Below are 72,089 nucleotides of genomic sequence, written 5' to 3'. Positions count from 1 at the left end.
GGTTCCAAGAATGGTGGAATTGGTATGGACCATCATCCTTTGAGATATTACCAGAAAAAATTCAAAACTTAAGGCCCAAATTCTTTGACAAATTTCATCCTGAACCAGACCAAAAACACATTTATAGGACAATCCATTTTTTCTCGAAACTATGCATTTCTTGGATTGTTTCGTGGAATTATTCTTATAAGCAAGACCATCATACCGGAATTCCATTTTTAGTTCGCAACTATAGGACTAAATGGTGGGACAAATTTAATGATGAAAAATATGATTCAAAATATTTGGATAATTTTTTCAACAAGAATCCAAGATTATGTAAGTCCGCAGCCCTGTATCAAACCACAGCAAAATTTCTTCAAGCAAAGTCGATAGCTAGTGCAATGTTAGCTCAAGCCAAGACCAAAAAAGAATACAAAAAACTCATGGCTGAAATGCTCAGCTCATTGGACTCCGAATCTGAAGATGAATCTTCAGCATTCTCAATCAAGACGGTGGATCTTGCAGATGATACCACTTCGGTGACCATCACCAAGTCCAAGAAGAAATGATGCAAGAAAAGATGTGTGAACAGGAAAGATTCCCTGCAAGAAATGATGCGTGAACAGGAAATATTCCCTGCAAGAAAAGATAAGAAAAAGAAAATACAAGTGAACAGTTCTGTAATTTGTATTTTTGTAATCAAAGAATATATTCTCTGAAAAATTTGAATCAAAGTCTCAAATGTAATGGTTTCCCGATTCAAATTATGTAAAGAGAATAGCCCTCTATAAAAGGCTATCAGATTGAGAATGGAAGGCAGAACTCGATATACCGATTTGAGTTGTTTCTCCAAATTTTCCAAAAAGTTTCTCAAAGTTTCTCAAAATTTTTAAGTTTACAAAATTTAATTTTTAAGTTTCCAAATTTTCAAATTAAGCTTTCAAACTTAAGTTTTCAAATTACAAATATCTCATTACCAATCCGATACTCGAATTGGTATAATTTAATTAAGTTGATTTGATTAGTTGAGAACATTTGTAAATTTTAAGGGTTAATTTTTTAAAAAATATGACTAAATCGATAAAATATGTACAATTTTTATTATATAGATTTTAAACTCCCATGTTACTCTCTCATCAAACACTAAACGACACTTAATGGAAATGGCTTAAGAAATAATCTTAACTAGTTGAGTGATTTTTTTAATATTTTAAAAGTTGGATGACAAAAAAATTAATTAAGTAATCTACATTTAATTTAGCCAAGGAATAAATATGTAAAATCACATGTAGTGTATGATAAAATCAAGAAGTGGTATATATCTAAAAGCAATAATTATAATTACACCTTGACTGAAATTACTCTTTCATTTATTATTTATATTATTCAATTTTGGATTATACTGTTACTTGTATTTCAATAATATAAAAGTAAAAATTAATTTTTCTAAAAAATTCTACTCACTCTAGCATGTCTCTGGTCTGCTGCTGGTAACACGTCTTTGGATTTTTATTTTCATCTTTTTTTGTGTTTCATTTTTGAGCAGTTGGTTTGGTTGTTGTAACCTGCCTGGGGTTAATCTGGTGTTTCAAGTTGTACGAGGTTACAGTCAAGGAGAATGAGATGGAAGAGTTGAAGTTAGATAATAGGGAAGAAGAGGTGATGTTATTCCCTATTGAGTTTGATTCTCATAAATCAATCTGTAAGTTTTTCCTGGTTGGTAGTTTTTTTCATAAGATGAACTTCGAATGAGTGATACATTGGGCTTTGTCGACTTTCAATAATCATTTATTGATTATTCATCAACTCGAGGAGAACGAAGATCCGATGCAAGTTTCTTTAACTTTTTCTTCTTTCTGGGTTCAAGTGCATGATCTACCTCCAGGTTTTTTTCAAAGATAGTAGCAAAACAACTTGGAAATTTTATTGGTAGATTCTTGGAATAAGATACGAAACAATTGAGTAGGGGAATGAAAAATTATTTATGTGTTCGAATTCAATTAGATGTTAGATGCCCATTGAAGTGGAAGAAAAAAATCATAATCTTTCCCGATAAGTGGACTTATGTGAATTTTAAGTATGAAAGGTTGATGTTATTCTATTTTCTATGTGGTTTCTTAGGCTATAATGATTCTTTCTGCCCGATTAGATTTAACAAAGGTGTAGAAGGCGCAAAATTTGGTTAGGATTTAACTTTGAAGGCACAGTCAAGGAGAGCCACTACCCTGAATAGAGTACGACTAAAGGAGGAAAGAGATAGAGAGTTGCCAGAAATTAATTAGGAACAGTCTGATTTAGGGAGAAATTTAAGGGATGGGATAAGATGAGAATCAGGGATGAGGGTCAATCTTGTATTGGGACTTAATCTGGAAGGAGTCCTTAGTAGTGATGTCGTGAATTATAGGGAATCTTCAAAAGGATTGGGCTAGATGGACATGGAGCATGATTTGGAAGAAAGCTCGATTAAGAGTGGTGATGGAAAGAAAAGACCCCGAATGGATATTTTGGATCCTAACGTTTCCAATACTATGGATTTGTTAGTGTCCAATGACGAGTAATCTAAAGCTCGGGTTCAATTTTTATTGGCAATAGCTAAGGGTCAAGTCGAGCAGCTGCAATGAAAATTTTATGTTGGAATGTCCGTAGTTTAGGGAATCCATGAGCTATTATGAGACTTCAGCACATGCTGAAGGTTTATAATCCCCAATTGGCCTTCTTTATGAAAACAAAATTAAATGGTATGCGAATGGAAAAGGTACGTAGAAGATGTGGTTTTCAACATGGAATTGATGTTCAAGCTGAGGAGACACGAGGGGGACTTTTTCTTGCATGGAAGGAAAATTACAAGGTGCAAGTGGGAAATTATTTAAAAAATCATATGGATGTAGAGATTCAAGAAGATGAGGCAAGTCCAAAATGGAGATTGATGGATTTTTATGGAGCCCCAGATGTGTGAAATAGAAAGGATACTTGGAATTTGTTGAGACATCTAGGAAGGAACCAACACTTGCCATGGATAGTATGTGGGGATTTCAATGAGATTAATTATTCCTATGAGAAGGTTAAGGGCATCCCAAGGGAGGAAAGGTGAATAGAGGAATTTCATGAGGTGTTAGAAAATTGTCGGTTAATAGATGTTGGATATTCAGGATCATGGTTTACATAGGAGAAGGGCAATTTGCTAAAAACAAGCATTAGAGAAAGATTGGACAGAAGAGTGGCAAATGTTGATTGATGACCATGTTTTCGAATGTTGTGATACGATATCTGCCGTATTCTTTTTCAAATCACTTTTCTCTATTTATTCAAACGAATCAGAGAGATAATAAGTGGGGATAAAAAGATTTCGATTTAAGGTATGGTAGATTCTAACACCCCGAAAATTACTACAGTAAGAAAGTAGGTATCTTTGATATAGTAAAATAAGGAAATAAAGTGGAAAAAAGTGAAAGTTTGAGTTATGTCAACATTGGGAAGTATATTATGACATATTAATTCAAGAAAGAATGAAATCGCAAAAAAGAGAAAAGTTTTGTTGCCCAATAGTAAATACTCAAAATTTGATGGGTTAAAGTGTAAATATGAAAATTTTGAAGGACCAATAGTGCAAATATTTTAAGGGCGGAATAATCTTGAAACTAAGGAAAATGGATGAATTAGGACCAAATTGAATAGGTGAAGAATTATGAGGGAAAAATCGTAATTTTACCAAATTACGTGATGACTCAAGGATGGAATTTTAAAAGATCATAAAGGGAAAAATGGTCAATTAGAAAGAGAAAGAACTCTAGAAGATAATGATGATGTTGGTGATATTTTTAATTAATTAATTAGATAAATGTTATTTAATTAATATTTTATTAGGATTTTTAGTATTATTTTATTATTAAATGATTAATATAAAAGGGAGGAAAGATGAAGAGAATTTATCATCTTTCATGCCTCTAATGTGAGAAGAAAAAGAAAGAAAGAAAATTTTTTCTTTACAATTTGGTCCTTTCACCAAAAATCCATCATTTTCATTTAGAAATCAAAAAAATTTTCATAGCCATCAAGAGAGGAAATTGATAAGGAGACTATAGGGAGCTAGAATATCAAGTTAGATTCAAGAAATAGAAGCTGGAGGAGAGAGAAAATAAAGTTAAAGATTGAAATCAATAGGGCAAGGTAAGAACATCAAGATTTCAAGATATTTTTGAGTTTGATATTATTGAAAAAGTATGAATTTGATGTTAATGTAGAGTTTTATTATATAAGGTTCTATGTTCTTGATATGTTAGTTAAGAGAAATAAGAGGAAGTGATGAGAAATATTGTAGAGAAAGGAAAGGAGGGTGTTATAAATTTGATTATCAACATCTTGCACCAAAACAGTTTTGGACAGCAGCAGTAGGCTAACTTTGAAAAATCATCATAAATTGTGGAAATCAAATTAGATGATGAACAAAATATGAATTAAATCTCATTGATTCTAATTTCTCATAGAAGAAACGTTGTAAGTAATGAAATTGTAAATCATGAGATATAATAAATTTTGTGAGACATGGGCAGAATGAATTCGGGATCCCCTATTCTGACTTTGGAAAATCATAAAATATTGGAGAAAAATAATTAAGGGTTAAAACTTGCATGTTTAAATTATTAATGAGTCTATTTTCAATAGAAACAAATGGAAACATCATACGAATTCCGTACGAGAAGATAATTAATTTTTAGTGAAGAATGGTCGAAACTGTCAGACAGCAGAATAGGGATGACTTTAAAGAATAAACGTACTTATTGGCTAAACCACAAATTCTGAAAATTTTATGGTCAAAATATATGTGAGGTTAGTTTTAGATAAATTTATAGGATCTTAATTCGGGGTTCTGTAGCTCAAGATATAAATAATTTAGTGACTATGACTCAAGTGGACAGCTTTGAATGAACATATAAATAAATAGTGAAATTATAGATAATGTTACATATAAGTATGTTATATACATCAAGGATGTGGAATGGAGAGGAGGAGGAGGAAAATATATGAATATTCAACTAGCATGAGTTTTCATTAAAAGTCTAATTTGCATGCTTTAGGTTCATGGACTAAATTGAATAAAAGTAAAAATTTTAAGGGTAATTTTGTAAAAATGTCAAAATGACCAAATTGCATGAAATGAATTGTTTTATTATTTAAATTAATAAATTGAATGAAATATTAATTTAGATCAAGATTGGGTGGAAATCAAGGAAAATGAAAAATTACTAAAATGTCCTTAAATTTTGGTATTTCTACAATTTAGCCTGGTAAGTTCGTATGAAGTATACTCTGTATAATTTTGATTAAAGTGAATGTTATTTGGTGATAGATATTATATATATGTGTGTGTTATATTATTAGAATTGAATTATTATTGAAAATATATTATCAAATTTAATACTCAGTTTGGCTTGAACGCGGGATTGAGTACAATTGTTCTATGCCAAAGGATGAATTGACGGATAAGACCATAACTGTGTTATGACACTATGAACGTAAGACCATGGCTGGACCATAGCACTGTTTATATGTAGGACCATAGCTGGGCTATGGCATTCTGTTGATAAGATCATAATTGGGTTATGACACTATGAATATAAGACCATGGTTGGACAATGGCAGTGTTTATATGTAAGACCATAGCTGGGCTATGGCATTCTGATGATAAGACCATAACTAGGTTATGGCACTACGAATGTAAAGGATGAATTGATGGAAAATTACCCAAGTAAACCGAGGTTCAGCATTTGTTGCGAACTTTCGTGTTTACTATCCATTTAGCTCTCATGAGCTTCTGTGCTTCTGAAAACGATGTACTCATATCCGTAAGTCATTCTTCGAAAGGTAAAATATTGAGAGTTGTCTTGATGATATATATGTATGTATATGAAGAAATGGTAAGAGAATGATATGTATTATGATATGTATTTATATCAATATCTTGATATATTGATATATGGAAATTATGTAAGTGGAGACAAGTAATAAACTCAAGTGTAACATGTTGAGATAGTAAGGTTATCGATGTTGAAATTATATGAAATATGTTTAAGTATGCTAACAAGTGTTGTTGTTTGATGCTTAGGCAAATGCCAAGCTATTGGTTGAATGGTAATATGTTTAATTATAAGATGCATTGAAATGGTAAGTGCTCAAATGAAAATATGCTTGTGTTCATGAAAGAGTGGTAAGTTTAAAGTTATGTAATTTCTTATGAAAAGACTTATTATATGATTAATTCGAAAAAGATTATGTTTAAATGCATTAGCTTGTGGCTATGGTTGAATGATATGTTTATGACTGGTGTGTTATGCATATGGAATGAGTGTAGAAAGTAAAGAAATGCAAGTGAAAATAAAGAAATTCGGAAGAGTATAAAGTTGTTTAAAATCCTATTATGCTATGGATAATATGTACAAGTGATGATGTGGATTTATTTACCTTGTGAGTTGATGAATATAGCCACATGAGTATTGTGGTATCAACATTAAATTATTCTTGATATTTATAAATTTCATATTTGAAATGAATGGACCTAATTAAAGTTTATACGAGCTTACTAAGCATTTATTGCTTACGTATTTGTTCTTCTTTACTTTTCAGATTATTGGAAGCTCAATTGGGTTGGAAGCTTGTCGGAGATATATCACACTATTCATTGGTTCTATTGGTAATTTTGGATGATTTGCTTCTGGTTATAATGGCATGTATAAGTTAAATTGGCCAACGTTCACTCATTAATGTTTTGATTTTGATTGGTTTAAAATATGAATGCTAAATGAAATGAAATGTCTAATAATTAATTTGTAAACTCCGGTAATGCTCTGTAAGCCTGTTCTGGCGACAGATTCGGGTTAGGAGCGTTACATAGAGCCTATGGTAGGGAGATCCGTTAAGCCCTTTTCTTTTTCTGATATGCAATGAAGGGTTTTTGTCCCTTATGAGGTTAGCTATGAAGGATGGTTTGATAAAAGGGGTTAAAGTAAGTAGAAGGGGACCTCAAATCTTTCATTTAATGTTTGCTGATGATTTCATTTTATTTGGAGAGGCTACTGAGAGGGGCCTCATATTCTGAAAGATATACTTAGGGAGTATGAAGTATGTTTTGGGTAGAGTATTAACTATGATAAGTCAATTGTGTTCTACAGTTCAAATACTTCTAACAGGGCAAGGGAGATAGTATCGAAAATTATGACTGTTAGAACCTCAACAGATCTAGAGAAGTATTTGGGTTTGCCAAATATGGTAGGATGAAAGAAGAGGTTTTCATTTTATGTCTTGAAGGATTGTATCAAGAAAAGGATTGATAATTTGAGTACTAGACAGTTGTCGTAAGGTGAAAAAAAGGTCTTCATAAAAGTTTTTCTTCAGGCTATACTGACGCATTCAATGGCTTGCTTTCTGCTACCAAAGTCACTCTGTGGGGAATTGGATAATATAATGACGAAATTTTGGTGGCAAGAAGGACATAGAAAACGAGGGATTCATTGGTGCGAGTGGAAATGGTTATATGAATTAAAATAGAATGGGAGTTTAGGTTTAGATGTTTAACAAAATTAAATTTAGCTTTAATTGGAAAACAGGGTTGGTGACTAATTAATTATTCGAATTCGTTGTTAGCTCGTACTTTAAAAGAAAAATATTACCCGAATACTGACTTTTTAAGTGCCAGATTGGGAAATATACCTTTTTATACCTAGAAGAGTGTGTGGGCGGCTAGGGGCTTGTTATAGGATAGGTTATGCTAACGAGTTGGGATTGGAGTGAAAATTCTGATGATGGATGCTACGTGGGTGCCAGGGGCAGTAAACTACAAGGTACAAAATATTGTTAGTACTTTAGGCATTAGCATCATTGCGGATCTGATAGATGATAACTCTAAAGTCTAGAAAATAGATGTAGTGAATAATACCTTTAATGAAAGTGATGTGAATAGAATTTTACAAATTCCACTAGCAAAGTAGTCGCACGATGATTTTATGCTATAGAGAGGGGAAACATCAGGGGAGTATTCTATGCGAAGTAGTTGCAAGCTACTTTTAAAAGGTGACGTAGACCCTATTACTAATTACAATCAAAACACTTGCACGACTTTTTAGAAAAAATGTAACACCCTCACTCGACCCAATCGCCGAATTTAGGTATAGGGTGCCACAAATGGACCGGATTAGACTAAACACAAATTTTAAACTTAAAATTTTAAAGACTGGCTTTATTAAGTAGTAATAAAGATTTCTTACAACAAAAACCTTAAATTAAAATAAAAACTATCACCAATTTCAAAATCCAAGGAAACTATTTATTTACAATATACTTGACCTCGAGGTGAAGCCTCTGAAGGTATCCCCATTATGTGCATGACTCCTAACTAACAATGTTACTTATTCCAACAAACACCGTACTACCCTGTGTTTTACCTTGTTTGCGTGATTTTCCAGAAAAACTGTACTACCCTATGTTTAATGCCCCAACGGACACCTTCTGCTACCATAGCTAAGTTGTGGTCTTACTCATTAGGCCCCATGTTTAATGTCCTTACAGACTTCCCCGTCTTCACTGTCTTGGCAAACTGCCCTATTTTTAATGTCTCCACGAACTCTCTATGCTACCAAAACCAAGCTATGGTCTTTCACAAAATACCTCATGTTTAACGTACTTGCGAACTCCATTGGTCGCCATAGTTGAACTAAAATCTTACACTTAAAACCTCTTTGAGGTGTCGCCTCAAAGAACCCTACCGCCATCATGGTGTTACCCTAGAAAGCCTGTTGACTGCCGTCACAATGTTCCTCTATGGAACCTAATAACTGTCATTACTATGTCACTCTAGTGAGCCAGTCGATATCATTTATTTCATTTTTAACCTTGATGCTTGAACACCCAAGTATCCCCTCCGTAAGGCTTGGAGCTTCCCACATCATGGTTTGCATCGACCAACACCGGATTGAGAAATCTAACGACAATTCCATTACCCTATCTATCCATCCATGCCTCTAATTTTTCATTTTCAACATTGATGCTCAAACACCGCAGTGTCTCCGCACAAGGCCCGGAGCTTCACACATCATAGTTTGCATACAGCAACACTGGATGGCGAAATACATAAACATTGCTTCCCAAATCCTAACTTCATCCAACCTGTCAATAATCTCCCCTCCATACCCTACCGTTTTAAACATGCAATACATGTATTTCACTTAAATACTATCATGGAGTATGTTATCCTTTTTAGACATGGAATCATACTATTTCGTACATGTCGACATATTTGTAGATACTTATATACCTACCTAACCTTATGCATACAAAGCATTCTCAAGCAATAGTGATCATACATTGTCACAAAACTCAACAACAATTCAGGCTAATTATACGGCATCGCAAAAATGGAGTATAGCCAAAATCATGAGTTAAACTCGGTATTTTTAGCTTAAAACTTACTTTTCCAGAAACATGCAAAACCCCTCAAAAGTTTTCTAAAAATCCTTAACTTCATTTTTTAAATCTTACATATACCGAACGACTAAGAACCTTACTAGCTTACTGGATACTCTAGTTTTTCGACCCAAACCTCATGATCACCGCTCCATGTAGAACTTCCCGTAACTATCTCTTCTTTAGAGAAACCCCAATAAAAAGATAAAGAAAAGAAAAGTAAGCAGACCTAAAAGCTTTCACCCTAGGAATTCATTTCCAAACTATTTATAGCTCTTCACGAACACTCTTAAACTGTATAGAAACCCTCTACAGACAATCATTTTGTCTCCCACTAAGAAACTTGCTGGTTTTAATCCAATTGAACCAAAATTAGACCTTAACCATGTCCCAATCAGTCACTAATTTTTTAGTAGAGGCCGAAAAATAATGGCTTCTTTCAATTTAACCCCCAATTATTCCTAATTTCTAGATTATGTGTCATTGAAAGCACCAAATATATCATATCCCTAAATAATAATAAAAATAGTACAAGGAGAGTAGGGTCAAATCCTCAAGGACTTGATCACTACTACTTCTTGTTCCTCGAAATCCTGGGCGCAGTCATGACCAAGAAAAATAGCTGACATGGGAAAAAATTAATAAAAAATATAATTTAGAATATGGATGAGTTGAAATTAAATAGATCGAAATCGCAATTGTGAAAAGAAACAGATTTGAGAAAAAAGGGGTTTTTTATTTGAGAGATTTCAACCTCCGATTATCTCGATCCTCATTTGGTTCAATCATAGACTTTTAGGTGATCATTCTCATAACCGAATAAGCCAATTATAGTGGAAGAGGACGCCTACAACCACCATCTCCACTTAGGTTATAGCCTTACAATCTAAAGCAACCTGACTCTAGCCAACCGCCACTTTTGTGGGACCATTTTACATTAGATCATCGTTTCTCAAGGGCGAATGCCATGCCTTTTCGTCTCTTGAGCTCGACACCCACTGACCCAGTAAGTTAACAAATTGACTATGCAACCTTCCCAAAACATACAAAGCAGCCGCCTTTGCTCAAGATGAAAAGATTACTTTTGGAAGGACATGGATGGAAGCGTCAGTCCCGTAATACAGAGAAATGATGAATACTCGTTGAGAAAGGTTAAGTGCGAGTTCTAAGCCTCATGAACTTTTTTTGAGTAATCGTGATAACCTTTGACTAGACAAGTTTAGTTACTCATGCTTTTGGGAATAAAAACACAAGTTTAATGAAACAAAATTTTATTGGAAAGGAAAAGAAACAAAAGGCTAAAAGCCTTAGAGGGAAGGAGTTTTTTTTTTCAGAAATGATCAATGAGTATTCATATCACTCCATCCCTTATTTATAGTACACAAAAGACCTTAGTTGGTTCCTATTCAAACTCTAGATGATAATGTAAAAGATATAATTTGAACTTAAATCTAAACAATATAATAATAATCCTAAAAATATAATTCAAATTTAAACAAAGTTTTATGTCCATAATTTTTTTCTTTGAAAATTTGTCCCAAGTCTTCCACACTTTGTATTTTCGGCACCACTTATTCCCTATTTCGCATGCTGGCCCATTTTGTCTTTAAATTCATGTTTTTTGCCACCAAATTTCATTTTTTCTTCAATTTAATTCCTACAAGATAAAAAATCATAAACAACCCAAATTAGTAGAATCGTAGTCAAAATATATATGTAATTAACTCATAAAAATACGTCATTTTAGAGTATTATCATATTCCCCTACTAAGCCCATGCTTGCCCTCAAATATGGTTCCTATTCCATTATGTAATTTAGATTTTACCATGAAAGAACTATCACTCTAAAGTTTTATAAAAATTAGGCATAATGCATATGAAAATAAAGAGAACCTTTAGCTTGCTTTAAGTAAAACCGAAAAGTACTCCAACTTAAACACACAAAAATTAAATCTACTTTTTATTCAAAAATTTAAATTAACTTGGATTATTTCATGAAAGTTAGGCAATTTACTAAACTTACCAAGACACCCTATTTGTTCCACCCTTAGTCCCCAAATTTAATTCTCTTTTTTTCTTTTCCTTAAGAATGTATTGGCCATTTTGACGTGAAGTGGAATGACAACCCAAGCACCCCACCCCGATTACTCAACCTAACACACTCCTAACTTATCTTTTATTTTTGTCCATAATTCTGGTTAGCGGAGAATTACCTAACACGTCACACAACCTTTTAACGCGAAAGTAAGATGACAACCTAAGTACCCTACCCCGGTTACTCAGTCAGTCATGTTTTAAGTTGTGCCCATAACCAAAAAATCATCAGATTTTATTCTATTTTAATTTTTAAAATCAAACAGAATTTTAAATCTAGAGGACTAAGAAAAACAATCAAGTGTCAAAAATAAGTTTTGGCAACCACCTAACAGTCATGAAAATAAATTTAGCATACATTCGTATTCAGTGTCCTCTTTGCATTTAGACTCAATCGACTTTACTATAAGTAAGACAGGGTAAACTTCATTAATCATAATTATTTTAGCCTAATAGAAATAAAATAGTGGAGATGAAATCAACATAGTGAAATAATAACTAACTTAGTAGACAAGAAATATGCTCGTGGGTCAAACAGTGGGTAATTCCTAATCAAAATCTTAGGCATGAAAAGGGGCAGGATATACTAAAAATAAAAGAATGTGGGCAAAAACAAGCATAAGGCAACAACAACAGTAACACAGCAAAAAAAATAGCAGATAAAACAGCAAAATAAATGAAGAAGACCTCCCTCCTACTTAAAACACATTACCCTCAATGTGAAAAATAATGTTAACACATATGAGGAAAAAAAAGGGTTTAGAACACTCCCCATGTCGTTTTCGTTACTGTTTTCACTCGTTTCCAAATTTAATTTTTTGTTTCCTTGATTCTCTAGGACATAAGAAGAGAGAATAAAATTTATTAACATGCAACAAAATAAAGAAAATAAAATTGGGTTGCCAAGCATTTGTTTAACGTCGTTAGCTTGACAACCGAACTAATATTGTGGCTATCCCAACTGAATATTTTTTTATCGTACGGGCTTGGAAATTTGGTCATCAAACAATATTTTAAGTTCACTTTCATGAAGTGACTCAAAAGTTTCTTCTACTAAGGAGTCAATTATGTCGACGGGATTTACGTTCAGAATTCTAAGGTGACTAATAGCGTTATAAATGTTAAACTTCATGATCTCCCTATCAAACCCCATCGTGAGGGTTCCGCTACGCACGTCAATATTAGTACTTGGGGTACTAAGGAATGGTAGCCCCAGCAAGATGTTTAAAGACCCAAGAGCGTTATCCTCTTCTATTTTCACCACATAAAAGTCTGTGGGAAAGACAAGTCTGTTGACTTTCAACAATACGTCATCAATGATTCCTTTGAGATGCATAATAGACCTATCCACCAATTGAATGATAACACCTTTTTTTTTCAAAAAAAAACCCATGTTAAGTGGTTCATAAATGGAAAAAGGCATTACATTTATAGAGACCCCTAAATCACATATAGCTTTTTTAATTCATAAGTGGCCTATTTTACATGGTATTGCAAACATGCCCCTATCTTTACATTTTACTGGCATCCTTTGCTGTAACACTGCAGATTCATTTTCACCAACACTTACCGTTTCATTTCCAATCAATTTTCACTTGTTGGTGCAAAGCTCTTTAAGAAACTTAGCATATCGAGTAATTACGTTTTATGGCATCCAACAATGGTATGTTGATCTCGACGTTTTTGAATATTTTGAGAATCTCTTTTACCTCCTTACTTCTTCGATGTTGGTTCAACCGTCTTGAAAATGGAGGTTGAATTGTGGGCAATGGAGGTTCTGTTCGAACATGTTCATCGTACTCCTACTTTTTCTAGGCAAAATCTTGATCACAATTCCTACTAGGATTCGATTCCAGTTCTTTTCCACTTTGCAATGTCATTGCATTTGCGTTTTGTCTTAGGTTAGGTTCCATTTGTGAGCAGCTTTCCCTGTGAGTTTATTTTCTCAATTGACATGATTAACTCTTTTATAGATGCCTTGATTTTCTTTTGAAAATCAACAGTTTGCTATTGGAAATCAAGCACATTAGCTGCTAATTTATTTATCATGGCTTCCAGAGAGGTACCTGGATCTTGCATTTGTTGTGGAAACCAGGTTTGGTATGGTTGGTTATATCGCGGGTTCTCCCCAAAACTCAAGTTAGGATGGTTTTTCCATCCTGGGTTATATGTATTATTGTAAGGGCATATCGCCTTTAGGGTGGTCTAGGAAAGTTCTCCACAGCATCCAAATAGGCCATATTATCGTCATACAAACTAGGACATGCATTAGTTGTATGTTCGAGTGTTACACAAATTTCGCATAGTCGGGTTGGTCTTGCTTTTACTGTAAAAAACGAGGTCATGATATTAGTAAGTGTATCGAATTTATCTTCTAAAGTTGAATTGCTTAATTGGTGAACCCTTCTAGTAGGTTTAGGATTGTCTCGAAATTGCTGAGTATTTACAGCCATCATGAATATCAAGTTCCTTGCGTGTTAGGGTGTTATGTTGACTAGTGCCCTTCCACCGGCGGCATCTATCATATTCATTTCCATGAGCTTCAAGCCCTCATAGAAGTATTGGAGAAAAGACTATTCTATTATCTCATGTTGTGGGCAACTTGCACACAAATTCTTAAATTGTTCCCAATAGTCGTAAAGAGACTCCACATCCTTTTACCTTATCCCAACAATCTCCCTCCTTAGCTCAGCTACGCACGATGATGGGAAAAATCTGTTGAGAAACAAACGGAAAAGATCAACCCAGGTTGTGATAGATCCAAGAGGTAGATAAAATAATTATTCCCTAGCAGAGTCTACCAGGGAAAATGGAAAGCACGTAATTTGATTTGATCCTCAGTTACACCCTAAGGTTTCATGTTCAGACAAACCATATGAAACTCTTTCAGATGTTTGTGCAAATCGATTGTGCAACCTTCCCAAAACATGCAAAGAGGCCACATTTGCACAAGATGAAAAGATTACTTTTGGAAAGACATGGACGGAAGCGACAGTCTCGTAATGCGAAGAAATGATGAATACTCGTTGAGAAGGGTTAAGTACGAGTTCTAAGCGTAATGAACTCTTTTTGAGGAATCTTGATAACCTTTGGCTAGACAAGTTTAGTTACTCATTATTTTTGGGAATAAAAACACAAGTTTGATGAAACGAAATTTTATTGAGAAAGAACAGAAACAAAAGGCTAAGAGTCTTAAGGGGAAGGAGTTTTTTTACAAAAGTGATGAGTGAATATTTATGTCACTTCATCCCCTATTTATATTACATGAAAGACCTTAGTTGGTTCCTATTTAAACTCTAGATGATAATGTTTAAGAGATATAATTTAAAATTAAATCTGAACAATGTAATAGTAATCCTAACAATAATCCTAAAAATAGAATTCAAATTTAAACAAATTTTTATGTCCATAAATCTTTTCTTTGAAAATTTTCCCTAAGTCTTCCACACTTTGTATTCACTGCACCACTTATTCCCTATTTTGCATGCTGACCTATTTTGTCTTTAAATTCACACCTTTTGCCCTCAAATTTCCTTTTGCCTTAATTTAGTCCCTACAAGAAAAAAAATCATAAACAAACTAAATTAGTAGGATTGTACTCAAAATAAATATGTAATTAAATTATAAAAGTTTTTCATTTTATAGTATTATCACCGGATTTAAAGAAAATTGGGTTAGACAACTCTCTCACCCTAAAAGAAATTTGTCCTTGTAAATTCCTTTCCCGATCAGCCTCAGAAGCGGGCTCAGAGGAACTATTTCCCTATTTCTACTCTTATATGGTTCACAAAAGTAATCACTTTTCACTTCTATAAAAACCTTCAACTTGGTTACCCTTTCATGCATTCACTTTACACATGCTCTGCCTATTTTGTGGATCCTTCAACACTAAACGAAATATGGATATCAACTCATTGTTAGGTATCTGATCTTTCCATTACTAGATACACTCCAATCCAGAAATTATTTTTGCAAATCTTAATTTGGCGGACGCTTTAAGGTGAACATCTCCTGGCTAACATCTCCTTGATTTTAATTCTGGTGGGTAATCCAAAATTCCTAAATTTTTTTGTATGCTAACCTTACCAGTTAATGGGTTAATTCCTTCTAGTCACAGGGTAGCTAAGCTTGTCCAAGATATACTTTCTCTACTACCTTGGTAGTGTACCAAAGCTACCACTCTACTTTCAAAGTTCTAATCAAAAGGTAACAAAAGCTTATCCTCCCTATTCGAAAAGGGTTGTCATTGAACGAACCTAAGACTATCTCTACTTTTCTGAAAGCTACACCCTAATGGGTAACAGTTGGCAACTATCCCCGCCCTAAGAATACTAAAGGATTCTTCCTTCTCCTGATGCCAATAGGTGTCCTACATGCATTGATGGACTTGAACGATTCCTTACCATTCATTAAATTTTCCATAACTTTTCATACACGCTTTTGGTTACAAATAAACCAGAACATTGACAGGGAAGTTCATATGTCTATAGACATTTGGCTTGGCCTACCCACTTATTATCCCTCACTTCTCTTCTTCCTATCTTTCTTTTTCTCATCTAATTACAATATTGGGTGTTGTTCCCTAGTATTCTTGTCACCGAAATTTTGATAATAAACTTTCTCTATCTCTGTCTTCATATTCACAGAGTAAAATTAAATAGACCACATAAGAAGGGTGAGGACCTTTAAATTACATGAGCATTTTCACCAAACACGGTAAAATCACCCAACCATTCAAGGAATCAAGTTACCCTACCTTAATTTTTCTTTCGGGCTGGTTCGAGAGGAGTATCGACTAGGCGATGCAAATGACTACCTCAAAACCCCTTTTTGTGCATCTCTCTTTACTACTAACCCTCTCATCTCTTAAAGTACCTTTCCCTTGGATGCGATGAGTCTTTTCCTATCTTGGAGAGGATGGCTTAACGCGGGAAAATATGTATCTCTTTTGCCTATGATTAAGCAAGGACATGGCATGAATTTGCCTCAAGAAATGGAGGAGTCTTTTTTCACGAAATCCCTATTCCTTTCTTGGATTCATCTCATAATGACTCCTACTGTAACATCATTGGGAGACCACGTCAGTACCATTCACTTCCCTTTCTTTTTCTTTAACAACTTGGTGATTCCTCTCAATTATTGACGGGGTGAGGAAAATCATTGACCTCCTTTTAAACTAGAAGTGAAGCCAAATAGGTTGATTTCAAGAGGATCACCTATTCTAGCAAACAATGTTGTATACAGCTCCCTAGATTCATAGAAGTTCATCTACCAAAGTTACATGTTTACATCTCTCTCCACATGAAGGTCTAAATTCAACCTTTGAAGGTTATAAAAAAAGGTTAGAAAATGGTACTAGCCTTTGAAAGCTTCATATTGATGAAATGGTGAGGTTGCAAAATGGGGGATTCTAAATCCTTGTGGAGTATACTGTGTATACCAAGTTCGGCATCCAAGTGTATCTTCCTCCTCATCTTTCTCGTTTTAATCCCCATTCAAACCTAACACAAGTGTCTTCCTTATTAGACTTCAAACTCCCAACTAGGTATAACCGCTGCTATAGATCCTTCTGATGCAAATCTCACAACTCAACTTATATATGCAAACATGCCAGTTTTGTCCTTGAATTCAACACTCCCACTCCTCTAGTTCCAATAAGAGGATTGCCAGAGGGGACAGAAAGAATCTAACAACTTTCTCATTTTCAAAAATCAAGCGTGATCATTTTTACTCTTTTCGAAAGACTTCGCCAAAAGGAAGTAAAGACACTTTTGAGGTGACAACATACCTAGCAAATAAAAATTCTTAATTTCCTTTGCATATTTTCTTTAATGAAATTTCTTTTCTTCATCACTTGTATTTTCAATCACTTTACTTATCATTTGCTTCTACATTTGTTTTGATTCGTCAATTTAGGCGCATACTTCTACATACAACATATAATAATTTCATAAAAGTAAGAACTCGATGACCTAGCCAAATTGAACATAATGCACATAAAAGGTACTTTTTCAATTCCTATATCTAGAGGACCGACTAAACCATGTTCTGATACCACTAAATTTGTAACATTCTCACTCGACCCGATCATCGAATCTGAGTACGGGGTGCCACAAATAGACCGAATTAGACTAAAAACAAATTTTAAATTTAATAGTTTTAAAGATAGACTCTATTAAGTAGCAATAAATATTTTTTACAACAGAAGCCTTAAATTAAAATAAAAACTATCTCCAATTTCAAACTCTAAGAAAACTATTTATTTACAATATACTTGACCTCGAAGCGAAACCTCTAAAGGTACTTTGAATTATGTTCATGACTCCTAACTAACGATGTTACTTGCTCCAACAAGGTCTGGCTTAACCCCCCTTCGAGTTCCTTATCCCTCGAATCCTGCAACATAAGCCATATATTTTATAAGTGCAAATGAACTTAGCGAGTTTCTTTGCACATATATAACTAAGTCCAATCATGCTGATGTTTTAAATAGAAAAGACCCAAACACACTACTCCCTATTTTGTTTAGGGTTTCCTACTTTATCTGAAGTGTCGGACACATATTTGACTTTCATCTTTCTTTGATGGCGAATTGATTGTTGAGCAACCATTTCCTAGTCATAGTATGACCATTCAACTAATTTGGTGGAATCCAGATGAATTATCATCCTTGCGGGTTCTCACTTTTCCTTGCTCATATCACCTTCTATTCCCCTTTTTCCTCACACTTCCTATCATGAATATCCTCTTTAGCTTTATCATGACTAGTAAAAACACCATAGTACTAACGGGTAAGCTGACATTCTACTCATAAGACCAACTAGAAAAAGCCCACGCCACACTAACGGACTTAACCGTATTTCATCCTTTCCTACTTCTATCCTACACTTGGGTTGAAATGTTGTTTAGGTTACCTACTTGTAAACAACCCTAATTGGGACACCTTGCTTTTAAAGCGCATCAAATCTATCTACATTGGATCATTTTAGCATATCGTTTCAAGTAAACTATTAACCATTCGAGTTCATATTCTTCCTTATACAATGCTTTCTTATGGAACTAGCACCATAGTGGATACTTTCACACTAGGATTTCCCTCAAAGAAGAATAGTCTTGACAAATATATCTTTCACTTGAATTAACCTTTTTGGTACCTCTTCCTGACAATAGGTTCTAATTAGCCCCTATTTACCGATAGACTATCCATAGTACTTATAATCAAACCCCTAACATACAGAGTTCCATTGGGCCCCTTCTAGGGGTTCTAAATACGGTTCGTGGATAAAATCCTCTTTCATTTGCCTATATATTAGGCATTATTGACACGTCATTTGCCTAAATATTTGACAATGGGTTCTAATTAGCCCCTCTTTATTGACACGTCATCTACATAACTGATTTTAGTTGGGTTACCGACCTACACCCTACCAGCTTTCCTGTACATATCTTTGGCAAACTTTGTCCATTTTTGTTACCTTTAACCCTTCTTGGCAGATTCCTCAGTTCCGTTGGCTAACTATCGCTTATCAACACTTGTATTTTTTTCTCATTTACATGATTTTACAAGATCATCTTGGCAGACTACCTCGCGTTTAATGTCTTGACGAACTCCATATGTTGCCGTAGCTAAGCTATAGTCTTACTCATTAGGTCCTATGTTTAATGTCCTGGTGGACTGCCCCATTTTTAATCTCGACAAACTCTCTATGCTTCTAAAGTCAAGCTATGGTCTTACACAACATACCCCATGTTTAATTTCTTGGCAGCCTCCATTGGTCATCATAACCAAGCCATGGTCTTACACCTTAAACTTCTATGAGGTGTTTCCCAGAAGGAACTTACTGTCGTCGCAATGTCACCGCGTAAAGCCTGCTAATCGTCATTGTGATGTTGTTCTATGAAACCTAATAATTTTCTTCATGGCACCGCTTTAGCGAGCTAATCAATATCATTTCATTTTTAACCTTAATGTTTGAACACCGAAGTACCCCTTCTGCAAAGCCTCAAGCTTCATACATCACGATTTTCTCCCAACATCAGATTGCAAAATCTAATAAAAATTTCATTTCCTTAACTATCTGCCCATACCTCCATTTCTTCCTTTCCAGCATTGATGCTCGAACACAACAGTGTCCTCTTCGCAAGGCCTGGAGCTTCGCACGTTGTTTGCACTTGGCAACACCAGATGGCGAAATAAAGAAACACCATTTCCCAAATCGTAGCTTCATATAACCCGTGAATAATCTCCCCTCTGTACCCCACCGTTTTAAACATGCAATACATGCATTTCATTTACATACTATTATGGAGTATGCTATCCTTTTAAGACATGGAATCATACTATTTCACGTATGCCAACTTATTTATGCATACTTATATACCTACCTAACTTTATGCATACAAAGCATTCTCAAACAATAGTGATAATACATTGTCACTGAACTCAACAATAGTTAAGGCTAGTTATACAACATCCCAGAAATGGAGTATAGAAACTCACCTGATGTTTCTTTGCTTCCTATGCTTAGCTTTTTTGAATGCTAGATCTTCCATTCTCTTGGAAACTAAGCATTATGGCCAAACTCATGAGTTAAACTTAGTATTTTTAACTTAAAACTCAGTTTTTCAGAAACATGCAAAACCCCTCAAAAGTTTTCTGAAAATTCTTAACTTCATTTTCTAAATCTTACGTATACCAAAGGACTATGAACCTTACTAGCTTACTAGATTCTCTAACTTTTCGACCCAAATCTTATGATCACCGCTCCATGCAGAACTTCCTATACTACCTCTTCTTTGGGAAAAACCAAAGAAGAAGATGAAGAAGAAAAGAAAGTAAGCAAATTTGAGAAGAGTTAACCCTAGGAAATCATTTTTTAGCTATTTTTAGCCATTCACGCATGGTCTTCAATCGTATAAAAACCCTCCATTAATAATTATTTCGTCTCCCACTAAGGAATTAGTTGGCTTTAATCCAACCGAACTAGAATTGGACCTCAAACATGTCTAAATCAATCACTATTTTTTTAGTAAAAGCTGCCAAATTACGGCTTCTTTCACTTTAACCCCCAATTATTCCTAATTTTTGGGCTTAAAGAAAATCGGGTGTGATAAAAAAAATTGGATCTCGTCCCTAAACTAAAAATTACAATCTGGAGAATTTCCATGAATTTTCTGCCTACTCTGAATAGCCTACATTATAAGAGATTACTTGGAACCATAATGTGCCCCAGATGTACAAGTGAAGTGGAAATACAAAGTATGTATTTCGTGATTGCGCAGTAACAAAGGAAATTCGGCAGAAATTGGATTTTGCTTGGCCACCATTGGTAACAAATTCAAAGTGCATAGAGTAGCTAACCTAGATTTTTTTAAAACAATTCAACTAATCAATGTCGCCTCTTTTGCTGTACGTTGTGGGTAATTTGGACAGAAAGAAATAAGTTGCTGCATGAAGGAAAACGAACACAATGATGAATAATAGCATATTTCATTACGAGCTATATACGAGAACTGGATAGGATAGGGAAAAGTTACCTAGCAGAGGACAGGAGATTGAGCGATGGAGATTACTAGAGGTGTCGAATCTCAAAATTAATTTCGATGTTGCCTTTAACAAACAAGAAAACACATCTTGTTCAAGGATTATGATAAGGGATTCAAATGGAGGGGTTCTAGGATCTAAAACGGTGCTAAACAGGAACGTACCATCCGCGTTTGCGACGGAAGCTCTCGCATGGGTTCAGGTGGTTCAAATGGGTTTGGAAATATATCTATCAACGGTGGAGGTTGAAGGTGATTCATTGTCAGTAATCAATAAGAGTCAAAGTAATGGGGTGGACAAATCAGAAATATGTGAATCCATAAAGGATATATAACAGTAGAAAAGGGGTTTTCAAATATGCTGGTTTAAACACACCCCGAGAATGGCAAACATGGTGGCACATGCAGTAGCTACAGAAGGATTAAAGAGAGGGGAACATATTTACCAGAGAAGAGGAGTGCTCGAATATGTCGCGGTTTCACTGGAAAATGACCGGAGATGGATAAGATCGCTGAACTGAGCTGCTTTTAGAGAATTGGTTTCAAATCGGATGGAGACGATGGAGAAGATGGAGAGATCAGAAAAGGCAAGAACTATAACCGACTAAAGTTGGGATTGGTGGCCTAGAAGCTTCTTGAACACAACAGTTCGGATTTGGGTGGACTTTTGTTTTTTTTGTTTTTTTGTTTTATTCTTTATTTCATTCTTTAGTTGTAGCCGGTGTTGGACCCAATGAAGTAGGCTTGGGCTTTCATCTATTTATTAATAAAATCCAGTCTGATTATTTAAAATAATAATAATTTAAAAGTAGATGCATTAACCTTGTGCATTCGATATTTCATTCCATTACTAGCTAAAAATAGGGAAAAATGAATTTTATTACTATTTTCATTCGAACTTTAATTGTGGTTTGAAGTTCTTTATCGTGGTAATATTTGAATTATAGAATTAATATATTTTAATTATGGATATTACTATAATTACATGGAATAAAAATACATTATCTAATTAATTAAAAATATATAAACTCATATGTAATTCATGTCACTTTAAAAATTAATAATTTTAAAACATACAGAAAAGAGAGAAAATTCTATTTTCAGAATAAAAGTAAACTTATCACATTAAAAACATTTTCTGAAGTAAATATTAAATTATTTATTTTAAGATACATAATTTACATGAATATAATCATGCGAATTTTACTTATTGTTAAAATATTATTACTTTGGTTATATTTTTAATTTATCCAAAACATTTTCTATACTTCAACCTAAATAATTAGTTATCTTTTATTTATTTTATTACTTTTTTATTGAAAAACTGTTGAGATGACACATGAATTCAATGAAACTAAAATTGATACAACTTCATTTATTTATTATACTGGATAATATCACACTTATAATGAGTAAAATGAATTTATAAAATATTTATGAAAAAATATTTATTTTTAAACTAATAGGCTTTTTCCAAAAGAGTAGTAGTTTTTTCTTGAAGAGAAAAAGCAGTTTCGTTTACAAATATATATATACATATATTTGGAATTGTTTAGTTTTTTATTTGAGAAAATATTTGGTACATTTGTAAGAGAGTTTTAGATTCCACAAGTAAAGTTAAGGGGTTAACAAGTACTTTATAAGGGTATAGTTTAATATTAAAAATAAATATTTAAGAAAGAGACCTATAATAATTTTTAAGACTTCTTATGGAATAAAAATATATTACCAGTGTATCAAATAGTGTTTTTCTTTTTTGAAGAGAAAGCAGTTTAGTTTACATTTTTTTTAATTGTTTAGTTTTTTATTTGGGAAAATATTTGGTACATTTTCAAGGGAGTTTTAGACTCCACAAAAAAAGTGTGGGGTTAACAAATGTTCTATAAGGATATAATAAAATATTAAAAATTTAAATATTTTTAAAAGAAATATGTGGCAATTTCTAGGACTACTTGTGGGATAAAAATGCATTACCAGTATAACAAATACTAACCTTCATAATAATATTTGTTACCTTTTATAAAATTGATTTCAAGTCTTTTCATAATTGAGTTGGCATTCAATCACCTCATTGTACCAAACTCACTCACTAATTTTGTAGGGATAAATATAAAACCATACAAAATTTTTGTTTTAATGTGCATCAATATATGTGAACTTTGATTTGATATAATTGTATACATCACATTTCAATTTTAATTCAATTTTCAAATATCAACAACACTATTATTAATATGCTATCATTTTATATTCACTTATTATACGCACAAATAAATATTACTACCCAATAGAAACTAAATAGAGTTTTTTTAATATATACAATTAAATAAAATAAAATTTTAATGTTTATAATTAAATAATAAATAAACCTTTTTACATCAAATTAAAATTTATATATCAAATACATTAAATAAAAATTCATTTATAATTATTAGATTTATCCCTAATTATATACTAGAGATAAAAATAAAACTTACAATGGTGAGATTCACATGCTTGAAAATGAGAGTGGAATTAAACTTATTGATTCACACTTTCTTCACCTAGAATTTGGACATGTTTCCCTACAATTCCCATGCATCCCACACATTGTCCAAATGCCTATATAATCATTAAAAAAAACCTAAAAGACCAAATTTTACATTGTAATACTCTGTAAACTCCCATGCTTTTTCAGGAAAAGGAAAGAACATTTGATTTTGATTTTGATTTTGAGATTTTTTTTTTTTTAGTTCCACTTTGGTTGGTTTCTGTTATGGACTTATAAGGAACTTGTGCTAGTAGATAAAGATTTTCTTGTGTTTGAGAGTGCAAAATGGTGTTTGCTATACCTTACCAGACTTACATTCCTTTACCTTTTGACTCAGGTAGAAACTATGTCTTTGCTTTGGTGTAAGAAATGATCTCTGCTTTGGTTGTTTGAGACTCTTGGGTCTTCATTAACTCGCATTTTTTTGTCACAATTATGGGAACTTAAGTTTTAGATTAGTCCATATCTTGGTTTTCTTTATTCTTGTGTTGTCTTTTTGAGATGATCTGTGAAAACTTTGCTTAGCCCATTTTACATTAAAATGGATAAATCTATGTTAGTTAGAATTGGGTATACAGATATATTTGGGATATGTGAGTTTGCATATGTTTAGAGGATAATATATTCGTATATTTATGTTGATTGAAGAAATAGATATAATTATGTAATATAAAACTAATATAGACTTGTTCTTTTTTGTGCTTTGTAGGTGAGGAACACAAGGATCATGAGGCTGTTTTATCAATGGTTCCAATTCACATTGTCACCCATGCATCTCAGCTTCCAAAAGAGTTTCTTTTTCCCTCTTCTAAAAACCACTTAATCGTCGGATTTGATTGCGAAGGTGTTCAACTCTGCCATTACGGAACTCTTTGCATTATGCAGGTTAGCTACTAAAACCAAATAACAAATGTGTCTTTGAGAATCAAGACAGTAATTGCGACTGAAAGAAACATGTTTGATGAATTGCCTACTCTTCTTATTTCTGCATTTCTACTTATATTATCGATCTATAATAAGGAACATGATTATGTTCAATTTTTTTTCAAGATACATGTCTAGATGCGAGTTTTAAACAGAAACAGTTGAAGAAAAATAGTTATATAAATTATTGTTGGTTGATTGATGAATTTGTACCCTTTGGTGGCAGCTTGCTTTTTTGGATGCTATATATTTAGTTGATGTAATTCAAGGTGGGGAAAAACTGATGAAAGCCTGCAAGCCTGCACTTGAATCTAGCTTCATCACAAAAGTTATCCATGATTGTAAACGAGATAGTGAGGTCTTGAAAAAGATTTAATTATGTATTTATGTGTTTATAAAAGAAATACCTTTGCTATGGACTTACAATCATGAACAATATCATGCAGGCACTGTACTTTCATTTTGGTATTAAGCTACACAATGTGATGGATACTCAGGTGGGTTCAAAACTTCAAATACTAACCCAATGAACTGGGTAATTTAGTTCAAGTATATGCTCTTAACTTATGGTAGATGCTAAGATTCAAATCCTAGACTTTCTGGAGTGTTTGCATAAGCTACGCTCCGGGTTAATTATTTTATCCCTTTGTCATATGCATCCTAGCAAGTATAAGCAGGATCCATGTTAGAAATGAATGATAAGATTGTTAGGCATTTATCTTATAGCATCTCTCTAAGATTGTCAATATGATACGTTCTGCAAAAATAGGCAATCCAATTTTCTTTACACACTGTGAAGCTACGACGTGGACTGGTTTAGCTGACTAATTTTCTAGCATTTTACCTATTTATATGATATGTTCTAGGCTAAATTTTGTTCACCATATGTATGCAGATTGCGTATTCTCTTATTGAGAAGCAACGAGGACGACGGAGGTCATCAGATAACCCCATTTCCTTCATCGCACTCCTTGCTGATCCAAATTATTGTGGTGCTATATAATTTTGTTATCTTTTTTCTAATTTCAGCATATATTTTTCGTTGCATTTCTGTCGAGTAAAATTATTTTACTAGTTAACATATTACAAAATTATTGATAGATTTTCGCCTTTTACTAGATTTGCAGATATCTTATTAGATACTAATTATAGACCATTTCATAGATTTTACATACTAATTATAAACCAATAGACAACTAGTGCCATATCTTTATATGAAGAAGGATTGTATGAATCAAGGATATAATCCCTTTCCAATAGTTTAATACCAAATTAGCAATTTCATCCTGAATTTTAGTATTTTCATTTGGATTTGATTTTTTTCAGGATGAAAATGATGATGTGACATTAAACTATTAGAAAAGAGATACAGATGAATTGGCGTCACTATTTCATACAATCCTTTCCCACCCTTTATACACTATGCAAACTGCCTTATTAATCGGTGGCCACCTGTAACCAACTTGATAGAATTCAAAGAAATTTTTTGGGGGTGGCTCTTCAAGGTACTTGTACAATCACTTAGTAAATTAGGAGACAGTTTGTCAAAATGAAAAGTTTTGGTGGTCTGAGGTTGAGAAAATCTAGGGAGAACAATTTAGCTTTACTTGCTAAACATGGTTGGAAATTGCATACAAGGACTAATGCACTTTGGTGTGAACTTTTCTATAAAAAGACTTGCATTCTACTCAATTTATTAACAGTACGGAGACTGCGCGTGCGTCTTCTACTTGGAGGGGATTACTAAGTACCCAAGAATGCATCAAAAAAGGAGTTAAATGGCAAATCTTTTAGTGTAAAATACTGCTCATACCTCTATCATGGTTGATAACAATGGCCATCAAAATAAAGATATATCTAAACATTTTTTTACCTTTTGGGATGTGATCAAAAATGAAAGGAATCACCCTATCTTTTAGACAATCTAACTTTGAACCTATGAAATCTAGTGAGAAAGAGAGAGGAAAAGGAACAAGAAGGGAGAAAGTAGACTTTACTATTTTGGCTTTAATAGCCATGAGAAAGAAGAGAAAAATAGGGGAAAAGAATTATATGAAGAATATTACTTGTATATTTACATTATGTTACACACCCTATTATACTAGTAACTAGATACAAAGATAAGGAAAATCAAATATATGATATGCCTAATGTTATGCTAACCAATCCTAGAATCATGACATAACAAATATGAGGGATTACTATCACAACACTCCCCCTCAAGCTGGAGCATACAAATCATAGGTTCCTAGCTTGTTACATATACATTTGACGCAAGGATTTCTAAAATTTTTAGTTAAAACATTTGATAACTAGCCATTTGAATGAACAAAGCTAGTAGCAGTACATCCAAACTCAATCTTTGGCCTCACAAAATGGCCATCAATCTCTACATGCTTTATTCTTTCATGAAACGCTAGATTCGAGGCAATATGTGATGCTGATTGGTTATGATATATTAACTTCATTGGGCTGACAATTTCTTGTTTCAATTCTTGAAGTAATTAGCTTTACCAAATTAGCTCACAAGTAACTTGAGCCATGATTTGATATTCAGAATCTGCGGTAGATCTTGCCACAACATCTTGTTTCTTACTCTTCCACAATATTAGATTGCCTCCAATAAGAACATAGTATCCTGAAGTTGGTTGTCTATCTGAAGTAGAACTTTCCCAATCAACATTTGAATATCCAACAATTTGTATACTTTTATGATCTTCATATAATAATCCCTTGTCATATTGAAGAATACATATTGTCGCATCCCAATGACTATTACTTGGATTCTAAAGAAACTAACAAACCACATTCATAGAAAAGAGATGTATGGTCGAGTGATGGAAAGATAATTGAGTTTTCAAACCAACTTTTGATATTGACTAGGGTGTTTTAAAAGCTCCTCCTGATTTGAAACAAGTTTGACAGTAGGATTTGTAGGAGTTTCCATATGTTTACAATCTAGCATTTAGTTTCCTCTAGAATATCCAAAGCATACTTCCTCTAGGAGATAATGATACTCGTTTTCAACTAAGCCACCTCAATGCTAAGAAAGTATTTCAACTTTTCCAGGTATTTTGTCTAGAAATGATTAAACGAATGTTGCTTGAGATGTGAAATACCTTCATGATCATCCTCATACACAACTAAATAGAAAAACTTTCCACAACTATTGTAACAATAGAAGATTGAATGATCTGATTCAGTCTACTCCATCCTAAACTCCAAAATAACAACACTGAAACGTCGAACCAAGCCCTAGTGTCACGAGGCTAGAACTTTAGTCTCGCAATCCATGCGGCATTAAGTGATTCTATCGTTTCAAACACGCCTAAGTCAGCCTAACTCCTAACAATTGATAATTCTCACGGAATTCCTCCAAGGCACCAATTTATATAGCGAAAGCAACACAAAGATAAAAGAATGCTTAAAGAACAGAATAACGATAAAAAACTATGCATGAGAGGTGTTTGATTAAATGCTCTCAATTGTATTCACTTTATCAAAGAATACAGAAACAATAGATGATTTACAACTGAGGGGGAGGCTCTCTATTTATAGTTGAGCTCTCTCAAATCCAACGATCAAAATAAAGAATGCTTAAAAACAAAAGCATTCAAACCAATTTATATAGCGAAAGCAACACAAAGACAAAATAATGCTTAGATAACAGAATAGCCATAAAAACTATGCACGAGAGGTGTTTGAGTAAATGCTCTCAATTGTATTCACTTTATCAAAGAATACAGAAACAATGAATGATTTACAACTGAGGGGGAGGCTCTCTATTTATAGTTGAGCTCTCTCAAATCCAACGGTCAAACTAAAGAATGCTTAAAAACAAAAGCATTCAAACCAATTTATATAACGAAAGCAACACAAAGACAAAATAATGCTTAGATAACAGAATAGCGATAAAAACTATGCACGAGAGGTGTTTGAGTAAATGCTCTCAATTGTATTCACTTTCTTAAAGAATACAGAAACAATGAATGATTTACAACTGAGGCGGAGGCTCTCTATTTATAATTGAGCTCCCCAAATCCAATGGTCAAACTAAATTTACATCGACGGACGAGATGAAGCATATCCCTACAATTAAGGGATTTACAAGATTTACATAATCAAATCATTTCTAATCTTATCATGTATTATTCTCTTCAATCTTCTAATATTAGTTTCCCTATTTGCCAAGGTAGCCTAATTTTTCATATCTGCATCATTGGGCCACCTGGTCTTCAAATAGACAAGCTTCTTCAACAGTTCTTTGAATTAGGTCAGTTCTCGTGGGTCAAATAATCTCAATCTAACCGATAGACCTCCATGGAATGTATTTTGTGCGATGGTCACGAGCTTTGAACTATGGCACATGATATTTTCCCCCACCCATTCTCGCAACGCCCTCATTTTGCTTTCGAAATAGCACTAACTTGATTCGCCTCGAAACTTTCTCATCCTTTTGGCTCTTTTCCAACTAGTTTCACTATTGAGTTGTCCCTTCCCTCAAAACTTTTACCTCATCTTTCATCGCCTCTTAGCTCGACTCATTCCGCTCGTTAGCACATCTTGTTGGCAAGAAGCCATGGCTCTCACTTGCCCACATTCTGACTTGCCTTGACCAGAGTCCTCTTGATTCTTACAACTAAACTTCGACTTGCCCACAGCCCCTCAACTTCCTCTCTTTAGAACTTTAAAAGGGCTCCTACGTTCTTGCCAAGTCAACAAGTTAGAATGCAAAACACTACCAAAGTGTTTGAAATGTACCTTACTCATAACATTTACTTGATTCAACTACCTAGTTTGGGTTACCACTTTCTCAAAGTCTAATGTACAATCCACCTTTCCCATAGGTGGTAGCTCTTTCGATGAATCAACAAAAATGAACCTCATTGATCCTAGCTTCAAAGTTCGCATCGTTAAATCTTCTAAGTCCGATGCACAACTCACCTCTTCCTTGGGTGGAAGCCTCTCTGACGACTCAACAAGCTCCATCGCATTTCCCAAATTGAGCCTTTTTGTTCCTAGCTTCAATGTTTACATCACTACTTTTTCCCCTAAGTTCAATGCACAACTCACCTATTTCTTGGGTGGAAGCCCCTCCGATGACTCAACAAGCTTCGTTGTTGCCTTTCTCTTAACCACAACTAACTAGGATTGCTCTAGACAATTTTGCAACTTATGCGGATCACAACACAAGAAGCATTTCACTCACTATTTTTTGTTCATTTTTGCCCTCTTGGCTTCGACACCCCTTATGCTTGAACCAAGTCTTTGGGCGCTTTTTCTAACCCATCATCCCCTTCGACAACAGACTTCTTCGGGCAATTTCACAACTTATGTAGACGACGACACAAGAAGCACTTCACTGGCTTCTTCACACTCTCTTTGGCCTCCTTGGCTTCAGCACCACTTGAGCTCGACCCAAGTCCCTCGGCACCTCTTTCTAACTTGTCATCTCTCGAAAGCATAGATATTTTTTAACATCTCTTTAACACATGTGAATCGTCACAAAGAAAACATCTCACTCTTCTTTTTGTAGGGTTTTCTCTTTCCAACTCATGGTTTCCAATTACCACCATTGATGTTGTCATTGCCATTATCTTTCCTCGTGGTTCCCCCCATATACGCCCCTTTCCTCAGACTTAGAACACTTAAGCTTGTCTTTCCCTAAACCTAGTTTGACCATGGACTCCGCTATCGTCATGGCTTTCGATAGCTCTTGGACACCTCCTCGTTCCAATTCTTTTCTGACCCACGGATTTAACCCATTCTTGAAGGAAAGAAATGCCTCATTGTCATTCACATCTGATATTTAGAGCATGAGTTCCTCGAACTCTTGAACATACTCCTCAACTGTGCCTCATTGCGTAAGCCATTGTAACTTTGCCTGAGCTTCTTCCTCAGCACATATAAAGTAAAATTGTCCTTTCAACTCATGTTGGAACTCTTCCCAAGTCCCAATCTCACTATGCCTTTTATCTGTGGACCTGCTCTACCATCATAAAAGCTCAAAATCAGTAAGAAACATGGTAGTGGCATTTACCTTAATAGCATTGGCTATGATGCCTTTGGCACAGAAGTATTGCTCCATTCTCTACAAGAAATTTTTCATATCTCATGCATACCTTGTCCCCACAAACTCTTTCAACTTCGGGATGTCTAACTTGCAATTGAGTGTTACACTCGACACTCCATTCCCTACGGCTGCTTGACACAAAACAAGCTTTCCATCAAGCTCCTCTATTCTTTTGTTCAAAACCTTCGTCGTGGCCATTGTTTCCTCTTTGAAAGCTATCACCATAGCCTCAGGAGCATCATTCCTTTCCCTTAGCTTATGCCAAGCGGAATTCAGCAACTCTTGCACCTTTTCCACATTGGAACTGAGATGCATCATCAAAAATTCCCTGGATTGCTCCCTCAAGTCGTTTGTGCATCCCTTTACCACATCGAGTGCCTCCTTCACGTCCCCCATAGACTCCTCGAGATTGATCACTTGTTCGTTTACATCCAACAACATGTTCTTCAATAGGACTAGTTTTCTGGCCCACCAACGGGTCTCCTTTGACTTATTCTGATCAGAAACTTCTTTCAACATCTCAACTGTGTCTTTGCAACCAAAACTCTAATACCAACTTTCACGGGGATAGAACTTTAGTCTCGTAATCCATGCAGCCTTAGGTGATTTTATCATTTCAAACATACCTAAGTCAACCTAAGTCCTAACAATTGATGATTCTCGTAAAATTCCTCCAAGGCACCAATTTATAGAGTATAAGCAACACAAATCCAAAAGAATGCTTAATGAACATAATAGCCATAGAAAAACTATACACAAGAGGTGTTTGAATAAATGCTCTCAATTGTATTCACATTTCTTAAAGAATACAGAAACAATGGATGAATAGGTGATTTGCAACTAAGGGGGAGGCTCTCTATTTATAGTTGATCTCTCCCAAATCCAATAGTCTAGCTAAATTTACATCACTGAACGAGATAAAGCTTATCCCTACAATTAAGGGATTTACAAGATTTACATAATCAAATCATATATAATCTTATCAGATATTATTCTCCTTAATCTTCTAATATTAGTTTCTCTATTTATCAAGGTAGCCTAATTTTCTATATATGCATCATTAGGCCACCGTCACTTCAAATAGACAAACTTTTTTAATAATTCTTTGAATCGGGTCAGTTCCCGTGGGTCAAATGACCCCTATCTAACCAATAGATCTCTATGCGATGGTCACGAGCTTTGAACTGTGGCTTGTGACATTAGGAGATTGATATCATGTAAAATCAAGTGAGAAAGATAAAGGAAGAAAGAAGAAGAATGGAGAAAGTAGCTATTGTTACAACTTTACTATTTCGGTTGTAGCCACCATGAAAAAGAAGAGAGAAATAGGGGAAAAGAATTATATGAAAAATATTACTTGCATATTTACATTATGTTGCACACCTTGTTTATACTAGTAACTAGATACACAAATAAAGAAAGTCAAAGATATGATATGCCTAATGTATGCTAAACAGTCCTAGAATCGTGATAAATATGAAAGATTACTACCACAACAGAACTAAATAAAAAAATCACAAAAAAAAGAGAATTTCAAAGTGATATAAAACCTTGCTTCATTTGTTCAAAAGTTATATTGAGTCATCTTCTTCCAATGAAATTTTCATTAGAATCACGGTACACAAGACTACAAACAAGTTAACGACATGATCATAACAAAGTTCCAAGTAGCTATTGAACTAGACAAATGTTAGTGTTCAATCTCTTTAGAAAGTATGAAGTCTTGAATATGAAAATTTTTAAAACTTAAAAGGAATATAAATTTAGACTTGTGAAGATTATGCACAAGCTCAAATTACTTTGAAAGAAGATGATAGATAAAAGGGTTATAAAAAGAGCTCTTATCAATTTACCTGAGAGATTTAAATCCAAAATCTCTTTGCTTGAAGACTCTAAACACTTGCCTAAGATTTCTTTGGAAAATTAAATGAATTTTCTTCAGGCTCAAGTGTAAAGGAGGGCTATTATTAAAGAACATTCTATAAGGTACATTTTGATTAAAAATAAAAAGACAAAAAAATGCAATGTATGTTTTGGAAATGATTGGGTTGCATAGAATAAGTTTGTAGAAACAAAAATATCCAACGATGAGATCAACAAGCTAGAGTTATAGATATCATACTATAATAAGATGATACAATCTTTGTTGCTTCATATATACAACTAGAGCTTTATCAAGTGCATGGCCCATTGGCAATGGATGCACTCATTATATGAAACCTTACATCAACTTATTCATTAAACTAGATAAACATTGTTATTTTGAAGTCAGAATGGATAATAGTAAGCTTATTGATGTCAAAGAATGATAAAATGTGGCAATTGAGACATGGCTAGGTGAAAAGTTTATTTTATTTGGAAGTCTATTTGCACCAACAGAATCTCTTTAATTTAGGAAAGCTACTAAGAAAGAAAAAAATATTCTTTGGTGGTGTTGGGTTTAAATGTGGTGAATGAATCAAGAGCGGGTGAATTGATTTCTTCAAATTTTGGTTGGGAAATTTTGGCTCAAAATAAAAAAGGGAAAATTTTAACATACCTTAAAATCAATTCACAAAAAAAAGAATCAAGATAAGAGTAAAGGGATAAAAAAGTTTAACACATATTAAGGGATTTTTAGAGGTTCGGCCTCACTTGTCTACTTTCTCTCTTAGCCTTACTTATTATGGGGTTATCAATTCACTGACTGGAATTGTTATCTTTTAATGACAATACATAACCTTTACAATTGCTATTTTCAATTTAGGCTTAGATAGGAACTTTTAAGCTCTCTATTTCTTAAGGTTACACTAATAATCTCTCATTTTATAAAGATATTTTAGTGTAAACAAGTAAACCTTTATAAAGTATTATGTTTACAAAGTTTAAGCTCTAAAACGATTAAAACTCACTTTTACAAATATTTGCAACAAAGTACTAATGTGTATATACAAAGAATACATGAGAAAATAAAACTCACAATTGTTTTTGCAAATTCACTCTTGATGATTGGATAAGTATCTTTAATTTATTGTAGTTTTTGTAGAAGATTGAATTATAGATATCATCTGGATTTTAGATCAATTTACATAAATTAGGGATTAGGGATTTCAAAAATTTGGGATTTTACTTCAACATAAGCAAATAACGAAATCGGATTATGTTTCTTTCTCAATTTCAATCACAAATTAAAAATATTTTCCATCAAAATTTCACTTTAATAAAAAGATTGTAAGAATACTAATGGGTGCATGGATGAAACTTCCTTTTTGTTTGATACTATTAAAAACAAGGGTTCTTTTTACTCTCTTTTCTTCATTTTCATTGTCTAGAGATGAGAATGGTTGCAACAAAAATCTTGAATTTATTTTTAATTTCTTAGTCATCAAATGACATGTAAAAATAATTTTACATGGCATTACATAATTGGATGGGACCATTGCTTATGTGGCGGGAAAGGTCTATCTAATAATTTCTCCATATTCATGTCTTCAATTTTTAAAATTTATCGTATCAGTATATTCATATTGTGTCATTCCCCGTCTGTGTTCGTGCTTCATAGGTGACATAAAAAAAACTATGAATAGATGTAATAATTCAAAAAGGTCTTTGATTGGAGAAATTTCTCAATGTTGATTCAATAGGCATAACTCAAACATCTCTTTCCTGTCAATATTACATTACTTTAGTTGTTTTCTTTTTTAAGGTTTTTTTTTATCATTGATCACGTTATACATACATTTTTCTATTTTCAACTCTGTTTGTACATTTTTCCATTTTCAACTCTGTTTTTTCTAACATTTTCTTATTACGTCATTTTCCAATAGTGTAGCTATGTATTTTCTTTTTTCTCGGATAATTAAATTGATAGTATCACTCTAAACAACACAACAAACTCAAACATTTTTCAATGTAGGTATATCGTACATTGAGAAGAATGACATTCGTGTACTACTAAAGAAGGCAAGTGTCTGCACCCTTTCATGGTTTAGAAATCTCTTCACTAAAACACAAAACCATTACTTTCAAGAATTGAACTTCAATCTACATACTATTTCAATCAAAAGTACACATTTATTCAAATTCCATTGTGGGATCACATACTTGCAGAGGCTCTAACCTCTCATATTATTCTATTTCCATCACGATTTTTGATTTATGGTTTGAATCTCTTAGTTGGTGAATTATATATGTGTAATATATTCATGGATTCAGGACCCCAAATTTTGGACATATAGACCCTTATCAGAAATGATGATCCAAGCTGCTGTGGATGATGTTCGTTTTCTTCCCTATGTTCACCATAAGATAATGGAAAAGTTAAATGAGCAAATGTTATGGCAACTTGCTATTCGTGGTGCATTACATTGTCGATGTTTTTGTGTCAATGATAAAGGGTTTTTAGATTGGCCACCAATTCCGACCATTCCAGGTCCTCCAAAACCACCTTTGATGAATAAATGATTTCCTATTATTATCTTCTTTTTTGGTTTAATTCATAGTTAACATAGCTAACTCATGTGATATTAGCCACTACTACCTATATAACATACCACTTCTTTCTTCACATATATAATTTCCAAAATAAAAGCTAACTTTAACCCTCAACTCTTAGATAACATCAAAGCGAAAGGGAATGCTCTTGAAGAAGAAACATTGTCAATAATTAATGTACCTTCTGGGAGAATGGGGCTTGTTATTGGGAAGAAAGGTGCTTCAATCTTGTCGATTAAAAACTCATGCAAGTAAGTCTTCTCCTTTTATCTCTTCTAAATGACCAATGTAAAAGATTTCATTTGATTTAAAAAAAATTATAATCTATTTTGCAGTGCTGATATTTTGATCAGAAGAGATAAAGGACCTTCGGATAAGGTTTGTTTATGAACTTAATTTGGATATTCTATATGATATGTAAATTGCTTGTATTTATATGTGGTTTGATATTCTTGCATATACCTTCAGGTGTTCATCATAGGACCTGTAAAACAGGTGAGAATGGCTGAAGCAATTATAAGAGGTAGAGTCTGTTGAAAAAGTATAGGAAAAGCTTCTCATCTATATGTTTATACAAAACATCAATCTTTTTAACTAATAAAATTATGAATGCTCAATGAACAATACACAGACTCTAAGTTGTTACCTAATGAACTCAATCTTCAACAAAAACAGTTCATTTCATTTTGTTATGCTTGCTTAATGTTTCTCTCGGTTGGTTATGGTAAATTATATGATATAATAACAAATTTATCTCTCAAACATTAGAAGTTTCTTCAATTTGACCCTTGCCCTTTTATTTGGAGCAAGTTGGCTCTCAAATTTCTATTACTAATGTGACATTATTTTATCTTATATGATAAACCAAAAATAATTTAAAATTTATAAAAAATCAATCATTTAAAAATCAAATATAACAAATAAAATTTTAATTTCAAAGTTACGAAAAAAAGCTCTTTAAAATTAAAAAATTATAAAAGCTTTTAGGTCTTTCAATAAAAATTCTATTTTAAAAAATAAGATGGAAAATAATCTTAATAATTTTAAAAAATCATAAAATTTCTAAAATTTCCAAAAGTCATGAATAGAAATAATCATTGAGATTTTTTGAGGTTATATGTGAAGCTTATTCGAAGGTTGTTTATCTTTGCATATTGTATACACAAATTTAAAGTCAAAAGTTGAATTGAAAATTTGAAGTTAAATTTATTGAAAACTTTGAAAGGAAAGTTACAATCAGTAAAAAAATTTGAATACAAAGGAATTTAAAGAAATTCTCTTTTGATTCTTCTCTTCAATTTGGCTTCTATCGAGTCATCTGACTTGATTTTGAATAGATGTAAATTACTTTAAACATTGATTTTGGATGGATGAGATACGCCATTGGAAAAATATAGAGAACAAGATGAGAAAGTTATGCCAAAAGTTACTTTTCATAGCAAGCGCACCAGATCCACATTTACAATAGGTCGTCTACAAGCACAATTTCGAATTTCAGGAATGACAAATGAGGCTTGTGTAACACTCACAAGTTCTTAAACTGAATTCATCATAGCCAATCCAACTTACTTCTTACAAATGACTAGGGCTATCTATCTTTTGCTTGTAGGGAGATATGTATTTACTATTTAGAAGGTTGGAGGGACTATCCATAAAAATAGTGTCGAAACCATTTTTTTGAAAAACAAAATTTTAGGTTGTCGACTTTTTAAAAAAAATGAAAATTCGGGAGTCGCCACCAATCTTTTATTGTGGTGTGATTGGATCACCTAAAATGATTTTGGTCTACGAATTTTAGAAAAAACGGATCCGGGAGTCCATTACGCACGAGGAAGAATTAGCACCCTCATAACGCCCAAAATTGGTACCTAATTAATTAATTAGTGTCTTAAGGTTGAAAATTTTAAAAATATAATCTTTAAAAACTTAAAACGTTACGTATTAAGACCCTTCTCAATTCAGAGAAGCAAAAATGCCACACCCAATGCGTTAGGGCACAACATTCTAATTTCCCCCAAAATGAATTGGGTCAGAATACTCGTATAATAAAAAAAAAGAATATCCATTTATTCAAGATTTAAGAAATCGCGGCCCAATACGTTAGGGCACAATTCCTTTAGAATCCCAAACTCGGAATATTTCCTTTATTATTTTTTTAAAAATATTTATTTCGAGAAATCAATGCGTCACATCCAATACGTTAGGACACAACGTGTTGAATTCCCAATAACGAGTTCTTTATTTTTTATTAAAGAGAAATGCCCGATTGTTAGATTTAACGAAGAAAATCGGAACCCAATACGTTAGGGCTCAATTTCCTTGAAAATCCTAAATACGAGCATTATCTCAATTTTGAAAAGTTTGAAATCGAGTAAAAAAAATGATGTGATGCTACATTAAATATACCATGCAATAATAAATATTACAAATCGTAGAAATAATATAAATAAATGAATAAATAGAATCAATATACATAATAAAAACAATCACATACAAAATATCAAATGAATGATCAAAATAAAAAATGAATTTTAACATATAAACGAAAACATGAATTAATAATCGAATGAAGAAAATAAACAAAACATAAAGAATAAAAGGCACATAGTATATATGCATTGAAATTAAAAGTCATACACATAATTTACATATGAAATCTTGGGCTATGAAACTTATACATACATTATGCATTTATGAAAATAAAGGAAAAAATTATAAAGTATATAAAAATATATATTTGCATTTTTAAAAAAATAAATATGTTCATATATATAAAAATTAGTTAAAAATATTAATATGTGTACATACATATGTATACTAAAATAAATATATACATATAGATAAAAATAATAATTACATATAAATAAATAAAATAATAATTATATTATACTACAAAAAATAAATATGCGTATATGAAAATATATATACATATATTTTTTTAAAAATAATTAAATATAAAAAAGAATAAAAAACTAATAAATTAAAAAATAAAGAAAATGAAAAAGACTAATTTGAACTGTAAATAAAAACTCGAGGCAAATCTATACATAAATGGAAATCAAGGACCAAATTGAAGCACATATTACATGGAGGGACCGGAAGGAAATTTTCCTATTTCCCTAAAGCGGCGTCGTCCAATCAGGATCGAATTGAAATCGAAAATAAATAAAGGGGTAAATTTAAAAATAAAATAACTTAATTACAAAAATATTAAATGGCGGAGGGGCTAAATAAATAAATAAAATTCACAGTGGTATCACCTTCTCCCTTTTTTAAAATCGTAAATAAGTAAAAAATAATCGAAAGAAAAAAAATAGTAAGCCACCTTTAAAAAACCGCCAATCGTTCTCTTTTTTATTCCTCCTTCCCCCTCCCTTTTACAATGAAGGGAGAGGCCTCTATTTATAGCTGAGCCTCCCCAAATCCAACGGTACAGATCAATTACATCAACGGCTAAGATTAAAGGGTATCTACAAATTAAATCTCTAAGATTACAAAATCATATCTTCTAAGATTGTATATATCATATCTAAGATTGCATATATCATATCTAAGATTGCATGTATCATATCTAAGATTGTATATCCTCTAAAATTATGTTTCCATATGTGAGCCAGGGCTAAAATTGGGTATTACAACTTTTGAAAAAAAACAAAAATTTTAGGTTGTCGACCTTTTTTAAAAAAAAATTAAAATTGGGAGTCGCCACTAATCTTTTATTGAGGTGTGATTGGATCACCTAAAAAAAACGGCTTTGGTCTACGAGTTTTAGAAAAACGGATCCGGGAGTCGGTTACGTACGAGGAAGGATTAGCACCCTCGTACTCCCAAAATTGGTACCTAGTTAATTAATTAATGTCTTAATGTCGAAAATTTGAAGAAATATAATCCTTAGAAAAAACTTAAAAACGTTACATAATAAAACCTTTATTATTTCAAAGAAAGAAAATGTCACACCCAATACGTTAGGGCACGACATTCTAATTTTCCCCAAAAAGGAATTAGGCAAAAATACTAGTGTAATAAAAATTTAAAAAGAATATCCATTTATTCAAGATTTAAGAAATCGCGGCCCAATACGTTAGGGCACAATTCTTTTAGAATCCCAAACTCGAAATATTTCCTTTATTATTTTTTTAAAAATATTCATTTCGAGAAATCAATGCGTCACATCCAATACGTTAGGACACATCGTGTTGAATTCCCTCCCCGAAAAGGAATTAGGTCAAAATACTAGTGTAATAAAAATTTAAAAGAATATTCATTTATTCAAGATTTAAGAAATCGCGGCCCAATACGTTAGGGCACAATTCCTTTAGAATCCCAAACTCGGAATATTTCCTTTATTATTTTTTTAAAAATATTCATTTCGAGAAATCAATGCGTCACATCCAATACGTTAGGACACAATGTGTTGAATTCCCAATAATGAGTTCTTTATTTTTTTATTAAAGAGAAATGCTCGATTGTTAGATTTAACGAAGAAAATCGGAACCCAATATGTTAGTGCTCAATTTCCTTGAAAATCCTAAATACGAGCATTATCTCAATTTTGAAAAGTTTGAAATCGAGTAAAAAAATGATGTGATGTTACATTAAATATACCATGCAATAATAAATATTACAGCGTTGTAGAAATAATATAAATAAATGAATAAATATAATCAATATACATAATAAAAATAATCACATACAAAATATCAAATGAATTATCAAAATAAAAAATAAATTTTAACATATAAACGAAAACATGAATTAATAATCGAATGAAGAAAATAAACAAAATATAAAGAATAAAAGGCACATAGTATATATGCATTGAAATTAAAAGTCATACACATAATTTACATATGAAATCTTGGGCTATGAAACTTATACATACATGATGCATTTATGAAAATAAAGGAAAAAATTATAAAGTATATAAAAAATATATTTACATTTAAAAAAATAAATATGTTCATATATATAAAAATTAGTTAAAAATATTAATATGTGTACATACATATGTATACTAAAATAAATATATACATATAGATAAAAATAATAATTACATATAAATAAATAAATAAATAATTATATTATACTACAAAAAAATAAATATGCGTATATGAAAAATATATATACATATATATTTTTTTAAAAATAATTAAATATAAAAAAGAATAAAAAACTAATTAAAAAAATAAAGAAAATGAAAAAAGACTAATTTGAACTGTAAATAAAAACTTTGAGGCAAATCTATACATAAATGGAAACTGAATGACCAAATTGAACGCGCATATTACATGGAGGGACTGGAAGGGAAATTTTCCCTATTTCCCTAAACGACGTCATCCAATCAGGATCGAATTGAAATCGAAAATAAATAAAGGGGTAAATTTAAAAATAAAAAAACTTAATTACAAAAGCATTAAATGGCAGAGGGGCTAAATAAATAAATAAAATTCGCAGTGGTATCACATTTTCCCTTTTTTAAAATCGTAAATAAGTAAAAAATAATCGGAAGAAAAAAAATAGTAAGCCACCTTTAAAAACTGCCAATTGTTTTATTTTTTATTCCTCCTCCTCCTCCCTTTTACAATGAAGGGAGAGGCCTCTATTTATAGCTGAGCCTCCCCAAATCCAACGGTACAGATCAATTACATCAACGGCTAAGATTAAAGGGTATCTACAAATTAAATCTCTAAGATTACAAAATCATATCTTCTAAGATTGTATATACAATATCTAAGATTGCATATATCATATCTAAGATTGCATATATCATATCTAAGATTGTATATCCTCGAAAATTATGTTTCCATATGTGAGCCCGGGCTAAAATTGGGTATTACAGCTGCCCCTCTTTGCTCGTTGTCGTGTAACAGGAACAGAGCAAAGACTTTAGAAATGGCCAATTTTTGCCCGGTCACGCGGGATCTTGGTGCTCTTCCTCTTTAAGTAACCTCATTCCTTCCTACTGCATCTTCAAAGGTATAGGAATTCGTGCTGCAATCTAATCCACTGCAACTTCAGGGAGATAAGACTTACTGTCTTAAATCTGCTTCCCACTATCTTGGAAAGATAAGATTTTGTCGTCTTCGATCTGCTCCACTACTGCTTAGGGAGATAAGATCTACAATCTTCAACCTACTCCACTGCTGCTCAGGGAGACAAGGCTTGGTGGCTTAAATCTGCTTCCCACTATCTTGGAAAGATAGGATTTGCTATCTTTGATCTACTCCACTACTGCTTAGGGAGATAAGATCTACAATCTTCAGCCTACTCCGCTGCTGCTCAGGGAGACAAGGCTTGGTGGCTTAAATCTGCTTCCCACTATCGTGGGAAGATAAGATTTGCCGTTCTCGATCTACTCCACTACTGCTTAGGGAGATAAGATCTACGATCCTCAACCTACTCCGCTCTTGCTCAGGGAGACAAGGCTTGGTGGCTTAAATCTGTTTCCCACTATCTTGGAAAGATAAGATTTGCCGTCTTCGATCTGCTCCACTACTGCTTAGGGAGATAAGATCTATAATCTTCAACCTTCTCCGCTGCTTCTCAGGGAGACAAGGCTTGGTGGCTTAAATCTGCTTCCCACTATCTTGGAAAGATAAGATTTACCGTTTTTGATCTGCTCCACTACTGCTTAGGGAGATAGGATCTACAATCTTGATCTACTCATTGCTGCTTTCAGGAGACAAGGCTTGGTGGCTTAAATCTGCTTCCCACTATCTTGGAAAGATAAGATTTACCGTCTTCGATCTTCTCCACTACTGCTTAGGGAGATAATATCTACAATCTTCAACCTACTCCGCTGCTGCTCAGGGAGACAAGGCTTGGTGGCTTAAATCTACTTCTCACTATCTTGGAAAGATAAGATTTGCCATCTTTGATCTGCTCCACTACTGCTTAGGAAGATAAGATCTACAATCTTCAACCTACTCCGCTGCTGCTTAGGGAGACAAGGCTTGTTGGCTTAAATCTGCTTCCCACTATCTTGGAAAGATAAGATTTGTCGTCTTCGATCTTCTCCACTACTGCTTAGGGAGATAAGATCTACAATCTTCAACCTACTCCGCTACTGCTCAGGGAGACAAGGCTTGGTGGCTTAAATTTGCTTCCCACTATCTTGGAAAGATAAGATTTGCCATCTTTGATCTGCTCCACTACTGCTTAGGGAGATAAGATCTATAATCTTCAGCCTACTCCGCTGCTGCTCAGGGAGACAAGGCTTGGTGGCTTACCGGTTCGTTCTCTGGCGAACATGACCTGTATAATTCATTTTATGAACCTAATTATGCCTAGTGATTAGGATGTCATGATCAGAATGAGTCAAGTGCTCTTAACTAGGTATGTATGAATGATGTTTTCATAAATGTGGAATGTCATTTTTTTACAGCGATCCTTCTTTATCATTGCTCGACATTTATTAAGGTTTTATCACTGACGCGCCGTAACGCCTTCGCTCAACTGGCATTTTCATTTAGTCAGATTGCCCCTACTGTAAACTTCAAAGTTCAATCCACTAGGACACAAAAATTTGTACCATCATTCTCCCACTACAACCCGAGGGTAGAAATATATGGCTTTTTCTCCATCCACTCCTATCACAATTCAAGGATACAGAATGTGAAATTCTTTGGTCCTTTACACCATGCCTAAGGTGTTGCACCAAAGGCTCATGTGCAAATGAAGGCTTTCTTTTCCGAGAAAACCTCTTCGTATTGCCTGGTGATCATTGCTCGCTTGTTTATTTTAGCTTTGTCACCAACCTGACATCTTATCATTTTGTTCAACCAATTTTTTTGACAACAAAATCCAAAGAGAAAGTCCTAGTTTAGACTCTTCCTTTTCAGATTTCCAACCTTTAAACCTGGTGCGTTCTAAATAATAATCATGTTTCAGGCTCTTGTATTATTTAGAAACTTATAGAGTAATATGCAAAACTTCCCTTGTGAAAGTTTTATTAGTCCATTAATCATTATTCCAATGCAACATGCTTGCGAAAAAGGTCATAACAATGGATAGAATAAAGTTAGCTCTGAGCATAGCTCGAAAGGAATAAATTATCAAAAATAGTAAAGAAGGATAAAGAAATTGATTGGGAATGCGTATCTTGGAAAAGAATGAAGTATTCTAAGAACAACAAATTCAAAATAAATAGTATGGAGACGAGGTGCCCTAGATATCGCAGCTTGAACTTCTGTGTACAAACTTCCTGAAGACCATTCTGAGTTTGACATGTATTTAGGAGATCTACATTACTCTCTCAATGCCCCAAGACGTTGCGTACCCTTTCCTGCTGACTAAGGCATAGCAAGATCACAGCATGCCACATTCTAATCAACATTTGAGCCGCCCTTTTCGGGTTTTCAACTCAAATCCCCTTTTGTCTAAGGCGCCCTTTGCGGGTTTTCACCTTAGCCTCTCCATTTTACTTTTTCATTTTTCATTTTTCACTTTTTCATTTTTTCATTTCGTCATTTTTTTTCAACTCAACGTGCCCTTTGCGAGTTTCTTACCTTGGTCATCTCTTTCTTTAAGCGGAATATTTCCTGACTGAATCTGAGTTTACAAGACTTTGCAGGTTTATCATCCATCTCGCTCAAAATCAAAGCTCATTTGAAAAACAAACCTTCTCTATAACATAAGGTTCTTTCCAATCCGTTTCCCTCCAAAATATATTTTTGTAGAGGGAGGATCTTCAACATTAGGTCACCCTCGTGGAATTCTCCGGGCTGAACCTTTTGTTAGCTCGCATTATCTTCTTCTGACGCATTTGACCATGATAGATAACTTTGAATATTCCTCTTCAATCAGAATTGGATCCAAAAACTCAGAGAGAAAGAATCTTGTCTTCAATAGGCAAAAACCGCGATAGGCCCAAGAAAAAGGCAAAGCCCCGACAGAGACAAGCCCTTGTCATCCCTTTCGATCAGAATCAATGTCATTCCAGATAAGGTTTTTCACATAAAAATATTCCACTTTCATTTTGTATGCGAAAGATCTTCTTCAGTATCAAGTTTCTCTCATAGAGCCTTTTGGGACGAAATTTAACTATGACGAAAAAACTTTAGATCTTCATTTTCAATACGAAGAAATGGTAACTTGACTTTAACGGGCAAAACTATGATAAGCCAAAAAAGAAAGCATTGCCCCAACAAAGAATTCTAACTGCATTGTTCGTGTTGTTTATCTTGAACATACTGCAAATTTTTGATATCGTACTGCTGTTCAGATTACAATGACAATGCTTAACCTGGGCATATCCTGGTATGGCTATGTGAGGACATCTTTGAACTCTTGAGGTAACTCAACATGGTCTTGTTTTGTTTCTCCGGTTATGTACATTCCTTTAAGGTCACAATCTTCACTGTCTCCTCTAGAAGTAAAATTTCCTTCATGCTCTACCATCCTCAACAAGTCCGGAGATAGGCTACAATCTATGTCATTTTCAAAGTGATGAGATCTCCCTAAACACATGCCTCGCTCAAAAAGAAAATTCTGAGTCTGTCATAGCGTCACTCATGTCATTGATATCTGGGGACCTATAGCAAGTGCCAACGAATATACAAAAGAATGTATGAATTTATGAATAATTATTTGTACAATATAATTATGAATGAAAGAATGATGTGGAAGAGAATCCAAAAGAATGAAAGAATAATTACTCGCAAAAAATGAAACAATATTGACTCAAAAATAAATGCAAAGATGTATGTTATTAGAATAACGACGTTCAGACATGAGCCTATTTTATAAAGGAATTTTTATTGCCTCTAGGCTGAAGGCAACAAGAGTGTTTTGAACATTACTCTGAGTAATCTCTAAATACTACAGGGGTTCCTTCTGCAGTCTAATTATTTAGAACACTCCCAAGTCTATAAGGGCGAAAATCTGACAAGGTCCCTTTTCATTTGTGTCCTCATATATGTCATTGATGTGGACGTTTCTTTTAACTCCTTCACAGAACTTCATTTTTTTATTATCCATCATATTTTGTTGGACCTTAGCTAACGCTCTTGCAGTAGTAGCTGGTCCTACCTCTCCCTTTGGAGTTGTTCAGGTCTTTCCAATCATTGGTCCATTACTTAGTTTTTGATCGAGTACCGTAGCGGTGTTTGGTAGGTTGGTTGGTTTCCAAGTTAACTGAGGAATGATTTTAATCAATTAGGCTCTTTTAGTAGACTTTAATGTTTATAATGTCATTCAATGTGAATGCATGCAATGAATGCATAAAGAGATGTTGATTCTGATTCAATTCCATTTAGAAAACTTTACTAGAAAACAAATCTCTTTACATAAAATGGATATTTATACGGCCTTGCCCTCATAGGCGGAGATATTCAATCCTCTTCTTCATTCGAGCGTTAAGATAAATCTCACGAACTCTTCAAAAAAATGTCTCTTCTATCTCCTTTTTGCTCGATCCGGGCCGTAACTTGTTGCTCACTCATCCTCGTGATACTCGTTGGCTTCTCTTTAAGAAGGTTCAGCAGCTCTTGAATAATTTTTGTCATCTTAAATCCTTGGGCAACGGAGCCATAGTCATGTAGTCCTCCATTAAATTATCATCCTTCTCTTATCACGTTTTCTTGGGTCATATTCGGACAACCATATTGTCATCCACTTTATCAAGAAACCCATTTCCTTATGACAAGCTCTCTATTTAGCAATTGAACATGAATCAACACCTCTTTTTTTTATGATGAAATGAAATGTCATGTCATGCAATCAAAATAAAACACAAAAGGTCAGTAACATATATAAACATAGAAAATAATCAAGAAATAGTAAAACATATATTCGGATATCTACCAGGGTATAGTGCGGTTCTACCTAAGGTAAGCTCCTAAGGCTCATTATATGCAGTTCGGTTCTAAAGTAAAGGTACCTGAACCAGCAGATTCCTCAATCCTCACCCATTATAGGCTCATATGAACCGAGTTCAGTTCAGGGGAATACATTTCCCTATGGCTGCACGTAGATGAAAATCTCACAAAGACATAGGTACGGATATATCCCGGAAGCGGTCCACTACCTTGCAGGGAGGTGAAAACCTCACGAAGGCATAGCTTCTCACTCCACTTAAAAGGGTAAAATTGTTCAACTCATGAGATGCATAATGCAAACAATATTTAAACAAGAAGATAATGAATGCAAAAGGATGTCATTAGTTTTTAAAAAAATATTTTCTCGACCATAAGACAAAAATTAATCAACTTTGTAGCTCGACTCTCTTATTTAAAAAAAAATCCCCAGCGGAGTCGCCAAGCTATCGAAACCATTTTTTTGAAAAACAAAATTTTAGGTTGTCGACTTTTTAAAAAAAATGAAAATTCGGGAGTCACCACCAATCTTTTATTGTGGTGTGATTGGATCACCTAAAATGATTTTGGTCTACGAATTTTAGAAAAAATGGGTCCGGGAGTCAATTACGTACGAGGAAGGATTAGCACCCTCATAACACCCAAAATTGGTACCTAATTAATTAATTAGTGTCTTAAGGTCGAAAATTTTAAAAATACAATCTTTAAAAACTTAAAACGTTATGTATTAAGACCCTTCTCAATTCAGAGAAGCAAAAATGCCACACCCAATGTGTTATGGCACAACATTCTAATTTCCTCCAAAATGAATTAGGTCAGAATACTCGTATAATAAAAAAAATTAAAAGAATATCCATTTATCCAAGATTTAAGAAATCGCGGCCCAATACGTTAGGGCACAATTCCTTTAGAATCTCAAACTCGGAATATTTCCTTTATTATTTTTTTAAAAATATTCATTTCGAGAAATCAATGCGTCACATCCAATACGTTAGGACACAACGTGTTGAATTCCCTCCCCAAAAAGGAATTAGGCCAAAATACCAAGCTGTCGAAACCATTTTTTGAAAAAAAAACAAAAATTTTAGGTTGTCGACCTTTTTTAAAAAAAATAAAGTTGGGAGTCGCCACCAATCTTTTATTGAAGTGTGATTGGATCACCTAAGAAAACGGCTTTGGTCTACGAGTTTTAGAAAAACGAATCCGGGAGTCGGTTATGTACGAGGAAGGATTAGCACCCTCGTACGCCCAAAATTGGTACCTAGTAATTAATTAATGTCTTAATGTCGAAAATTTGAAGAAATATAATCCTTAGAAAAAACTTAAAAACGTTACGTATTAAAACCTTTATCATTTCAGAGAAAGAAAATGCCACACCCAATACGTTAGGGCACGACATTCTAATTTTCCCCAAAAAGGAATTAGGCCAAAATACTAGTGTAATTAAAATTTAAAAGAATATTCATTTATTCAAGATTTAAGAAATCGCGGCCCAATACGTTAGGGCACAATTCCTTTAGAATCCTAAACTCGGAATATTTCCTTTATTATTTTTTTAAAATATTCATTTCGAGAAATCAATGCGTCACATCCAATACGTTAGGACACAACGTGTTGAATTCCCTCCCCAAAAAGGAATTAGGCCAAAATACTAGTGTAATAAAAATTTAAAAGAATATTCATTTATTCAAGATTTAAGAAATCGCGGCCCAATACGTTAGGGCACAATTCCTTTAGAATCCCAAACTCAGAATATTTCCTTTATTATTTTTTTAAAAATATTCATTTCGAGAAATCAATGCGTCACATCCAATACGTTAGGACACAACGTGTTGAATTCCCAATAATGAGTTCTTTATTTTTTATTAAAGAGAAATGCTCGATTGTTAGATTTAACGAAGAAAATCGAACCCAATACGTTAGGGCTCAATTTCCTTGAAAATCCTAAATACGAGCATTATCTCAATTTTGAAAAGTTTGAAATCGAGTAAAAAAATGATGTGATGCTACATTAAATATACCATGCAATAATAAATATTACAATGTCGAGAAATAATATAAATAAATGAATAAATAGAATCAATATACATAATAAAAAATAATCACATACAAAATATCAAATGAATGATCAAAAAAATGAATTTTAACATATAAACGAAAACATGAATTAATAATCGAATGAAGAAAATAAACAAAATATAAAGAATAAAAGGCACATAGTATATATGCATTGAAATTAAAAGTCATACACATAATTTACATATGAAATCTTGGGCTATGAAACTTATACATACATGATGCATTTATGAAAATAAAGGAAAAAAAATTATAAAGTATATAAAAAATATATTTGCATTTTTAAAAAAGAAATATGTTCATATATATAAAATATATACATATAGATAAAATAATAATTACATATAAATAAATAATTAATTAATTATATTATACTACAAAAAAATATGTATATGAAAATATATATACATATATTTTTTTAAAAAAATAAATATAAAAAAAGAATAAAAAACTAATTAATAAAAAAAATAAAGAAAATGAAAAAAAGACTAATTTGAACTGTAAATAAAAACTCTGAGGCAAATCTATACATAAATGGAAACTGAATGACCAAATTGAATGCGCATATTACATGGAGGGACCGGAAGGGAAATTTTCCCTATTTCCCTAAAGGACGTCGTCCAATCAGGATCGAATTGAAGTCGAAAATAAATAAAGGGGTAAATTTAAAATAAAAAAACTTAATTACAAAAACATTAAATGGCGGAGGGGCTAAATAAATAAATAAAATTCGCAGTGGTATCACCTTTTCCCTTTTTTAAAATCGTAAATAAGTAAAAAATAATCGAAAGAAAAAAAATAGTAAGCCACCCTTAAAAAACCGCCAATCGTTCTCTTTTTTATTCCTCCTCCTCCTCCTCCTCCCTTTTACAATGAAGGGAGAGGCCTCTATTTATAGCTGAGCCTCCCCAGATCCAACGGTACAGATCAATTACATCAACGGCTAAGATTAAAGGGTATCTACAAATTAAATATCTAAGATTACAAAATCATATCTTCTAAGATTGTATATATCATATCTAAGATTGCATATATCATATCTAAGATTGTATATCCTCAAAAATTATGTTTCCATATGTGAGCCCGGGCTAAAATTGGGTATTACAAATAGAATTCAAAGTTAATGAAGTAGAGAGAGGAAGCTTAGTAGGTTTTTGTTGGAATTTCGATACTAAGGAAGAAAAAATTGCAGAAAAGAAATGAGAAATTTAGCAACAAAATTATCTAATAAAGTTTTATATATTTTCCACGTCTATTTTGAACAATATAATAGGGGTATTAGTAACAAGAAAAACTAATAAATATGGAAAGAAATAACTTAAGATTTTATGCTAATAAATACTAAATATATTATACTAATAAATACTTAATCTTGTTGAAAGAAAATAGAATCTATAAACATAACTTGCAAGCAAGCTCTTCAAATCCTGTTCATATTCTTAGTTCACCAAAGTAATGAGCTCACCACTTTCTGTGAACTCTCAATCTTGATGGGTTCACCAAGTGTGTTCACTGCATGAATAGTCATCTCCCAACACTCCTCCTTGGACTTCATGCTGTGAACACCAATTTCCTTTTTCAGTTTCTCAAACCTGGAATTTTCAAGTGGTTTGGTCAAAATATCAACAAGTTTGCATCTTGGCCAGCTCACAAGCTTGTATTTTGATGAGCTCACATTTTATTCAGCTTGCATTTTGGAGATCATTTATGATAAGTTTCAACAATAGGCCTGATACTTTTAATAGGAAGATCATCAAAGCCTTTATCTTCATCTTTATCTTCAACTCTAGTCACCTTCTTAACCGGTTTTGACTTGCTCACTTGATTAAAAGAATTCACATGTCCCTGTCTTTTGTACCAGCTATATGATTCATCCACTGAATCGGTATAGGCCCTTGAAGCCACAAAGTTTCAATCCAACACAAAGATTTTATTATTCATTGAGTCTGTCACCACTTCTTGTTCCAATGAATCTAATATAGTGCAACATTTATCTTTGAAGACAACAATGTATTTCTTCATCAATTAACCAATGCTAAGGAGATTATGATCTATTTAAGGAACTAGAAGCACATTTGTAATTATTTTAGTACCTGTTGGAGTGCTGATTAGCACATCCACTTTTCCATTAGCTTCTAAGAGTTCGCCATTACTAATTCTCACCTTAAGATTGCATCTTCTGCCAATCTTCTTGAAGATTCTTGGTGTATCCACTACTGATCAACCAACCTTTCGCGACTCTATTTTTTTATGCAGAACTTGTGGATGTGAACATCTACTTCTCCTAAATGTGATCTCCTTCAGCTGTATGAGCCTGCACATTATGTTAAGGAGTTTTCCCTTTGTTCTTATATACCTTCTCCATATGGCCAAACTGTTTACAGCTTCTACGCTAAATATCTAGCCTGAACCAGCAATACCTTTCCGAGTGTTTTGTCTTTTTGCAGTGAGAACATGTTGGGTTTTCTTCCTTGCCACTATCTCTCCATCTATCATCTTTCTTCTCTTTCCAACTTTTCTTACCCTTATGTTTCTAGGGGTTCGCATCATTAATACTCAGGGCTTACAGTGCTTCTTCTTTTACGTGCTCCTAATGCCTTGATTCTATTCTTTACTCTTGAGCATACATGGCATTTATAAACTCTGAAAGAGAGATCACTGAGAGATCCCTTGAGTATTCGAGTGAGTAAATCTTCGATTGATACCTCTCAGGAAATGTTGTTATGACCTTCTCAACGACCCTTCTATCTGTGAAATTTTCCCCAAGTAACTTGATGTTATTTACTATCGCCATAATCCTGTCTATGTACTACTTCACTGTTTCAGCCTTCTTCATCTTCAAATTCTCAAAATCTCTCTTGAGATTAATGAGTTGTTGTTATCTAGTCTTATCTGAACCTTGAAACTCCTTATTTAGCTTATCTTAAGCTTATTTTAGGGTTTTGCAGACCATAATATGTGTGAATATGACATTCGAGACGGCATTTTGTATACAGCACATTGCCTTGTATCTTTTAGCTCACTCGCCACTATGGTGTTTGATTTAAGCAACTGTCACATTGTCCCTTAAGGGTGCGAGCTCGATGTCAGTATTCATAACCTCCCACAGGTCATAAGCTTGCACATATGTGTTCATCTTAACAACCCATATATGATAGTTTTCGCCATTGAAAATGAACGGTGAAGGTGGTGAAAAACTCGCAGAAGCCATGTGTAACTTAGAAAGAACAACAACGGTCATTTAAGAAGGTAGCTTTGATACCAATTGTTGAAATTTCAATACTAAGGAAGAAAAATTGTAGAGAAGAAATGAGAAATTTAGCAACAAATTTGTCTGCTAAAGTTTTATATATTTCCCACATCTATTTTGAACAATGTAACAGAGGTATTTATAACAAAAAAAACTGTTAAATATGGAAAGAAATAACTTAAGATTTTATGTTAATAAATGCTAAATATATTATACTAATAAATACTAAATCTTCTAAAAAGAAAATATAATCTGTAAACATAACTTGCAAGCAAGCTCTTCAAATCCTGTTCATATTCTTAGCTCACCAAAGTAATGAGCTCGCCACTTACTATGAGCTCACCAATCTTGATGGGTTCATCAAGTGTATTCGCTGCATGAATGGTAATCTCCCAACAGTTTTAAAAAGTAAAGGTTGCAGGGAGCTGGAATATTTCTAGGTTTAATGAAGTGAGGATAGTGATGAAGATCCATAATATTAGAAAAAACATGGATAAAACCAAAGAGATAACCACATATGAGACAAAGAAAAGGAAAATAAAGCTCCTGGAAGGGGGGAAAATTAGTACAAGGTTTCTCCCAAGTGAGATCTTCTATCATCTTTCATGTTAGTAACACAGCAAATATGTATAAAAATAAAATCATAAATTAAAAGAACGTATTTTAAAAAATTGAAATTTACTTCCTTGTCCAATGATAGTATTTTGGTTTGTAAAGTTCTATTTTAGCGGTCCATGCACCCATGAATACTAAGCCCTCTTCTTCTAATCTTCTTCATTCCTTTCCAAGTGGCATTTCATTTATTTATTTATTGAATAAAACCCATTTATATGTAATAAATAAAAGTCCATTTTTAAAACTAAAATTCCAAAAAATTTGTCTGAGAAATCAGTTGAGATTCAACGAGAGAATAGGTTCAGAGTTAGAGACTAACCATAAGTTTTTGATTTCATCTTCTAAGAACAATTCCCCCAGACCCAGAGGAATGACGGACATTGCAGCACAAGCTTCAAACATAACACAAACACACACACAATCTCAATTCTAATACTCAGAAAAGACAACAGCAGACGGAAATTCTACTTGTTACCAAATCCGAGGTTTCACTTTTCATTGCACTTTTTTTTCCTTTCCTTTTTGCTGTTTGATTACATTAATAACAATATCTTCCATTGTTGCCATATGTATTTACCTTGGTTTTTTCAAATACCCAATTTGCAGAAACCGATATACTTTTGCATATTTATATCAGTGATCTATATATGATGCGTTTGCAGATGTTCTGATCTTAAAAAAGGGTGTTTCTTGGTTTGGTTTTTTAAAGGAAAAACAAACCCAGAAAAGCTGGACTGATATAAGTTTGAGGGAATAAAGATGCAGGCAAGGATGGTGGCAATGGAGGAAGGTAAAGACCAGGCATCTGCAATCAGAACAAGCATCTCCAGGACATTGCCATTGAGACTCCTCCTGTTTTGTTTGTTGTTCGCGGTGTTGGCCATTGGATTGTCGATCATCTGTATGTATTCTCTTCGGTTTTTCATCTTCCAGCAAACAGTAGCACCATCCACTTTTCGCCCATGGTTTGAAGAGGTTCATACCATAGAAAGATGGATTAGGCCTCCAACAAACTTGTGGCATTCAATCAATGACAATGAACTGCTTTGGAGAGCTTCATTTGTTCCTAAAATCAAGCAATATCCCTTTTTGAGAGTCCCCAAGATTGCCTTCATGTTCTTGACTAAGGGGCCATTGCCCTTGGCTCCTCTTTGGGACAGGTTTTTCAAGGGAAATGAAAGGCATTGCTCCATATATGTCCATGCTTTGCCATCTTATATTTCTGGCTATCCGCAATCATCTGCTTTCCATAGGAGACAAATCCCAAGTCAGGTATTATTACCCAATCTTTCATATTAACTTCTTTCTCTTTTTTCTTTTTCTTCTTAACATAAATTTCATTACAAGGGTACATTCATATTTTGGTGAATCATCATATCCCTATGAATGTTGAAATATGTGTGGGAAATACGATTACTTTGAGGAAAATGCATGGATTTCTCTAGTTGGAAGAAAATTCTATAAAGGGTTCTTGTACTGAGCAATTCTTTTTAGGTTTATTCCGTCTACTTGATTGTCTTTACTTTTTATTTAAATATGTAATTTTAATTTTAGGGTTAATTTTTTCATTAATTCTGTCAAGTATTTTAATGTAATTTATTATATTTAAAATGTGATATGTGACATATATACTTGTATAGTTGGACAAATTTTTGCTCATTTAATAAAAATAAAAATAAGAGAAAATATAATATTTGTCCAACTATGCAAAAATACTAGGATGTATATCCATCATATGCTTATAAAATAAATTGTATCAAATTATTTGATGGAAGTAATGAAAAATGTTGTCATCAAAATCGAAAATATTGTAAGAAATAAATATGTTAATATATATATATATATATCTATATATATAATTTCACCAAACATATTGTACATTTTTGTATGTCAAGTTTTAATAATTTTGAGTGCTTAAACGGGGAAGGCAGTTCTAATTACCATTGGCAATGAGAACTGAGAAGCTTCTTGATTCTTAAGGTTTTTTTGTTTGTTTGTTTTTTTGCCTTGCACCGACTTTATTTTTAGAAAAAAAAAACCTCGTATTCAACTAATATTGGAGATGGGTCACACCCAAATCCGAATATGTTATTAGGCCTAATAGCAGGAAGTTGTTTTCTGAAAATGGTGGTTTAAATTATTTTTGTTTTCCTTTGCAGATGGTGGAGTGGGGAAAGATGAGTATGTGCGAGGCTGAGAGAAGACTCCTTGCTAATGCATTGCTCGATATCTCCAATGAATGGTTTATTCTCTTATCTGAGTCTTGCATTCCTCTCTACAATTTCAGCGTAATCTATCACTACATCTCGAGATCAAACCACAGTTTTATGGAATCGTACGACGATCCCGGACCTTACGGGAGAGGCCGCTACGATTCCCGCATGGAACCGGAGGTCACACTGGGTCAATGGCGCAAAGGGTCTCAATGGTTTGAAGTTAACAGGATGCTCGCGATTAACATAATTGAGGACAACAAATATTATCCAAAGTTCAAGGAGTTTTGCCAGCCAGCTTGTTATGTGGACGAACACTATTTCACCACAATGTTAACCATCCAAGTGCCTCATCTCTTAGCCAACCGGACCCTTACATGGACCGACTGGTCAAGGGGTGGCGCTCATCCTGCCACTTTCGGCAAGGATGATATGACTGAAGCTTTCTTTCAGAAAATCTTTGAAGGTCAAGCATGTCTTTATAATGGCCAGCCAACTTCCCTTTGTTTTCTATTTGCTAGGAAGTTTGCTCCCAATGCTTTGGATCCTTTGTTAGAGTTAGCACCCAAAGTTTTCGGGTTTTGACCTTTTGTTATTTGGTGCAAGTGTTGGATACTTATATGCATCCGCCACGAGCATGTTCATTTTTTTTTTTGAAGTTTTTTCATGTATTTAGAAATTTTTTAAAGCGTTATATTTTCATAATTATATTCAAACATGTATTGAGTATGAATATCCAGCACGAGTAGTTAAAAAAAAATAGCCGGAGTACCATAAAATTTAACTAGGTTTGATTTTATTAAAGTGTTTCTTTGAGTTTTAATATGCAATTTCCGGCCTATGTTGCCAATGATTAATCCACAATTCTACCCTGAGTTCACAATCCAGCCTTGGGAAAACACTAGAGAATATCCTGAATTGAGATATTTACATACAAAATTTATTGAATGTAATACTGTGTATTGCACATTATGTACACTATAATTATTTCTTATTATCTCAAATTTAAGATTTGATTGGCTACCAAACACCAAAGATAAATCGCACATGAGATTTATTTCTTGTTGGGAATTATAGAATCAAAAGCAAAATCCAATTCAGTCAAATAAATATAAACATAGAATAAGATCATTAAGTAGCAGTTAATAATCCTAAGTGTCGTTGTTTATTATATATAGAAGCCCATTCAAATGGATCCAACATTTTTTTTTTAACCTCTCGCCTTGACAAATTGTCTTCATCAACCTTCTCCTGTGTCTTGGTTGGCACGGCATGAGCTGCTGGCTGTGGAAACCCAACTGAAACCTCCAACCCGTAATCATCAGCCACTTGCTGCTTTAAGCAGTTAACCTCGCCCTCTGGTAGAACCAGCCATAGCACTCTCCAATAAATAACTTCCATATTCACAAACTACTTCTCAAATTAATCCATGGTCTCGGACATTTTCTGCAAATTGCCTGTCCAAAAAAAAACCTCAAATTTTACCGTTCCCACGTCATCAAAATTAATATACAGTATAGAAAAAGCAAAAGAATTGAAGAATTTTACTTTCTTCGCAATATTCTAAATTTGGGGTTTTTTTATCAAAATAATACAAAAAAAATTAATTAAAAAAATGAGATAGGTTATTAATTCTAGACTAAAATTAGGTGCCATCAATCTATGAGGCTACATCAATTATAAAAAATAATATTTTAATAAAAATAAATATAATTAAAAAATTAAAAATAATATTGTAATGGCCCAATTTTGACCCGAGCCCAATGCCAAAACCAAATAAAACCAAATACAAAATAATTAATAAACCCAAATCGTTTCAGCCCATTACCCAAAATTAACCCTAAACCCAAATGGCTCAATAACAAAAACCCTAGCCCAAATGGAAAACAAAATTTCAGCTAAGGGAACCCTAAGGTGCACCGCACTCTGCCCATGCCCCAGCGCCGCACGTGGCCTCCTCGCGTGCCCTTCGTGCCGCCGCACGCGAGCGCCCCATCCACGCGCATCTGACACTGCTTTGTCACCTGCAAAGAGAGCCAACACGCACAAGGACCAAAGCAGAAAAACAAATAGAAAACGACAAATGAAACGGAGATTAAACGTTTGTAATCTGGCTATAAAAGCCCCAAGCAGTTTCTTTGTATTTTTTCGAATACAAGTAATAAAAAATACAGATTTCCAAACTATTGAAGGTGGTTTTTCATAGCTTGGTTTCAGAATAAATAAACAAAAGAGGAATAAAAGAAAACGGTTTTGAAATATACCAGTCCCTCGCGGTGCGCCGCCCTTGGAGGCTTCATCCGTTCGACCGAGTCATGGAAACCCCTAGGGTTTCGTTCGGGGGCCGAAAGGCCATTTTCTTTTCTTTCCCTTTCATTTTAGTTCAAAATACCCAAATCAGGTTTGTGCGTGAAAGAAAACATTTTTTTTTAAAAAGAGAGGGGATTTTGGACGTTTTTCGCCCTCCGGCGCGATGGCGCTACGGCGGAGCCACCGTGAGGGCTCGCCGGTGCCTTGGCCAAACTTGAAGGACGAGAGAGAGAGCTAGAAGGCTCTCTGTGTTTTTTTTAAAATAAGGTTAAACTGATTTTTTTTCTGATTTTTGGCATTTATATGGGGTGAAATACGGTGCCGTTTTGAGCCTTAGTAACCATGGCCAAAACGATGCCGTTTTGTGTTTGACTCGAAGATCTGACCCAATTAAGTAGAGGATCCGCGTGTTTTCAAGGCCGAGTGGGCGATTTGTGCTGCGGGTCCTTCTGCTTTGTTACTTGTCTTCAATTGGTCATTCTGTCCTTTCTTTAGCATTTTTAATTTGACCCCATATTTTTTGCACTTGTCTCAGTTTAGTCCTGCGCAAAACGTCGCGCATAAGAGATGGGGATATTGCCCAGTCAGTCTCTCATCCTTCGAGCGTGTTCTATTGTGGTCCCTGGTAGTGCACCTTTTATTATTTACAATATTTACCCCAAATTTCACTTCAATTTCAGTTTAATCCTTAGCCCGTTTAACTTCTTTTTTTGTTTTTTTTAAGGGAAAAGGGTTTATTAATTGTCTTATTCAATATTGTATTTATTCGTTCATTTACTTATTTTCAATTTGTAATCTAATTTATATTTTTTTTATCTTATCTATTTTTTGTTGTTTTCATTGATTTGTTTATTTTATGTTTGCCATTAATAATGCTATTTATTCTATTATTATTTATTTTCTTTTGTTAAATACTTTCAAAAATAAATTTATTATTATAATTGTTGTTATTGTGTTATTGTCATTGGCATAATTGTTCTAGGTAATGCATGTTAACATTGAAATTTATTAGTATCAATGTTATATGTGTATTCTATGATGCATACTATGTCATGATTGTTTTAAATGAGTATCGTATTATCATTATTAGTCGTGTATAGACCTGTCCATGGGCCGGGCTGGGCCCGAAAAAAATTTTGGCCCGACTCTTAGGCCCGGGCCCGGCCCGAAATATGGGCTTAAAATTTGCCCAGGCCCGGCCCTAGAAAAAAAATAATAAGCCCGAGCCCGGCCTGATTTTTAATAAACACAAAAAAATATTTTAAAAATAAAAAAATAAAAATATTTTTAAAGTATTTTAAAATTAAAAATAAAATAAAAATATATATTTATTATATTGGTAGGGCAGTAAATGGCTGCTCGGGCCAAAAAGTTGAGCCGAGCCAGGCCCATTTTTAAACGGCCTCGTTTTTGCCCAAGCCCATATTTCGCTTATATTTTTACCCAAACCCTCCCATATTTTGGTGGGCAGTCGGGTAGGCAGGTTGCCCGACCATAAGGTGTCTAGTCGTGTACGACCCCTCCTTTTAAAAAAAACAATTTCTTTTTTAATATAATCAAAATGCACATACTATTTTTAAATATTTTATTAGTACACATTCAAATTCAAAAAAATTTCAAAATAAGACAATATTTTACGTTTGGAAATTTGAGAAAACGTGTCCTAACGTGTTGGGTTTCGATTTCTCGTTCGACGAAATAGCCAAATATCCTCTTAAAATTTCAAAGTAGAGGTTTTGGGAACCATAAGGTAATCTTGGTTTCGAAGGTTTAAAATATTGTATCCTAACATGTTGGATGTGATATTCCTTCAAAACAAGAGAATCCTAAAATTCTGACCCCTGTTATTCGAGTTTTTTTAGGATCGTATTTTTAACAAAACTCTTCAAAGTTTTCAATCTTCGACATTAAGACACTAATTAATCAACTAGGTACCAATTTTTGGGCGTTAAAAGGGTGCTAATCCTTCATCGTACGTAACCGACTCCCTAACCCATCTTTCTGAATTCCGCAGACCAAAAACATTGTTTTAATAAATCCAAACCGTGTATTAAAAACAACAGTTTTACGAGGTGACCCAATCACACCTCATCAAAAAACGATTGGTGGCGACTCCTATTTTCATTTTATTTTCAAAATCCAAGTCAACCCCGTTTTTACAAAAAAATGGTGTCAACAGCTTGGCGACTCTGCTGGGGAAGTTCAAGAGAGTCAAGCCGTAAATTGATTAATTTTTATCTTTTTTTCGAAAGTTAAAAATTTGGTTTTAACTTATGATCCTCTCGTTGCATTTCCTCTGTTTTGAGTTATACTTTTCATTATGTTCTGTATTTTATTTTTTATATCTCCTCATATTGCATTGCATGACCGTTGGTCACACCCTTTTAAGTGGGAGTGAGAAACTACGCCTTCGTGAGGTTTTCACATCCGCATGGGATAGTGAATCACTTTCGAGATACATTTGTACCTATGTCTTCGTGAGATTTTCATCTCTGCATGGCCATAAGGAAATTTATTCCCCTGAACTGAACTCGGTCTATATAAGCCTATAATGGGTGAGGATAGAGGAATCTGCTGGTTCGGGTACCTTTACTTTAGAACCAACTGCATATAATGAGCCCTAGGAGCCTACCCTAGGTAGAACCACATCGAACCCTAGTGGTTTCCTGAATAGTAGTTTTAATTATTATTTCTTGTATATTTTGAATTTTAGTTTTGTGTTATACTAACTTGCTTTGTTTTTGCTTTGGCTGTGATTGCATGGCATTTCATCATAAAAGAGGTGTTGATTCACGCTCAGTGTCTAAATAGAGAGCTTGTCATAAGAAAATGAGTTTCTTGATAAAATGGAAGACAATACGGTCGCCCGAATATGGTCCTAGAAAACATAACGAGGTAAAGGTGATAGTTTGATGAATGAGTACACGGCTTCACTTTGTGGCTCGAGGATTCAAGTTGACGAAAGTTATTCAAGAGCCGCTAATGTTCCAACTCTTTTAAAGGAGCCAAAAAGCGTCACGAAGATGAGTGAACAATGGGCCGCGACTCGGATCAAGCAAAAAGGAGATTGAAGAGGCACCTTTTGGAAAATTCTCGAGAGCCGATCTTAGCATTTGAACATGAAAAAAAGGATCAATATATTCGTTTTATGTAAAGAGATTTGTTTTCTAGTAAAGTTGTTCTAATAGAATTGAATCAGAATCAACGTCTCTTTTTGCATTCATTCCATTCATCTGCATTAAATTTCATTGCATCATTTGTATTAAATTTCACGAAAGAGCCCGAATTAAACGAGATTATTTCAGTTAATCTGGAAACCAATAAGAATCCACCAACCAAATATCACTACGGTACCCACCGCAAAACAAAAGCAATGGATCAGAGGTTAGAAAGATTAGAACAATTGCAAAATGAGATGCAAGATCAGATGCAGGAGCGACTGGATAAAATCCAACAAGGCATGCTAGAATCCCAAAGAACTATGATGAACCAATTGGCGCAGTTATTGGCTAGAGGGAATGATAAAAGAAAAAACCCTGTAATTTATTCTGAGGTTGATCATGAGGACTCTGTTTATCCTCCAGGTTTCACCCTGTTGAGCACCCAAGCACAACAAGATATGTACTCGCAAAGAGTACCTGTCACCATCAAACCCCAATATCAGGTCAGTGCCCTAGCATCGATGAACTTTCCAACAGGCTCGAGTTCTAATCCCGAGGATAACCTTACCAATCCTGTGGTCCCTAATCTCGATGACATGGTAAAAATAGAAAAGGCAAGAATGGATCTGCCAAAACAACTTGAGGACCGGTGTAAATGGCTAGAGGAGAAATTTAGAGCCATGGAGAACGCCGACTACCATTGTGGAGTTGACACCAAAGACTTGAGTTTGGTTCCTGATCTGGTGCTCCCACCTAAGTTCAAAATGCCAGAGTTTGAAAAATATAATGGGACTAGTTGTCCTGAAGCTCACATCACGATGTTCTGCCAAAGAATGAAGGGATACATTAATAACGAGCAACTGTTAATTCATTACTTCTAAGACAGTCTGATTGGATCGGCTGCCAAATGGTACAACCAACTGAGTCGTGCCAAGGTTCAATCATGGAAGGACTTGACACAGGCTTTCATGAAGCAATATGGCCACGTGATAGACATAACGCCCGACAGAATTACACTACATAACATGGAAAAGAAGCAAAGTGAGAGCTTCAGGCAATACGCCCAGAGATGGAGAGAAGTGGCAACGCAAGTTCAGCCATCTCTTTTGGAAAACAAAACCACGATGCTTTTCATCAACACTCTGAAAGCCCCATTCATTAACCATATATTGGGAAGCGCTACCATGAGCTTCTCAGATACGGTAATGTCTGGAGAGATGATTGAGAACACCATAAGAAGTGGGAAGATAGACGCGGGAGAAAGCGCCAAAAGATTAACTCCGAAGAAAAATGAAAATAAAATGAATAATGTGAACAAAGGGTATTCCAAATCAGTCACCATCGCCCAATCAAGGGCCATGACTACTTGCTATCAAGGCACCTCAAGGCAAGAATCCAACTCGAGGCTAAATATAGAAAGACTCCAATTCACACTCATCTTAATGACGTATAAAGAACCGTATCATAATTTATTTGATGCGCATGTAGTAGCTCTATTCTACTCAGAACCCATGCAACCCTCGTACCCTAAATGGTACGACGCGAATGCCCAATGCGAGTATCACGCGGGAACTACAGGGCACTCGATTGAAAACTATACTGTGTTCAAGAAGCTAGTTGAAAAATTTATCAAGATAGGGATCGTAAAATTTGATGACCCATCAGGACCAAACGTAGTAGGGAATCTGTTACCTAGTCATCTAGACCTAGGGGTAAACGCGATAGCTGAGAATGGAGGAAAAAAAACCAAAACCAATGTTGCAGAAGTAAAAACCCCACTCAAATGGGTTTTGAAACAAATGATGGACATATGATTAACTATTCAGAATTTGGAGAAAAGACTAAAAGGGATGAGGAGCTACTGTGAGTTCCACACTGAAAAAGGTCATGAAATCCTAGAATACGTTGAATTCAAAGCCTTGGTGTAAAATCTAATGGATAATAAAGAGTTGGAATTCTTTGAGGAAGTCAAAGGCCCGGAAGGAATGTTGGAAAATTTGAATGTTAACACCGTATCCGAAGAATGAGCTAGGAAGGCATCCGCCCTTAACACACTTGGGAGTGTTTTGAACAATTGGACTGTGGAAGAGATCCCTGTATTTTTTAGACCTAATTCAGAGTAATGTCCAAAACACACTTATTGCTCTAAGCCTAGGAGCAATAAGAATCCTTTTGTGAGATAGGCTTATGTTCAATATCTTTATTTCAATAAAAATGCATCTTTGTTTCTCGCTTCGAACAAATATTCTTTCATTGTTTCCATTTCATTCATAATCACACTGTACAAATAAATATTCTTAGATTCTTTTATTATTTGGATCTACCTTCGTCCCTACAACAGGTCTCCAGATATCAAAGACATGAGCGACGCTGCTATTGACTCAGAACCTCATTTTGAGCAAGATATGTGTCCAAAGGAACCTCAAGACTTTGAAGGGGACCGAGACTGTAGCTTATCTCCTGATTTGTTAAGGATGGCAGAATAAGATCCTACCTTACAAAAAAATCAATGGAAGCCATGGCCTTCCTTAATGTGGGGCATGTATGTCATCAAACTGATCGCGCCAAAAGATTCTAACAGTCAGCAACTCATCTTTATGGTCATCGATTACTTCACTAAGTGGGTAGAAACTACTTCATATGCCAATGTCACGAAGTCAACAGTCAGCAAATTCTTGAAAATCATATGTCAATATGGAATGGCAAAAAGGGATCATATTAGACCATGTATTAAATTTAAACAATGGCATGACATCAGAAGTTTGCAGTCTGTTCAAGATTAACACCATGTCGCCCCAAAATGAACGGTATGGTGGAGGCAAAAAATAAAAAACAAAAAAACAAAAACAAAAAACCTCTACCGGGGCAACTCATTTCTCATTGGTATATGGAATAGAGACAGTTTTACCCATCGAAGTTGATATTCTTTCCCTTCGAGTCTTGTCAAAGCTGAAGTTGGATGAGGCAGAATGGGTCCAGGCCTGATATGATCAATTAAATTTGATTGAAGAAAAAATGTTGAAAGCTATCCGTCATGGTCAAATGTACCAAAAGCGAATGATGCGAGCACACCAAAAAGGTTCTCCCCAAATAATTCCATGAGGGGGACCTGATATCGAAGAAGATCCTTCCCATACAAAAGGACTTCAAAAGAAAGTGGATGCCAAATTGGAAAGGACCCTATGTTGAAGGCCTTATCTGAAAAAGCGTCGATATTGACCAAGATGGATGGCAAGAACCTGCCTAATCTTGAGAATTCTTATTCAAGCAATAAATACTTCACTTGAAAAAAAGAAACGAAAAGAAAAAAGAAAAGAAAAGAAGAACAAAAAAGAAAAAGGAGAGGTCAAGGTGAAAACCCGCAAAGGGAGCCTTGGGACCAAAGGGGTTTTGAATTGAAAACCCAGGAATGGGTAGTTCAAATTTTAATTGAAGGTGGGGCATGCGGTAGTCTTGTCCTCTCCAAATTAATGAAAAGGAGAGATGCTACATCTTGGGGCATCAACAAAGTCTTCTAGGACTTCTAAACACATATCAAGTTCAAAAGGGTCCTCAAGATGTTTGAGGCAGAGAAGCTTATGGTGCGATATCTGGGGCACCTATTTCCATTTTATTCATTTTTGTATTTTGGAAAAATACGCCATCTTGATTAATTTATTCTAATTTTTTATTCTAGCAAAATTTTCTATATTGATTAATTCATTTCAAGCTTTGCTCTCAAAACTTTTTGTTATCCATTTTGATAATCTTTTTCAAGCATTTTTCATTGAAATAATGATTAATGGATTGATAATATTCGAATAGAAGGAGTTCTGTATATTACTCTGAAAGGTTTCTAAATAAGTACGAGGACCTGAAACAGGGCTATTGTTTAGAACTAACCAACTTAAGGGTTGAAAGCATTTGAGAAAGAATAGTCTAAATTGAAACAATTTCTTTGGTTTTTCCGTTGAAGATACCAGCTGAACAAGAAGGCATCAGTGATAAAACCTTGATGAACAACGAGGAATGACAACCCAAACATTAAAAAGGGATCATTCTCAAAAAATGACATTCTGTGTTCATGCAAATATCATACATACACATCTAGCTAGGAGCATCTGATTCATTCTAATCATAACATCCTAATCATTAGGCATAAATAGGTTCATAAAATGGACTTTACAGGTCATGTTCCCTAGAGAGTAGATCAATGGAGTTACTCACACCCCTGAGGTTGCAATTAAAAAGATTGAAGCCAAAACGGTGAATCTTACTTCCCTGGCGATGCAGTGGAACAGATTGAAGCTACAACGGTGAATCTTGCTTTCCCGACATTGCAATTAAAAAGATTGAAGCCACAACGGACGGTAAATCTTGCTTTCCAACATTGCAATTAAAAAGATTGAAGTCACAACGGCGAATCTTACTTCCCTAGCGGTGTAGTGGAATAGATTGAAGCTACAACGGCGAATCTTGCTTCCCCGACATTGCAATTAAAAAGATTGAAGCCACAACAGTGAATCTTGCTTCCCTAACATTGTAATTAAAAATATTGAAGCCACAACGGCGAATCTTACTTCCCTGGCGGTGCAGTGGAACAGATTGAAGCTACAATAGCGAATCTTGCTTCCCCGACATTGCAGTTAAAAAGATTGAAGCCACAACGGCGAATCTTACTTCCCTAGCAGTGCAGTGGAATAGATTGAAGCTACAACAGTGAATCTTGCTTCCCCGACATTGCAGTTAAAAAGATTGAAGTTACAACAGCGAATTTTACTTCCCTGGCAGTGTAGTGGAACAGATCGAAGCTACAATAGCGAATCTTACTTCCCCGACATTGTAGTTAATTAGACTAAAGATAGCGAATCTTATTTCTCTGAAGTTGCAGTGGAACAGATTAAAGCTATAAATTACCCATCTTATCTCTTTGAAGTTGCAGTAGAGCAGATCATATCAAGTCTTATCTCCCTAAAGTTGCAGGGGAGCAGACTGAAGAAAACAAGTCTTATCCCCCTGAAGTTGTAGTGGGGCAGACTGAAGATGGCGAATCTTATCTCCCTGAAGTTGCACTGGAGTAGATTAAAGCCAATAATCCTATCTCCCTGAAGTTGCAGAGGAGCAGACTGAAGATAGCGAGTCTTATCTCCCTGAAGTTGCAGTGAAGCACACTGAAGCTACTAATCCTATCTCCCTGAAGTTGCAGTGGAGCGGATTAAAATGATGAATCATATACTTCTAAAGCTGCAGTAGGTCAAATTAGATCTTATCATATCAAACCTTATCTCTTTGAAGTTGTAGTGGAGCAGGTTGAAGATACAAGTCTTATCTCACTAAAGTTGTAGTGGAGCAGACTAAAACCACAAATCTCATCCCCATGAAGTTGCAGAAGAGTAGATTGAAGTCATATCTCTCTAAAGATGCCGTGAAGTGGATCAAAGCAATAAGATACGGTGGACGGAAATGAAGCTACCGAAAGAAGATGAGCACCAACAAGTCAAGAATCATCGAGACTGGGTCTTTCTTGGTCTTTGCTCTATTCTCGTTACACGACAACGAGCAAAGAGGGGAGCTGTAATTTCCCAATTTTGACCTGGGCCCAATGCCAAAACCAAATAAAACCAAATACAAAATAATTAACAAACCCAAATCGTTTTAGCCCATTACCCAAAATTAACCCTAAACCCAAATGGCCCAACAACAGAAACCCTAGTCCAAATGGAAAACAAACTTTCAGCTAAGGGAACCCTAAGGTGCGCCGCACACTGCCCATGCCCAACACAAGACGTGGCCTCCTCACAGACACTTGGCGCCACAAGACGCCAGCGCCCCATCCACGCCAAGATCGACCTCTGCTCACACACGCAAAGAGAGCCAACACGCAAAAGGACCAAAGCAGAAAAACAAATAGAAAACGACAAATAAAACGGCGATTAAACGTTTGTAATCTAGCTATAAAAGCCCCAAGCAGTTTCTTTGTATTTTTTCAGATACAAGTAATAAAAAATACATATTTCCAAACTATTGAAGCTGGTTTTTCATAGCTTGGTTATTATAGATTTATTTCAGAATAAATAAATAAAAGAGGAATAAAAGAAAACGGTTTTGAAATATACCAGTCCCTCGCGGTGTGCCGCCGTTGGAGGCTTAATTCATTCGACCGAGTCGTGCAAACCCCTAGGGTTTTGTTTGGGGATTTGTTAAGAGGGGAAACGGTGAGGCCGAAAGGCCATTTTCTTTTCTTTCCCTTTCATTTTAGTTCAGAATACCCAAATCGGGTTTGGGCGTGAAAGAAAACATTTTTTTAAAAAGAGAGGGGATTTTGGACTTTTTTGCCCTTCCGGCGTGGTGGCGCTATGGCGGAGTCACCATGAGGGCTCGCTGGTGCCTTGCCGGACTTGAAGGAAGAGAGAGAGAGCTAGAAGGCTCTCTGTGTTTTTCTGATTTTTTTCTCAGTTTAGTCCTGCGAAAATGTCGCGCATAAGGGATGGGGATATTGCCCAATCAGTCCCTCATCCTTCGAGCGTGTTCTATTGTGGTCCCTGGCAGTGCACCTCTTATTATTTACAATAGTTACCCCGAATTTCACTTCAATTTCAGTTTAATCCTTAGCCCGTTTAACTTCATTTTTTTGTTTTTTTTTAAAAGGGAAAAGGGTTTATTAATTGTCTCATTCAATATTGTATTTATTCGTTCATTTACTTATTTTCAATTTGTAATCTAATTTATATTTTTTATTTTATCTTATCTATTTTTTGTTGTTTTCATTGATTTGTTTATTTTATGTTTGCCGTTAATAATGCTATTTATTCTATTATTATTTATTTGCTTTTTGTTAAATACTTTCAAAAAATAAATTTATTATTATAATTTTTGTTATTGTGTTATTGTCATTGGCATAATTGTTCTTGTTAATGCATGTTAACATTGAAATTTATTAGTATCAATGCTATATGTGTATTCTATGATGCATACTATGTCATGATTGTTTTAAATGAGTATCGTATTATCATTATTATTCGTGTACGACCCCTCTTTTAAAAAAATGATTTCTTTTTGAATATAATCAAAATGCGCATATTATTTTTAAATATTTCATTAGTACTCATTCAAATTCTAAAAATTTTCAAAATAAGGCAGTATTTTGCATTTGGAAATTTGAGAAAACGTGCCCTAACGTTCTGGGTTTCGATTTCTCGTTCGACCAAATAGCCAAATATCCTCTTAAAATTTCAAAGTACAAGTTTTGGGAACCATAAGGTAATCTTGGTTTCGAAGGTTTGAAATATTGTATCCTAACGTGTTGGATGTGATATTCCTTCAAAACAGGAGAATCCTAAAATTTCGACCCCTGTTATTTGAGTTTTTTAAGGATCGTATTTTTAACAAAACTCTTTAAAGTTTTGAATCTTCGACTTTAAGACACTAATTAATCAACTAGGTACCAATTTTTGGGCGTTACGAGGGTGCTAATCCTTTCTCGTATGTAACCGACTCCCGAACCCATCTTTCTGAATTCCACAGACCAAAAGCATTGTTTTAATAAATCCAAACCGTTTATTAAAAACAACAGTTTTATGAGGTGACCCGATCACACCTCATCAAAAAAAGATTGGTGGCGACTCCTATTTCCATTTTATTTTCAAAATCCAAATCGACCCCGTTTTTTCAAAAAAATGGTGTCAACAAATATTCTAATAGAAAAAGGTATAAGTCAAATTGTCCACGCACCCCTTTTCCCCTCCTCACTCTTTAACCATTTTTTTTAATTTGAAGCTGTTGTAATATAATTTTGAATTCTATACTTTAGAAGTTAATCCTTTTATTATCATAATTAATAAAATCATCAATTTAATAATTTATACGTGGTAAATTAGAAAAGAATTAATGGTTTAAGTTTATGTGTTTTGTCAACAATTGGATTAGTTTTAATAATTTACGAGGATTATATTTTAACAAATTAAGTAAAGAGATTAATTTCTCAATTTTTCTATAAAGTAAAGAGATAAAATTCATAATAAGATCTTTAAAAGAATTTAGCAATACTAGACATTGTATGATTATAGAAAACATATATCATACGTAAAAATAATTAAAACATGAGAAAACATAAAACATAAAATTATCGAAATTTTCTAATTTGCCACATATAAATTATTGAATTGATGACCTTATTAATCCTTTGCATATGAATTTGATAAACAGTTGATCTTGAAGTATGTAATTTGATGATTGAGTTTAATAGTATTAAATAATTTAGCTAACTTTTAAATTCAAAACATACAAAGATTAAATTATGATAAATGATAATACAATGACTAACTTATAATTTCCGTAAATTAGAGGTAAGAATTTCAAAACTATACCACAACTACCCAAATTAAAAAAAAAAAAGTAAAAGCCAAAAGTGAGCAGAGAAAAACAGGTGTAGCCTCGACACCCAATTTTACTGATGAAAACACCTTATTTTTGTAATTAATTTACAACTCATCCCATTTGTATAATTATTATTTTTTATGTTATTTTGATAAAAAAATCACTAAATTTGAGATACCTGAAATTCATAAATAAATAAAAAAGTTTTTTTTTTACTTTTTTTTTCTTTTTGCCTAACTTCAACTCAACTCTAACTATTAATCCCTAAAATTTACGGTAAACTATAAATATAGTCACTTTGGTTTGTCTCAGATTATATCGTAGTCACTTATGTTTGAAATGTTACATTTTAGTCACTTACGTTATCGTTTTGTTACGAAGTGGTCACTCTACATTAAACTCCATTACCTCCCTAACGGCAGTCCTACATGATAGTCCAAATGGGTTTTAAATGACAACTTGGATATCCAGTTGTTGGGATGAAAATAGGTTTTTAATTAAATAAATTTAATTTGGACTACCACGTAGGACATCCAAGTTGGCATTTAAAACCCATTGGACTGCCACGTAGGACCGCCGTTAGGGAGGTAACAGAGTTTAAATTTAGAGTGACCACTCCGTAACAAAACAATAACATAAGGGACTAAAATGTAGCATTTCAAACATAAATGACTAAAATATAATCTGAGGCAAACAAAAGTGACAATTTTTGTTGTTTACCTTAAAATTTATTAGCATTCCTAATAGCTAAAAAAGAAAAGAAAAAAAATAGAATAGAGGATATAAAGGGAAGTTAGATAAAAAAAGGTTGTTTTTTAAAGTTAATTAGGGATTTAGACATTTTCTTCCCAAATTTAGAGATATAGGCCGATTTTAGATAGACAAACAAAAAACGCTTCCACAGGACACGTTTTCTTCCTTTCAAAATTTTTTTTTGTTGGGTGTTGGTAATTTGGGGAGAAATATTTATTTGTATTTGTGTTTTAGGGAGAAATCGTGATAGTTTTAAGGTATGTTTGAGTTCACGGTGATGCGACGACGCTCGGAGACCCACACATTTCATGTGCCGTGTAGGGAGTGCATCATCATCTTAGAAGATGTCACATTGCAACTTGGGCTCCCAGTTCACAATGGTTATACGATCACGGGTTGAAGTGTAACTAAGGCTCCTAGTTGGCGGTGGTTACACGGTCACGGGTGACTGCCTCTCGACGTGCGAACGTTGAGGGTATAAATCATGCAAATAAAATATATAAAGTTAAGTGCAATATTTGCAAACGAAAAAATCAAATTATAATATAATTAGTTTACAACGAAACACTTGGTAAGTATTTCGAGGATCGTATCCAAGGGATTGCTATTTGAAGAAAATTATGATTAAGTTAATTACTGAAAATAATTACTAATCTAATTAACTCACTAATTAGTAATGTGAATTGAAAACAATAATAATTAACTAATTAAATTAAACTAAAATAAAAATAATAAAATTAATTAACTAAAACTAAACCTAAGTTAAGTTATTGGCTTCTCCTATTCCTAGTTTCAACTACGCGAGCTACTATTAGTACTTACTACCCAATTCTGTTACCTAATTATTAACTAAAACAATAATTACCTTTAATTAAGTACTTACCACCCTTAGTTAGGAATACCCTTTCTGTCTCATCTTCACTATGGATTACCACCTAAGATATCCTTTCGGTCTCACCTAGGTACACGAATACTATTTCGGTCTCACCTATCTAAATATTCTACTAGGGTCATCAATCCTAGTATACTAAGTCTCTTGAACAAATACCCAAATTTAGATAATTATTTACTTAATCAATTAATCAAATTAAACAATTAAATCATGCAAGATATTTATAAAGCACAAATTTATTCTAATATTTACACAAACATTCAATTAACAGAGTTAAAGAAAGAAATATAAATAATAGAATAAAAGAAGAAATAGATAATGCTCATTGATTAATTGATGTAGAAGTGTGTTTCTGAAACATTCTCCACTCGCGATAGTCTCACTTGGGAATAGGATCTTCCGATTAAGTGAACAAAAAAATAACTAAGTAAAAACTAATAACGAAAGAAAATTTGAAATCTAAACAATAAATTGTGTTCCATCCCCTCTCGAATCTGGTTATAATTTTCTTTATATAGGAAAAATTCAAAAGACTAAAGTGCCCCTTCATTTATAATGATAATTGGGGTTTTAAGTTGGAAAATACCATTAACTGCCCTAAAAATCGTAGTCGTCGCGCGCAAGAATTTTTGGGATGCGCAGAAGTCGGTGTTACAACACCCAATTTCGGTGTCCGGTGTCGCGATATTGGAGTTCTATTCGTCCTAGGATTTTGTTTTTGCTTCGATCCTTAGTGTCGCGACAATGGTGTCTTGGTGTCGCGACATTGGCATCAATTTCAGCCTGAATATGCACTTTTAGCTCCGGATCCATCCTACATAACCACATAACCTTATTTAGATATAAAAATATTATAAAAACTATAGAAAAACATAATTTACTGAATCAAATGATAAAAATAGAAATAATTACTAAAATGTCTTGATTTAGCTTATTAAACATGATAAAGTTAGTGAAAAGGGATGCAAATAATAGCTTAGATCATGGCAAATCAACAGGTTCAAGTATAACTCGGTCCCCCAGTTGAAAGTGGTTATACGGTGACGGGTTGCAAGTTTCATCCCACCAGAAGAGGATACTTTATAAACCTCATACATAAGTTTGAAATCATAATCATAGGGGAAAAAAAAGGGGCTCACCAGTATTATCAACTTATTTTTTTCTCCATCAAAGTAGTATACTTAACCTCATTGTCCAAAACTTGTGTAAGAGGTGGGGGCAAGAGGACTTTCATGGGGGGTTGACTGTGATGGTGGAGAAAAAGCTGAAACTCAAGTCACGGTGACAACGATTATAATTATTAATGAGTTCTTTAATCACATCAAATTAGTGGGTTCAGATTTGATCAAAGAAACTAAAGAACAGGTTAATTTTATTAGATACTGTTTAAATTCAGCTTCTGATAGATAGAAGTCTTATGCAAATCGTAAAATAAAAGACATTTAGTATAATGTGAGAGATAAGGTATTTCTGAAAGTATCGCCTTGGAAAAAGGTTCTCCAAAGACAGGAAAGTTAAGTCCAAGGTTTATTGGACCAAATGATATTTTGGAGCATGTTGGACCAATAGTTTATTGGTTAGCATTACCATAAGAGTTGACAAGAATCCAAAATATTTTTCATATTTTTATGTTAAGGAGGTATATATCAGATCCATCGCATATTATTACACTAGAAGCTATTGAGGTTCAACCAAACATGACATATGAGGAAGAACCAATCAAGGTTCTTACTTGAGAAGTTGATGAGCTTAGGAATAAGTACATTCCTTTGGTAAAGGTACTCTAAAGACATCAAAATATGGAGGAAGCTACTTGGGAAAGTGAAGAAGTAATGAGACAACAACATCCACAGTTGTTTGAATCAGGTAGAATTTCGAGGATGAGTTTTTTTTTTAAAGAGGGGACAAATGTAATATCCTCGAAAACCCATCGATCATAATATTATTATTTTGAGCAATTACAAGTCGAACTTTTTAGAATAAATAAAATGTGATTTATAAGTGTTAGTGGAGAAGGTAGTAGGAAACTAGAGAAAATTTAAAAGATAGATGTATTGAGAAATATTAATCCGAGTATAGACTAAATTGTAAGATTTTACTAAGTGTTAGGGTCAAAGAAATGATTAACTTGAATTAGTGGTGAAATGTGTGAGGACATGGAGAATAATTTTATCAAGAGCTAACAGATAATTATTATGGATAGATTTTTATGAATAAGTTATAATATTTTATTTTATATTTTATTATTATTGTTATTGTTATTATTATATTTTATTATTATAATGGTGATATTTTAAAGGAAAGATGGAGAATATCCTACATCTTCTTCTTTATCTCTTTCACATCACCAACAATTAGGGATAAAAACTTTTCTTTCTTTTACAATCTAGTCCCTCTTCATCATTAAAGGCCATTCCAAGCTTGAAATCATCAAATTTCCATAGAAACCTTATCTAAATCAAGTTACCATAGCCTAACAAGCTTAGTTTTTAAGCTAGAAGTGGAGTGTTCATGTTTGAAGAGAGGGAAATTTTAGATAATGTGAGAAACTAAGGTTTTAAGGTAAGATTTTCATGAT

The 72,089-nt window shown here is 33.9% G+C and overlaps 2 protein-coding genes and 1 long non-coding RNA gene across 3 annotated transcripts; 2 read left to right on the top strand and 1 right to left on the bottom strand.

Moving 5' to 3' along the window:
• Positions 1-14,668: 14,668 nt before the first annotated feature.
• LOC105788010 (uncharacterized) lies at positions 14,669-21,791 on the bottom strand. Its single transcript, XR_001131783.2, has 2 exons — positions 21,519-21,791; positions 14,669-15,082 (listed from the first exon to the last, which is right to left on the bottom strand). It is a non-coding gene; the product is annotated as an uncharacterized LOC105788010 (long non-coding RNA).
• A 2,096-nt stretch (positions 21,792-23,887) lies between these two features.
• LOC105788009 (uncharacterized) lies at positions 23,888-38,754 on the top strand. Its single transcript, XM_052621978.1, has 11 exons — positions 23,888-23,956; positions 24,326-24,487; positions 24,753-24,884; positions 24,973-25,023; positions 25,422-25,518; positions 34,495-34,541; positions 34,794-35,010; positions 35,194-35,323; positions 35,408-35,450; positions 35,541-35,600; positions 38,737-38,754. The coding sequence occupies exons 1-11, from the start codon at positions 23,888-23,890 to the stop codon at positions 38,752-38,754; spliced, it is 1,026 nt and encodes a 341-aa protein (XP_052477938.1).
• Positions 38,755-52,586: 13,832 nt separating this feature from the next.
• LOC105788008 (glycosyltransferase BC10) lies at positions 52,587-54,625 on the top strand. The gene is made up of 2 exons (XM_012614672.2): positions 52,587-53,099; positions 53,987-54,625. Exons 1-2 carry the CDS (start codon positions 52,587-52,589, stop codon positions 54,623-54,625), a joined length of 1,152 nt encoding a protein of 383 aa, XP_012470126.1.
• Positions 54,626-72,089: the final 17,464 nt, after the last annotated feature.

The sequence above is a fragment of the Gossypium raimondii genome, chromosome 2 (genome assembly GCF_025698545.1).
Source record: "Gossypium raimondii isolate GPD5lz chromosome 2, ASM2569854v1, whole genome shotgun sequence".
Classification (NCBI taxonomy): domain Eukaryota; kingdom Viridiplantae; phylum Streptophyta; class Magnoliopsida; order Malvales; family Malvaceae; genus Gossypium; species Gossypium raimondii.
This window is presented reverse-complemented; position numbering and strand designations above follow the sequence as displayed.

What these genes read in the sequence shown, in the direction of transcription:
- LOC105788008 (XM_012614672.2), top strand. Translation starts at nt 52,587, where the DNA reads ATGCAGGCAAGGATGGTGGCAATGGAGGAAGGTAAAGACCAGGCATCT. An exon ending in GGAGACAAATCCCAAGTCAG is followed by an intron (nt 53,100 to 53,986) that starts GTATTATTACCC and finishes TTTCCTTTGCAG; the next exon opens with ATGGTGGAGTGGGGAAAGAT.
- LOC105788009 (XM_052621978.1), top strand. Translation starts at nt 23,888, where the DNA reads ATGGTGTTTGCTATACCTTACCAGACTTACATTCCTTTACCTTTTGAC. An exon ending in GAACTCTTTGCATTATGCAG is followed by an intron (nt 24,488 to 24,752) that starts GTTAGCTACTAA and finishes CTTTGGTGGCAG; the next exon opens with CTTGCTTTTTTGGATGCTAT. An exon ending in ATAAAGGACCTTCGGATAAG is followed by an intron (nt 35,451 to 35,540) that starts GTTTGTTTATGA and finishes ATATACCTTCAG; the next exon opens with GTGTTCATCATAGGACCTGT.